Genomic DNA, 63215 nt, shown 5'->3' on the forward strand with positions numbered 1-63215 from the left:
AAAAAATGCAAGTAGAAATTAGTTTAAATATTTTTATTATAAAGAAATGATAAATATTTAAAGAGATAGATATATTTATTCTTATTTGCATATATAATATATACATGTATCAAAATATCACACAATGTCACATAAATATGTATAATTTTTATGTATTAATTTTAAAGTGATATGAAATATAAAATGCAAAGCCAATGGCAGCATTTCCCAGCATTTCTTACCTGACAAATTCTGGTCATACACATGAAACTTAAAAAATAACACATACTCTAAACCAGAATTGTAACCTTACTGTATTTTATTTTGTTCAGTCCAGTCTACATTTTCATTGATAAACCTTGTAATACATAAGGAATTAAATCTCATGTAGGGAATAGTAAATGTTGTTCATCAAAAACAGTAGAACCATCCTAAGATTCAGCAATCAAAACACTGAGTATATATATAAAAAATTAAATCAACAAAATGAACATATATTTAAATACCACATTAATTTCAGCATTATTCACCAAGTCAAAATATTAAATTAAGTTGTGTCCATCTATACATGAATGGAAATGGAATACTACTCAGCTATCAAAAAGAAAGAAATCCTCTCATTTATGACAACATGAATGGCATGAATGGAAGAGGATGTAATTATGTCAGTGCAACAGACTTGGCACAAAAGAGAGAAATACTATAGGATAACAGTCATATATGGAGCCAAATATTTTAGTTTTACAAAAGTAGAAAGTGACATGGTAGTTTCAAGGGCTGGGGTGTTGGGAAGCATGGGTTAGGAAAATGTTGGTGAAAGATTCAATATATTAAGTTATTGAAAGGTAAATCAAGATACATATATATATATATATATATATATATATATATATATATTACAACTTGGTGTATCTTTAAAAAAATACAGGAGCCCTGAAAAAAATGTTACAAAAGCATTTCTTCTTACCAACATAATTTTGTTGTGTAACCATACATTAATTTGTTATACTTAGTCATGGTGCACTGTAAATATATTTCAAACCATCATGTTGTATATCATAATTACACAAAGTTTACTGTGAGAATTGACAAAATCTAAAGAAAGTGTGAGATGAAACCCCCACACAAAAAATAAACAAAAGTTGTGAAAGAAAATTATCTTAGTCTCTTTGTAATGGAGAGTTAATGTCACTGGTGTTCCAAACATAACACCAGGTACACTTCAACTGCTACATCAAGGGTAGTTCCCAAGGGAAACACAAAGGGTGGGAAGGATTGTGAAACACCAACAAGGGTATTCTATATAAATTACCTTGCAGCTTGCAAGTGTGGGAAGCTTGGTTCCAACACAAAGCCTAAACTAGCAAAGGCAAGACATTGTATTGGAAATCAGAAAGACAGTATCTGAAGACACATGTCTACTTCCAAGGGCTGAGGCCTTTGATTGAACAACAAAGTCAATTTCATGTGTTCTAGCTGAGTTAGAAGTCGGGATGTATCTCAAAGTAGCTATTTGTTTTTTTTACACTTTAATCATCACATAAAGACTCCCATTAGCTAAATCCAACTAGAAGCTTTTATCTGGCCTCTAAGGGAACATCACAGTAAAAATATTAAACAAGAAGTATGAGATTCTATTGTTAGGGCTGAAGGCCTGCACTTGATCCCAAAAGAGCAGACCAAGTCAAAATAAATTCACTCATGTCAGTTGCTATGAAGTCCAATGGAAACTTAAAGGAAGCAGACAGATCACCAAAAAAAAAAAAAAAAAAACAGAAAAAAGAAAGAAAATTTCAAGTGAAAACTTAATCATATTTTCTAGTGTTATTTCATCTTCCCTGTTTTATGAAGATCTCTGTTTTGCCATTGTCTAGTGGGAGCTCTCTTCTATTTTGGAACAGAATCTACTAGAATCATGAATCATGAATAAACGTAAAATCGATATGATACTAACTTTGTTCTAATTTTGTGTCCTAAAAAGACATATATTGGGATAGAGAGTGGATTTGGGTAAGTGAAAAGGAGTAGAAATTGTCTATTACATTCAAAATACGTAAAAACACATAGTCATTTGATACTCTAATGGGACAAATGAAGACAGTAGAAACACAAAGTTAAGAGAATAATTTCTATAAAATGAGCACCATCCCAGACTGAATCCCCCATTGCTATCTTTGAAAAAAAAAACAGTCTATCTGCAGCCCTGTCTGGCCTGAGGGGACAAAAAATATCACCTTCCTCAACAAAAGAAGGCAAGGAGTAGAAGACGTGACAATGAGTATAGATAATGAATGACAGGGGTCAAGAGAGGATGATGGCTGGTTATCTCTGGATTACTATCAACTAATTTCTGAAATCACACTTTCTCGTCCATGAGTTGCTAACATTTCTGGGGATCTCACTTTCCAACCCAACCTATTATCACCTGTGTTGCTCCTTGTTGCCTTTAGGCATGTACATGGAGAAGGAACAGAATGTGGGGAAATTTGGGTGGTCTAGAAAAGAACAAGACACACCCACTCCCATGGGCACCTAGCTCTGGACCACTCTTCTCTCCAAAGAAGTCTGCACTTCTGTTCCCTCTTAAATAAAATTTGCTTTCTACACTAGCTTTGCTGTTTTCAGGTGTTAATATTCAACACCAGGTGAAGGAAGACCTGTTCCTGATCTCCAAACAGGCATCAAAACTAGTGGTGATATATAGGGAAATAACAGAGGGGTCAAAGGAAAACTCTCCATTTGTCCCTGTTATTCAACTTATTTGATGTTGTTTTTAGAACAAAGTAGTTTAGATTAAGGTTTGGAATTTGAAAAATCTTTTTTTATTGGTTGTTCAAAACATTACAAAGCTCTTGACATATCATATTTCATACATTTGATTCAAGTGGGTTATGAACTCCCATTTATATCCTGTATAAAGATTGCAGAAAAACATCGGTTACACATCTACACTTTGCATATTACCTTACTAGTGACTGTTGTATTCTGCTACCTTTTCTATCTTCTGCTATCCCCCTCCCCTCCCTTACCATCTTCTCTCTCTACCCCATCTACTGTAATTCATTTCTCTCCTTGTTTTTTTCTCCTTTCCCCTCACATCCTCTTATATGTCATTTTGTATAACAATGAGAGTCTCCTTCTATTTCCATGCAATTTCCCTTTTCTCTCCCTTTCCCTCCCACCTCTCATCCCTGTTTAATGTTAATCTTTTTCTCATGCTCTTCCTCCCTTCTCTGTTCTTAGTTGCTCTCCTTATAGCAAAGAAGACATTTGGCATTTGTTTTTTAGGGATTGGCTAGCTTCACTTAGCGTAATCTGCTCTAATACCATCCATTTCCCTGAAAGTACCATGATTTTGTCATTTTTTAGTGCTGAGTAATACTCTATTATGCATAAATGCCACATTTTTTTTTTATCCATTCATCTATTGAAGGGCATCTAGGTTGGTTCCACAGTCTAGCTATTGTGAATTCTGGTGCTGTGCACATCCATGTAGCAGTATCCTTACAGTATGCTCTTTCAAGGTCTTCAGGGAATAGTCTGAGAAGAGGAATAGCTGGGTCAAATGGTGGTTCCATTTCCAGATTTCCCAGGAATCTCCATACTGCTTTCCAAATTGGCCACACCAATGTGCAGTCCCACCAGCAATGTACAAGTGTACCCTTTTCCCCAGATCCTTGCCAGCACTTGTTGTTTGACTTCATAATGACTGCCAATCTTACTGGAGTGAGATGGTATCTTAGGGTGATTTTGATTTGCATTTCTCTGACTGCTAGAGATGGTGAGCATTTTTTCATGTACTTGTTGATTGACTGTATGTCCTCCTCTGAGAAGTGTCTGTTCAGGTTCTTGGCCCATTTGTTGATTGGGTTATTTGTTTTCTTATTGTTTAATATTTTGAGTTCTTTGTATACTCTGGATAGTAGGGCTCTATCTGAAGTGTGAGGAGTAAAAATTTATTCCCAGGATGTAGGCTTCCTATTTACCTCTCTTATTGTTTCTTTTGCTGAGAAAAAAAAAATTAGTTTGAGTAAGTCCCATTTGTTGATTCTTGTTTTTAACTCTTGTGCTATGGGTGTCCTATTAAGGAATTTGGAGCCCGACCCCACACTTTGTAGATCATAGCCAACATTTTCTTCTATCAGACACAGAGTCTCTGATTTTATATCAAGCTCCTTGATCCATTTTGAGTTAACTTTTGTGCATGGCGAGAGGAGGGGATTCAGTTTCATTTTGTTGCATATGGATTTCCAGTTTTCCCAGCACAATTTGTTGAAGATGCTATCCTTCCTCCATTGCATGCTTTTAGCCCCTTTATCAAATACAAGATAGTTGTAATTTTATGGATTGTTCTCTGTGTCCTCTATTCTGTACCATTGGTCCACCCACCTGTTTTGGTACCAGTACCATGCTCTTTTTGTTTCTATTGCTCTGTAGTACAGTTTGAAATCTGGTATTGTTATACCTCATGATTCACACTTCCTGCTTAGAATTGCTTTTGCTATTCTGGGTCTTTTATTTTTCCATATGAATTTCATGATTGCTTTATCTATTTCTACAAGAAATGCCATTGGGATTTTGATTGGCAATGCATTAAACCTTTACAGAACTTTTGGTAATATCGCCATTTTGATGATGTTAGCTCTGCCTATTCATGAACAGGGTATATTTTTCTTTCTTCTAAGATCTTCTTCTATTTCTCTCTTTAGGGTTCTGTAGTTTTCATTGTATAAATCTTTCACCTCTTTTGTAAGGTTGATTCCCAAGTATTTTATTTTATTTTATTTTTTGAGGATATTGTGAATGAGGAGGTTTTCCTCATTTCCATTTCAGAAGATTTGTCGCTCATATACAGAAATGCCTTTGATTTATGCATGTTGATTTTATATCCTGCCACTTTGCTGAATTCATTTATTAGCTCTAGTAGTTTCTTTGTAGACCCTTTTGAGTCTGCTAGGAATAAGATCATGTCATCTCTAAATAGTGATAATTTAAGTTCTTCTTTTCCTATCTTGATGCCTTTAATTTCTTTTGTTTGTCTAATTGCTCTGGCCAGTATTTCGAGAACTATATTGAATAGAAGTGGTGAGAGAGGTCATCCCTGTCTAGTTCCAGATTTTAGAGGGAATGCCTTCAGTTTTTCTCCATTTAGAATAATGCTAGCCTGAGGCTTAGCATAGATAGGTTTTACAATGTTGAGGTAAGATTCTGTTATCACTAGTTTTTCTAGTGTTTTGAACACAAAGGGATGCTTTACTTTGTCGAATGCTTTTTCTGCATCTCCTGAGATGATCATATGGTTCTTATGTTTAAGTCTATTGATGTGGTGAATAACGTTTATTGATTTCCGTATATTGAACCATCCTTGCATCCCAAGGATGAATCCTACTTGATCATGGTGTATAATTTTTTTGACATGCTTTTGTATCCGATTCGCCAGAATTTTATTGAGGATTTTTGCATCTAGGTTCATTAGAGATATTGGTCTGTAGTTTTCTTTCTTTGAAGTGTCTTTGTCTGGTTTGGGGAACAGTGTGATGTTGGCCTCAGAATGAATTTGGAAGAGCTCCTTCTTTTTTCTAATCCTGAAATAACTTGGAAAGTATTGGTGTTAACTCTTCTTTAAAGGTTTTGTAAAACTCTGCTGTATACCCATTCGGTCCTGGGCTTTTCTTGGTTGGAAGTCTTTTGGTGGCTTCTTCTATTTCCTCCTTTGTTATTGGTCTGTTTAAATAGTGTGTATCTTCCTGACTCAATCTGTGCCAATCATATGACTAAAGAAATTTATGGATATCTTCATTATCTTTTATTTTATTTTGGAATATAGAGTTTCAAAATAATTTCTAATTATCTTCTATATTTCTGTAGTGTCTGTTGTGATATTGCCTTTTCATTCTGTATGTTAATAATTTGAGTTTTCTCTCTTCTTGTCTTCGTTAGCATGGCTAAGGGTCTGTTGATCTTACTTATTTTTTTGAAGAACCAAGTTTAATTTTGTCAATTTTTTCCATGGTTTCTTTTGTTTCAATTTCTTTGATTTCCACTCTGATTTTAATTATTTCTTGCCTTCTGCTACCTTTGCTGTTGTTTTGCTCTTCTTTTTCTAGGGTTTTGAGATAAAGTGTGAGCTCATTTATTTGTTGTTTTTTTTTTCTTTTTTTGAGGGATGAACTCCAGGCAATTAATTTCCCTCTTAAGACTGCTTTCATTGTGTCCCATAGATTCTGATATGTTGTGTCTTTATTTTCATTTATCTCTAAGAATTTTTTGATTTCCTCATTTATGTCTTCTGTAACCCATTGATCATTCAGTAACATATTGTTCATTTTCCAGGTGGTGCAGTATTTTTCCTTCCTTCTTTAATCATTTATTTCCAGTTTCATTCCATTATGATCAGATAAGATGCATGGTGATATCTCCATATGTTTATGTATACTAAGAGTTGCCCTATGGCATAATATATGATCTATCTTTGAGAAGAATCCATGTGCTGCTGAGAAGAATGTATACCCACTTGATGATGGTTGATATATTCTATATATGTCAGTTAAGTCTAGGTCATTGATTGTGTTATTGAGTTCTATAGTTTCTTTGTTCAGCTCCAAACAAGGAGGATCTGTCCATTGGTGAGAGAATTGTGTTGAAGTCACCCATAATTATTGTGTTGTGGTCTATTTGATTCTTGAACTTGAGGAGAATTTGTTTTATGAACGAAGGTTGCAGCATCATTATGTGGTGCATACATATTGAGAATTGCTATGTCTTGTTGGTGAATGGTTCCTTTTAACAGTATATAGTGTCCTTCTTTATCCCTTTTGATTAACTTAGGTTTGAAGTTGCTTTTATTCCATGTGAGTATGGCCACTCCTGCTTGCTTCCGAAGATCATATGAGTGGTATGATTTTTCCCAACCTTTCACCTTCAGCCTGTGTATGTCTTTTCCTGTCAGATGAGTCTCCTGAAGGCAGCATATTGTTGGGTCTGTTTTTTTAATCCAAGTTACTAACCTATGTCACTTGATTGGAGAGTTTAAGCCATTAACATTTATGGTTACTATTTAGATTTGGTTTGCACTTTCAGTCATGTTTATTTATTTATTTATTTTAATTTGGCTTGTTTTTCCTCTCTGGTTTTTTTCCCTCCACCCCTTTACTGAGTTACCTCCCACTGTTAGTTTTGGGTGCTGCTTTTCATTTCCTCTTGTAGTGTTTTGCTCAAAATGCTTTGCAGTGCTGGTTTTCTGGCTGCAAATTCTTTTAACTTTTGTTTATCATGAAATATTTTAATTTCATTGTCAAACCTGAAGCTTAATTTATTTTTTATTTTTTTATTGGTTGTTCACAACATTACAAAGCTCTTGACATATCATACTTCGAACAATAGTTTCAAGTGAGTTATGAACTCCCATTTTTACCCCAAATACAGATTGCAGAATCACATAGGTTACACATTCACATTTTTACATAATGCCATACTAGTGACTGATGTATTCTGCTACCTTTCCTATCCTCTACTATCCCCCTCCCCCCATCTTCTCTTTCTATCCCATCTACTGTAATTCATTTCTCTCCTTATTTTTCTTCCAATTCCCCTCACAACCTCTTTTATGTAGTTTTTTATAACAATGAGGGTCTCTTTCCATTTCTATGCAATTCCACTTTTCTCTCTCTTTCCCTCCCATCTCGTGCCTCTGTTTAATGTCAATCTTTTCTTCCTGCTCTTCCTCCCTACTCTATTCTTAGTTGCTCTCATTATATCAAAGAAGACATTTGGTATTTGTTTTTTAGGGATTGGCTAGCTTCACTGAGCATAATCTGCTCTAATGCCATCCATTTCCCTGCAAATTCCACAATTTTGTCATTTTTTAGTGCTGCCTAATACTCCATAGTGTATAAATGCCACATTTTTTTAATCCATTCATCCATTGAAGGGCATCTGGGTTGGTTCCACAGTCTAGCTATTGTGAATTGTGCTGCTGTGAACATCGATGTGGCAGTATCCCTGTAGTACGCTTTTTTAAGGTCTTCAGGGAATAGACCAAGAAGTGCAATAACTGGGTCAAATGATGGTTCCATTCCTAGCTTTCCCAGGAATCTCCATACTGCTTTCCAAATTGGCCAAACCAATTTTCAGTCCCACCAGCAATGTATAAGAGTACCCTTTTCCCCACATCCTCTCCAGCACTTGTTATTATTTGACTTCATAATGGCTGCCAATCTTACTGGAGTGAGATGGTATCTTAGGGTAGTTTTGATTTGCATTTCTCTGACTGCTAGAGATGGTGAGCATTTTTTCATGTATTTGTTGATTGATTGTATGTCCTCCTCTGAGAAGTGTCTGTTCAGGTCCTTGGCCCATTTGTTGATTGGGTTATTTGTTGTCTTATTGTCTAATTTTTTGAGTTCTTTGTAAACTCTGGATATTAAGGCTCTATCTGAAGTGTGAGGGGTAAAAATTTGTTCCCATGATGTAGGCTCCCGATTTACTTCTCTTATTGTTTCTCTTGCTGTGAAAAAACTTTTTAGTTTAAGTAAGTCCCATTTGTTGATTCTTGCTATTAACTCTTGTGCTATGGGTGTCCTGTTAAGGAATTTGGAGCCTGATCCCACAATATGTAGATCGTAGCCAACTTTTTCTTCTATCATACGCAGAGTCTCTGATTTGATATCAAGGTCCTTGATCCATTTTGAGCTAATTTTTGTGCATGGTGAGAGGAGGGGATTCAGTTTCATTTTGTTGCATATGTATTTCCAGTTTTCCCAACACCATTTGTTGAAAATGCTATCCTTCCTCCGTTGCATGCTTTTAGCCCCTTTATCGAATATAAGATAGTTGTAACTTTGTGGATTAGTCTCTGTATCCTCTATTCTGTACCATTGGTCCACCCACCTGTTTTGGTACCAGTACCATGCTGTTTTTGTTACTATTGCTCTGTAGTATAGTTTGAAATCTGGTATTGCTATACCACCTGATTCACACTTCCTGCTTAGAATTGCTTTTGCTATTCTGGGTCTTTTATTTTTCCATATGAATTTCATGATTGCTTTATCTATTTCTACAAGCAATGCCATTGGAATTTTGATTGGCATTGCATTAAACCTATAGAGGACTTTTGGTAATATCGCCATTTTGATGATGTTAATTCTGCCTATCCATGAACAGGGAATATCTTTCCATCTTCTAAGATCTTCTTCTACTTCTCTTTTTAGGGATCTGTAGTTTTCATTGTATAAATCTTTCACCTCTTTTGTTAGGTTGATTCCCAAGTATTTTATTTTTTTTGAGGATATTGTGAATGGAGTGGTTTTCCTCATTTCCATTTCAGAGGTTTTGTTACTGATATACAGAAAGGCCTTTGATTTGTGCGTGTTGATTTTATATCCTGCCACTTTGCTGAATTCATTTATTAGTTCTAGTAGTTTTTTTGTAGACCCTTTTGGGTCTTCTAGGTATAGAATCATGTCATCTGCAAATAGTGATAATTTAAGTTCTTCCTTTCCAATTTTTATGCCTTTAATTTCTTTCGTTTGTCTAATTGCTCTGGCCAGTGTTTCGAGAACTATATTGAATAGAAGTGGTGATAGAGGGCATCCCTGTCTTGTTCCTGATTTTAAGGGGAATGCCTTCAATTTTTCTCCATTCAGAATGATGCTAGCCTGGGGCTTAGCGTAAATAGCTTTTACAATATCAAGGTAAGTTCCTGTTATCCCTAGTTTTTCTAATGTTTTGAACATAAAGGGATGCTGTACTTTGTCAAATGCTTTTTCTGCATCTATCAAGATGATCATATGGTTCTTATCTTTAAGTCTATTGATATGGTGAATAACATTTATTGATTTCCGTATATTGAACCATCCCTACATCCCAGGGATGAATCCTACTTGATCATGGTGCACAATTTTTTTGATGTGTCTTTGTATCCGATTCGCCAGAATTTTATTGAGGATTTTTGCATCTAGGTTCATCAGAGATATTGGTCTGTAGTTTTCTTTCTTTGATGTGTCTTTGTCTGGTTTCGGAATCAATTTGATGTTGGCCTCATAGAATGAATTTGGAAGGACTCCCTCTTTTTCTATTTCCTGGAATAACTTGAAAAGTATTGGTATTAATTCTTCTTTAAAGGTTTTGTAAAACTCTGCTGTATACCCATCCGGTCCTGGGCTTTTCTTGGTTGGTAGTCTTTTGATTACTTCTTCAATTTCATCCATTGATATTGGTCTGTTCAAATCGTGTGAGTCCTCCTAACTCAGTCTGGGCAAATCATATGTCTTAAAAAATTTATTGATGTCTTCACTATCTTCTATTTTATTGGAATATAGGTTTTCAAAATGGTTTCTAATTGTCTTCTGTATTTCTGCTGCGTCTGTTGTGATATTGCCTTTTTCATCCCTTATGTTAGTAATTTGAGTTCTCTCTCTTCTTCTCTTTGTTAGCATGGCTAAAGGTTTGTCAATCTTGTTTATTTTTTCAAAGAACCAACTTTTAGTTTTGTTAATTTTTTCGATAGTTTCTTTTGTTTCAATTTCATTGATTTCCGCTCTGATTTTAATTATTTCTTGCTTTCTGCTGCATTTGCTATTGTTTTGCTCTTCCTTTTCTAGGGCTTTGAGATGAAGTGTGAGCTCATTTATTTGTTGGTTTTTCCTTTTTTTGAGGAATGACCTCCAGGCGATGAATTTCCCTCTTAAAACTGCTTTCATTGTGTCCCATAGATTCCGATAGGTTGTGTCTGCATTTTCATTTATCTCTAAGAATTTTTTATTTCCTCCTTTATGTCTTCTGTAACCCTTTGATCATTCAGTAACATATTGTTCATTTTCCATGTGATATTGGATTTTCCCTTCCTTCTTTTATCATTAATTTCCAGTTTCAATCCTTTATATTTATTGAGGGTTGCCCTATGGCATAATATATGGTCTATTTATGAGAAGGATCCATGTGCTACTGAGAAAAAAGTATATCCATTCGATGATGGTTGGTATATTCTATATATGTCAGTTAAGTCTAGGTTATTGATTGTGGTATTGAGGTCTATAGTTTCTTTATTCAACTTTTGCTTGGAGGATCTGCCCAATGGTGAGAGAGGTGTGTTGAAGTCACCCATAATTATTGTGTTGTGGTCTATTTGATTCTTGAACTTGAGGAGAATTTGTTTTATAAACTTTGAAGCGCCATTATTTGGTGCATAAATATTGATAATTGTTATGTCTTGTTGTTTAATGGTTCCTTTTAACAGTATATAATGTCCTTCCTTATCCCTTTGGATTAACTTAGTCTTAAAGTCGATTTTATTCGATATGAGGATGGCCACCCCTGCTTGCCTGCGAGGAGTGTGTGCGTGGTATATTTTTTCCCAACCTTTCACCTTCAGCCTGTGTATGTCTTTTCCAGTCAGGTGAGTCTCCTGGAGACAGCATATTGTTGGATTTGTTTTTTTAATCCATGTTACCAGCCTATGTCGCTTTATTGGAGTGTTTAAACCATTAATGTTTAGAGTTACTATTGATATATGGTTTGTACTTCCAGCCATATTTGATTATTTATCTGTTTTTTTTTTTAATTGCGTTTGTTTCCCATGATTAGTTTTCCTCCCTCCGTCTGTCTTTACTGAGGTACTTCCCACTGTTGGCTTTGGTTATTGTTTTCCGTTTCTTCCTCATGAAGTGTTTTGCTCAAGATGCTTTGCAACGCTGGTTTTCTGGCTGCAAATTCTTTTAGTTTTTGTTTATCGTGAAAGATTTTTATTTCGTTGTCGTATCTGAAGCTTAATTTTTCTGGGTACAGAATTCTTGGGTGGCATCCATTGTCTTTCAGTGTTTGAAATACGTTATTCCAGGATCTTCTCGCTTTCAGCATCTGAGTTGAGAAGTCCGTTGTTAACCTTATTGGTTTACCCCTGAATGTAATCTTTCTCTTTTCTCTTGTAGCTTTTAATATTTTCTCTTTGTTCTGTATATTGGATATCTTCATAACAATGTGTCTTGGCGTTGGTCTACTGTGATTTTGTATGTTCGGTGTCCTGTATGCATCTACAATTTGTATATCTGTTTCCTTTTTTAATTCTGGAAAGTTTTCTGTGATTATTTCATCTAGTAGATTACTCATTCCCCTTGTTTGAATCTCTATCCCTTCCTCTATCCCAATGACTCTTAAATTTGGTTTTTTTATATTATCACATATCTCTTGTATGCTTCTCTCATGATTTTTAACCAGCCTATCTGAGATGGCTAGCCTCTTTTCCAGATGATATATTTTGTCTTCATTATCTGATGTTCTAGCTTCTACTTGCTCCACTCTATTAATGATACTCTCATTTGAGTTTTTAATTTGGTTTATAGTTTCCTTCACTTTAAGATTATGGTTTGATTCTTTTTTATAGTCTCTATCTCCTGATAAAGATGCTTAACTTCTTCCTTTATCTGTTTGTGTAATACATTCTCAATGTATTCTTTCGCTGCTTGAATTTGCTGTCTTGTATCCTCTTTAAGGTTCCATTCCATCTGTCTCAGGTGTTCCATGAGTTCTTTATATGACCATTTTTCTGGTGATTCTATATCCTCCTGAATATTTAGGCTGCCCTGCATTGTTTGCACTCCTTTTCTTCCTTGCTTTTTCATGCTGTTCATATTGTTTCTTGTTCTGTTTGACTGCTGAGTTACTGTTTACTCCTATAAATATATTTGAAGCTTGGGAGGAAAGGTATTAGAAGGGATGGGTAGAAGTCACTAAAGAGAATAAGAGTAAGCAGGTAGAATTCAAGGAAGGGGGAATAAGAAAATTAAAAAGAGATGCAAAGACAGGAGAAAAGAAGGATAGAAAAAAATAGAAGATTAAAAGGGATTTAAAGAAAAATAATAATAGTAGAAATGGAAAATGAGATTTAAAAAATAGAATAAAATGAAATAAGATGAATTAAAAAACATTTAAAAAGACAGCAAAAAAAAAAAATTTACAAATGCAGTCCTAGAATTCGATTAACTGCTCTTCCAGTGGGTGGAGCTATGCCCACCAGGCCAAGTTTCTCCTCTCAGTAGGCGGGAGTCAATCACTGTGCAGCTGTACTTCCTCCCGGATTGGGCGGGTCTCCATTCCTGCTGTTCGCTGTGTGGGCGGGGCCTTTTGCAGAGCTGGTCAGGGGTCGTTTGCAGCACTGGGTTGGCAGGTGGAGGGTGGTCGTCTGCAGCTCCAAACCACCAGAGGAGGTTCACAGAGTCGGGCCCTTGGGGCCGGGCAGGCAGCGCCTGCTCCCCCACTCACTGCAAGGGTGTAGGCAGCAGCCGCTTGGCGGTAGCCAGCGGTGGTTCACAGAGCTGGTCTGCGGGGGCCCAAGCAGCCAAGCAGGCAGTGCCGGCTCCCAAGTTTACTGCACCATGTGAGCAGCGGCCGGCTGAGGTTCACCAAGCCAGCCCGGGAGAGGGGGGGGACAGGCAGACAGCCAGCAACGGCTCCCAAGTTCGCTGCTACGTGTGGGCGGTTCACAAAGCCGGGCTGCGGGGGCCCAGGCAGGCAGCTCCTGCTCCTAAACTCACTACAGCGTGTGGCCTGCGGCCGGCTGCGATTCACAGAGCCAGCTCGCGTGGACCCAGGCAGGTCGCTCCTGCTCCTAAACTGGCTGCTGCGTGTGGGCAGCGGTCGGCTTGGGTTCACAGGGCCTGCCTGCAGGGGTCCAGGCAGGCAGCAATGGTTCCCAAGAACAATGCAGCTTGTGGCCTGCGCCGGCTGCAATTCACAGAGCCAGCTCACAGGGACCCGGGCAGGTCGCTCCTGCTCCTAAACTTGCTGCTGCGTGTGGGCGGCGGTCGGCTTGGGTTCACAGGGCTCGCCCGCGGGGGTCCAGGCAGGCAGCAATGGTTCCCAAGAAGAATGCAGCGTGTGGCCTGCGCCGGCTGCAATTCACAGAGCCAGCTCGCGGGGACCCAGGCAGGTAACGACCGTTCCCACGAATGCTACAGCGTGTGGGCAGCGGTCGGCTTGGGTTCACAGAGCCCGCCCGCGGGGATCCAGGCGGTTAGTGTCCGCTCCTATGCTCACTGCAATGTGTAGGCAGCGGCCATTCGGCGGCCCCGGCGGGACTGTGCCCCTGCTCTGGGTTGCTGAGATTCAGTATTTTGTGACAATCTGACACCTCCTATTAAACTTACTAGTTCCAGGAAGGTCTCCTTTCAGGAGACCTTCAGGAAATTTGCTTGAAGTTTCCCAGCAGGACGCATGTGGGTGTATTAATGAGTCTCTCTGATCCCCTTACCACGGAGGCATTGTATGTGCTGCCTCTTTGCTGGCAGCCATGTTCTTCTCTCTGAAGCTTAATTTTGATGGATACAATATTCTTGGTTGGAATCCATTATTTTTCAGCATTTGAAATACATTGTTCCAGGATCTTCTCGCCTTCAATGTCTGTGATAAAAAAATCAGCTGATAACCTAATTGGTTTACCCCTGAATGTAATCTGCCTCCTTTCTCTTGTACCTTTTAATATTCTCTCCTTGTTATGTATGTTGGATATCTTCATAATAATGTGTCTTGGAGTTGGTCTATTATGGTGTTGTATGTTTGGGGTCCTGTAGGCTTCCAGAATTTGGCAGTCCATTCCATCTTTCATTTCTGGAAAGTTTTCTAAGATTATTTCATTCAATAGGTTGCTCATTACTTTGGTTTGGTCCTCTATACCTTCTTCTATCCCAATGACTCTTAAGTTTTTTTTTTTTTTTTTTTTTTTTAATCACATCCCATATCTCTTGGATATTTTGCTCCTGGTTTCTTACCAGCCTTTCTGCATTGACTATAGTCTTTTTAAGTTGATAAACTTTGTTTTCATTATCTGATGTTCTGACTTCTATTTGATCTAGTCTACTTGTAATATTCTCATTTGAGTTTTTGATTTGGTTTATGGTTTCCTCCATTTCTAGGATTAATGTTTGTTTTTTTTTTAATCTCTATCTCCTGGTAAAGTTCATTTTTTGCTTCTTGAATCTGCTTATGTAATTAATTTTCAAAGTATTCTTTCATTGTTTGGACTTGTTGTCTAATGACTTCTTTAAGATATCATTCCATCTGAATCAGGTATGCCTTGAGTTCTTTCTCTGTCCATTTTTCTAATGCCTCTCTGTTCTTCTGTAAATTTAAGTTGTCCTGCATTGTTTGTAATCATTTTTTACCTTGTTTTTTCATGGTACTCAAGTTACTTTCCAACTCTGTTTGACTGCTGTGTTTCTGTTTTCTCCTATAAATTTGTTTTGGTTTTGTATAGCTCCAAGATCTCTCCTTTGTGTTGGGAGACAATGTTTGGAGATGTTGGATTTAATTGTGATTCAAGGTAAATTCATTAGTTTCATTAAAGACCTACAGATTTTGATGGCATATAGAGAATTGATGTTTGAACTTAGGATTTTATGTTAAGGTCGGGTGATTTGATGGTTATGGAGGTTAGTATATCTTAGCTTCTTTGGGGGGTTGCTCAAATGCAGGCAGATATTAACAAGAGAATAAACAGGAGTACTTGTGGGTAGTTAAGGACTGAGGGGGACTATAGACCATCTCATAATATTCATCTAATTGCATTTAGTAAATTACACGTAATCGGAGTGGTCATGCTTGGGAGGAAAGATAGGGAAAAGGTAAGGATGCAAACCAAAAAAGAGAGAGGGAGAGAAGAAAGGAAGAGAAAAAAATAGAAAAGAAAAAGAAGAAAGGTTAAAAAATAATAAAACAAAGTAAAATAAAAATTACAATTAAAAAAAAAAAAAGCACTGTTAGGCTTCTATTTTCTTCACTTCCAGTAGGTGGAGCTGTGCCTTCCGGACCAAGATTTTGCCCTTGGGCTGTAGGAAACAATCCTTATGAGGCTGCTCCCTCCTCCCCCAGCTGGTGTCTCCCCAATCCTATACACTTAGGTTTATTCCTGGCCTCTAGTCTCCTCGTTTCTCCTGCCAGACAGGCCTTCCCCAGTGTGATACCTCTCCGCAGTTCAAGCTACACTCTGGGCCTTCAGTTTCCTGGATGTGGAGCACAGCTGTTGGGAACCAGCCCCCTATTTTTTTGATTCCCCCCAATAGCCACTCCTCTGGGAGCTGGCGAGACAGGTTTTGTTTTCCCAGCTGGTGGGAGGGGGGAGTTGGGGGTCAGATGCCTTTACCTTTCCCCATGCCTCTATTCACACTCACTCTGATAATCACGCCCCCCAGAAAGCCGGGGAGAGATTTTATGCGATTTCCCCGCTGTATGGGAGAAGGGCTAATTGTCACACACCTGTTCTATTGCTGAACTTGCTGCAATGGGGTCAGATCTGTCAGAAACTGGAGATGGTGGGGTCAGCTCTCCAAGATGATGACTGTTGGCTTCCTCGGTGGGGTGTCGGGTGTGGTGGGCAGATCTGGACTTTTTCTCTCCCCCATCTCAAACCTAGAACTCAGCCTGGAGCAATGTGTGGGCACAGTTGGCAGGACCCCACAGAATCCATAGCACTATTTCTCTGCATTGCTGGTACAACGGCGTGCAGGCTCTGGCTGCGGGGCGGGCTGCTGATCAATCAGCCTGAGTCTCCAGGTGCATGGTTCACTCATGATTGAGCCACAGTAACTGATCCTTGGATGTTGAAATCCTTCCTCTAGGTTTCAGTGCACCCCAGTTTTGCTGGAAATTTTTAACAAGATAGCTTCTGGCCATTCTAAACTAGATAATCACCTGCGCAGTGACTCTGTACATGGGGGTGATGCACTCTATTCGCCGCCATCTTCAGAGGTCTCCCCTTGAAAAATCATGATGCTATTGTGTGTGACTAATATTAACTGGAGAGACAGAAAAAGATAGGAGAATCCAAAAATAGATCAATCATCATTTCACCTTTTCCTTGTATAAGCATTTAATATTTTGAAGGTTGTTTTAAAATATCACGTAAATTTTTCTCATTGGAAAGATTACTTTTATGCTTCTATTTCAAATTCACATTTTGTTCCATTATCATCATTATTATGGATAATTAAAATCTATTTGAGTTATTCTAAGAGATAATGAACTAAGATAATTCAAGATATTCACATATAAATTCCCCAGAATCATTTATTCAAACTAGCTATACTCTAATTTTAATCATTTACTCTTTACTATTTATTTATTTTAATTGTATACTTTTTAAAATTATTGTTCAGTTTGTTCAGAAATGGGGTGAGTTCATTTTAATGAAATCTTTCAACACAGACTGACTTCAAGCCTTAGCCAGGAGGTAACTAATTGTACACCAGAAACATTCTCATGGAGAGCTTTGCTCCAAGGAACTTGTTCACTAACTCACCTGAGAGAAAGGTAAATGAATGGCCTATGTGATAACAATGCCCAAGAGGTCTCAGGAAATACATACAAATAGCACTACCAAAAATGCATGCTTGATATTTTCTATTATTGCCTTCCTAACCTACCTTTTTTTCTCTTTGGTATCCCATATCATCTGAAAAACTAACTTCTGAACAAAATATTTAAATACTCATTAATATACTATGATTTCTCTATTCTTTCCTGAAAGCTTGAAAAATTCAAGTGTCTTCCTTCATAATTTCTTTTTATTGAAGGATTTTTAACAAAATAAGGTGAGTAAAAAATGCATGTATTTAGAGGCCACTCATTTTAGGGAAGATTGGAATGTGTAGCAGATAGGTGGTAGCACCTAATATACATACAAGAGTCAGAGACCACTTTATTTAAGGAGTGTTTTCTAAATTTCAGAAATGCCTAATTTGTTGGCTCTAGGAACAATTAGTCTTCTCTCTGCAATCTCTTTTTTAATTTCTCACTTGGATCATACTTAGAGACATTAAAATTACAATAAAAACACACTCCACAAATATTAAATACCTGGATGATAGTATTAAGTGACTTAGCAGTAATGTGAATTTTTTACATATATGGTCACAATTTTATGGATTGACTTGTCTGTTTATTTCATCCAGAGGCCATGTCTTATATAAAATTGTTTTTATTTCTTCTAGTGATCTTTTACTATCTACAAAGCTGTACCTGATCAAATTATAAATAAAATACCATATGGTGTGAAAAGAAAGTATGTATTCAATAGGCTAGAACGAACGTATGAGTGAAAATACAAAGACTTCAACAGGAATACAGCCTGGCAACTTTTAACATGACTATAAACATTCATGGCTATCGATTACTATGTAGTAAAATAAGGATGGAAAAAATCACTGAAAATAGGGGAATCCAAATATCATGGAATCTAAGAGTTTAAAGTAATAAAATGTAATGAGAATAATATGGTGAGCATGATAAATATAAGAATAGTGCCAAAGTCTGGCTGGGCACAAAATCATGAGCCACTCACAGCCTTGTAGATTCAAACAGCAATTCTTCATTCCCGAACTCACACCGGCACTCTACAAGCACATTCTGGGTAAAAATCCACTGGCACTCTACATGCATGTTCTGGGGAATTCCACCTCTCCACTGGGCTCTGCATCCCAAAATACTCTCTGAATCCCGGGAGAACTCAATGGGAACTCAAGGAGTGAGTGCGCCTGAGGCAGCAGGATATGCCCTATTCCCAGCAGGGTACACCTTAAATCTGGAACCGCCCTAAACCCAAGGATTGGGACACTCCCTATTCCCAGCAGGATACACCCTAACCCTGGACCCACCCTAATCCAGCAGGATCCTCCCTAAACCTGGATTCACCCTGGTCCTTGAGCAGGGTCACCTTTCTCATGCAATGTCACTGCAAATGACCTGGGTCCAAGACAAGCCCATTTCCACAATGGAGAGTCCTTCCTCTAAGCAACATGGGGTAGGCTGACAAGGAAATTGCAGTGTGTCATTCTTACTTAGCTATGGCTCTCAGCAGAATAGGATTATAAAGTTTATATATATAATGCAAGGTTAAGTCATAGAGATCTCCAGGGAAATGCAAAAATCAGAGCTTTGGGGTCATCAGAAAAAATACACTTAATATGAAAAAAGTCCCCAATCACACAAATCTAGTGAAGTTGCTGACATCTGAATGTTCCTCAAGTTACATGAGATGTGGTTTCTATGAAACATACTTCACAAAGAACAAATATATAAAAAAATAATTTTTATATCTCAAAATAATGTTTTCCTTAGGGCATTAATTTTGTTTCTATGATCCTTTTAGCTGGAAACCAAAGAAATATGTCCTAAAAGTGAAAAAAAAATGATTTCAGGATTTGAATGTCTCTGGGTCTGAGTTGGCATGTCTCCTACAGAAGTTACCTGGTCTTAAAAAATGTACCTATATTTATATATAGTAAAAGGGTCACTGATAACTATCAAAATTCTTTTTCCTAAAAGAGGATAATAATTTCAATTCATAAAGAAACCCCACTAAAATGGATAGATTAACTAAAATTTAACATGATATATGAAATGCCCAGAACTTGGATGAGTTTTGCAAAGAAACATGTAAGTGCAAAAACAAATCCAAAAGTATGAAGAAACCTGACTTTTTAGCTTAACTTGTTGGATTTATAAAAGCAGTCATTGATAGCTTTTCAATATGAGAAAATTGATGTTGAATGTTTTTAAATTTCCTGCTCAATTTCAACTACCTAAGAATTTTGTGTTTAAATCTAATCTTTTCTCAATCCCCATAGAGAATACATAATTATTAAACTAATTAGAAAAACTTTCTTTCCCTTTTCTTCCTCCTTCCTTCTATCTTTTCTCCTTCTCTTTCTTTTTTCTTCCTTTCTTCTTTTTTTTCATTCTTTTCTCCCTCCCTCCCTTTGTCTCTCTCTCTCTCTCTCTCTCTCTCTCTCTCTCCCTTTCCCTCCCTCCCTCCCTCCCTCCCTCCCTATTGATTTATTTAGGGGAGACAGGGGTTTATTCCAAGGTCTAGCATGAGGTAGCTAATTCCTAAATATAGACCTATGTTCCTAACCCTGGACTAATCTATCTTGATGATACACATATCTCCAGGTTTCCTCTTCCTTAGTCTTCTACTCAGGCTACCTGAATATTTTTGTGATTCTTATCATTTTTCTAATGCTCTGCAACAATGATCCTTAACATGAAATCATAGAATTACTTGAACTTATCTACTTTTGTCAGACACCTGAAGATAGGAAACAACAAATTTTATATTAAACTACTCAATTGACTTTTATTCTGTAAAATTTGAAATCATTATTATGAAGTTTCTAAAATACAGTCACTTGTATTTATCATTCAGGCCTCACCAGAGAAAAAAAAGATAGCTATTATCAAACTTGTAACACAGGAGAATAAATTCAGTTTCAGAATGCTTGGGTTACTTGTTGACAAATACTTTTAATTTTTTTGTATTAATGAAGGAAAATTAGATGACCTGGTCTGAATTCTTTGTGTTATTTCAAAACGAAATTACTGTGTACTATAATCTATGAGTACAAACATATGAATTGTTGTGGTTTTTCTCTTCCCATAAATCTAAATTTTTTGGTACATCTCTACCATAGGTGAAATAAGTTGAAGAGTATGGGGCGAATTAATGAAAGCCACCCTGACAAGTTCATTCTACTAGGCTTAGCTGACCGTCCTTGGACAGAGCTTCCTCTATTTGCTATCCTTCTGAAAACATATCCCATGGCCCTGATGGGAAACATGTCCATCATTCTGGTGTCCAAGTTAGATTCCAGTCTAGACAGTCCCATGTATTTCTTCCTCACCAATCTCTCCTTTTTGGACATGTTTAACCACAAACATTGTGCCTCAGATGCTGTTAAACCTGAGAAGCTCTGAGACCATTAGCTATATGGGATGTGTAGTTCAGCTCTATTTCTTCAGTATAATGTGGAGTACAGAATGTCTTCTCTTGGCTCTCATGTCTTTTGATCGCTATGTGGCCATCTGCAGACCTCTGCACTACACTCTCATCATGAACCAGCGTATTTGCCTTCTATTAGCATCAATTGTGTGGTTGGGTGGTATCACCTATGCTATCTCAGAGGTCACAACTACACTGCAGTTGCCACTGTGTGGCATGAATAAACTGGATCACTTGGTGTGTGAGATTCCAGTTCTGTTAAAGACTGCCTGTGGTGAAAAAGAAGTTAATGAATTCATGGTGTGTATTTTTATGTTAGCTGTTCCTCCTTAATTCTTGCCTCCTATGCTAGTATTGCACATGCTGTACTTAACATTAAATCTTCTGAAGGAAAGAAAAAGGCCATCAGGACATGTTCCTCTCATCTTGTTGTGGTTCTCTTATTTTATTGTCCATCCATCAGCATGTACCTTCAGCGCCCTTCATCCATTACAAAGGACCAGCCCAAGTTCATGGCCCTCTTCTATGGAGTGATGACTCCTACAGCCAACCCGTTCATCTACACCCTGAGGAATAAGGAAGTAAAGCGGATATTAAACAACCTGGTGAAGAGCATTTTCAACTCAAAATAAACAAATTTAGATATAAAATGAAGTTATAATAATGGGAGGATTATAAAAGTTTCTCTTATATCTCATTCATATCCTAAATTTCAGGTTACAAGTTCCTTTTGCAAAATCTATCATATTTATTATGTTATTTATTATCACATTAGGCAAGAATAATACTTGGCTAATATGCACCACTATGGTCACACTGTTCTTGAAAATACATTAAAATAATTCCATTTGGCTGGTTCATACTGAAATAGTAACTTTGTAAAGTTGCAAAAAAAAAGGCTAAACTATAAATTTCAATATAATTGTATTATCTCTATTTAGACCTCATAAAAATGGAATGATGATAATTTATTGAGAGACTTTCCAGAAATGTCACTAGATAAACATTTCATCACTCTGTGAGTTGTCCCAATCCAGAAATGTCACTTGATAAACATTTCATCACTCTGTGAGTTGTCCCAACCCTATGTGGACAACCCAGCTAAACTATGTATTTTACATAATCTACTCTATGCTGTCAGAGATGGTTGAATCTTAAAATTTCATCAACTTAAATTATGTGAATTATTTTGCTTCTTGAAAAAAGCTTTGCTATATTTGTTTAGCAAATATGTACTCAGTGATTTTGTATTATTAATTAAATAATTTATAACTGCTAGAAGGGATAAGATGGTGAAACACAGAAGAGAGTACTTTCCAGATGCTCCATGTATCTGAATTGAATGGGAGGAAATTCTCCTTCTCAAAAAATTGGATGAGTGAGGAAATTCATTGTAATTTAATACTGGACAGTCAGTGACACTGAAAGACTCAGAGATTTTGATGTTTCAAATAAAAGATAAGAAAAGGTTGATCAGCCACATTGCAGAAATCAGGGTAACACAACACAATGGACAAGTTTGTCACAAAAATACCTTTAGAGTAAAAATATGGTCTAGCCAGGCTGGCAACCTGAGCTGGGTTCACAAGAGCTGGCTGCACCAATAACTTAAGAAAACAGCGAAAGAAGCATATAACACACAGAAATACCCTTTGCTTATAGAAATCAGGGAAGGCTCTTGACCTTAAGGGTCCATTGGAGAAAGAGTGAGACAGTTGAAAATTTCTTATTTATTGGGGAGAAAGACATTCAAGAAAGTTCAACCCCAAAGAGCCAAGGGATTGGGTTTTATGGGGGTGTAGCCCAGTCTCATTGGGTGACACCCACTTCCAAAACTTCCTTCCTATGCTCAGCAGAGATGGGATCCACCTGCTTACAGGTGCAGTAGAAGCCAGTATCCACAATTCCATTGCTCAAGGCTAAGGGTACTCAGCTTCTAAGCAGCATCTCCCAACAATGACATATGGTTTGGTGGTTTCCACCCTGATCTCTCATCTTTGACTCCTATCAGAGTGAAGGCAAATGACAGTGACTTCACTCTGAGTTTTATAAGGGTTGTGGAAGGTGACTTAATTTATCAGGCTATGCCTGATAACAATATTGAAGGGCTCTGTAGGCTTGCCTGGTGGGGACCACAGTTTTATTTTAAAATGGACTTGCTTAGGCTAAGGCCATCCTTACACCTGGGCACAATCCTCTGCACCTGTTTTAGTTGTACTAGTCCAAGCATACACTGGGCCCCAAATAAGACAAGTGCTGGGTCAGGCTGGCAATGCCCTTTATGATCTTTCAAACTCTTGCCTCTGCAAACTGCTATGGGGCCACTTGCAGATGATAGCCACAGCAACTCTCCACTCATCAGCCAGAGATTCTGATCAATTATTTGTGAGATCAGGCAGTGGGCGGCGACTAAAGGCAGATTTAAAAAGGACCTTGGAACAAGAGACTTACTCATGGGTGGAACTCTATCAGACTACAGAGTGGACAGGAAGAGGGTCTGAGGAGAAAAGGGGGAAGGGGATGGGGGGAAGGGCTTGACCTTACTGGAATTTTATGGGGCTCACAGCAGGAAAGGAAAGGCTTGGGACAGGAAAAGGTGTTTTTAGAGTCTCTTGTCCTGCTGGAGTTGGTCAGGGGAGCTGGCTGAACTCCAGAATTGGCCAGGAGACCCTGTTGATTGACAGGCGGTAGCAAGGAGATCCCGCTGATTTACAGACATTTCCATGGGTGCCTGATTGATGTTTCTTTCCTGTATTCAGGCTGCTTGGTGCTTTGTTCCTAAGTCACTGCCACCAACCTGACCACATTATTTTTGTTGTTGTTATTATTATTATTGGTTCTGGGGATTGATCTGAGGGACATTCAACTTATGAGGCACATTCACAGCCCTATTTCGTATTTTATTTAGAGACAGGATCTCACTGAGTTGCTTAGTGCCTCACCATTGCTGAGGCTGGCTTTGAACTCATGATCCTCCTGCCTCAGCCCCTCACACCACTGGGATTACAGGCGTGCCCCTCACCCCCCCCCCCGTGCCAGGCCTAATGAATTTTTAATGATCAACTTGTCCCACCTTCTTTGTGTCAGTTATGATCAACCTCCCACTCTATTCCTCATCTTATTCCAAGCCATTTTATTCACTCATCTCTTTCTATCTACCCCTAACCTCTGTTGTGGGCTGATGATTCTGAGGATGATAACACCAATCAAGCTGATGTGTCTCTAATGTATTATTTCTTATGATTAAAGTTTTGAAGTTCTGTATCTCTGTGATTATTTTACTAATATTGCATTTTAGTGAAATCCCTAGAGAAGAAATACTCCTGCTGAATCTTGAGCTGAGCAGCAATTAGAGAGTGCACCCTGTAAAGCAGAAAGGGTCATGTGAGATCAGGAGCCATGGAACTAGAATGAGGCATCAAAAGGTTTATTGGGGGGGGTGCTCTCAGTTGAGGTTCACCAGTCCTCTGTGAAAGGGTGAGGGAGGCAAGAATAATGCTAATAAGGGAAACTGTAGGTAGGAGGGCCAAGGCCATTTAAGTTGCAGCTACTGATAGTAAATTGGCCCAGCTGAGTTTAGGCAGATCATGTCTACCATGGGTTGGTCAAGGCTGATTGAATTGACAGGGCAATTGCTTCCCCCAGCAGGAACCATGGCAGTCATGGTGGTTGGGGTCCAGTTGCCATATCAGCTTCTGATTGGCCATTTCGGGTATTCTCAGCCACTTAGAAAGTCCTTGCCCACAGCCAGACCCCATGAGAGAAGAGGGGGAAGGGAAGCCTGCTGACCTAATATCCCCTTCCTCTAATTTTCCATTTTTCATCAGTTTCACCTTGAGTATTTGAGAATATTGGCCAGGTATTTTGTAGAATGGTTCTTAGTTGTTATTTGAGTGTCCTTCCTAATGATGAGAGTAGGGAATAAGGATGTGGGGGAGAAGAAAGCAGAGGGTAAGTGCCCTTCTCATCCCTTCACTGTAGTGGGTGCACAGTACCTATATGGCTTCATTGATAGTTGTGCAAAAATTAATTACTTGATGAAGGTACTGTTCTCAGTATATATACTTACATTTAAAATTTTTATGTCTCAGTACTGTATTCCTTCAAAGACACTGTAGAAGAAGAGAGATTAAGTTTTGCCTCTCAGAAGGGGAGTATTTATTTATCTACAAGGAAAATTTCTCTTTCCCTTAATTTGCTTATTGATTTGATTATTTATTCATATGAATATAGATTCAGGAATATTTATTTTATAATTCAGGTTATAATTCAATACATGCCATTTATTTTGATGCCCAAATGCTCCAGCTGCTTTGTCCCTTGGACATGCTCTCATCCATTTGTTTTTCTGGCATATCTGGTACAACTACTGAAGGATATGGAAATTAAGTTCAAGGACATTTCCCCTAAGCTTTTGACATTTAAAATCCCAGGCCTCAGCCAGACCTAAGGAACACAAAAGGAACTCCACCTAATTGGCCCCTGACCACCTGCCCTAATGGATCACCTGACCCCAATAAAATAAGCCCCAGTGAATTCCCTATTCACATCTTGCTCCACCATAAAGGAAGCCTATGTAACCCAGACACTGGCTTCAGCCTGCCACCATTTCTGCCTGTAAAATGAGCCCCACCAGGTTCCATCATTTGACTTCACCACTAAATACTGAAAAAAGAAAAGCTTGCTGATCAGAGCTTTGCTTCCCCATCTCCTGTCTTCATCATGTGATCGTCCTTTGTCCTAACAACTAAAATAGTCTTCTTTTGTATATTGTTTACCCCAGACATAGTATGAGGATGGCCTTAGGCCTGAACTTAAGCAATTCTATTTTAAAAACTCCAGTTTGAAACCTGCAGTCTCAGTAGGCACACCAGTATGGCCTCAGACAAGTCACTTCCCCCTCACCCTCATAAACAGAGTGAAGCCTCTGGCAAGCTGTCCTGGCCTAATAAGAGGGAAGCCCAGAAGATCAGGGTAGAGACCACCAGACCAGATGTTTCTGACCCCACAGTAAATGATGTCATGGAGAAGTCCTGGTAGTTGATAAGGATTGAAAGGGGGGTCAAAAGGCCTCAAATTTAGTATAAATAATAGAGCTAATGAACAGGGATTTAGCCAGCCAAAACAAGGATGGACTTAAGTTGGAGGGCCTGGTGAGGACCTGGGCTGACATCCCATCAATCATCATCATTTTCCTGATCCTTTGCATGATCCTCACTGCTCTCAAACTCTACTGCTTCATCTGGACCTTGGCGAGAGTTGCAACTTCTCCCTATGACCCACTCCTCAACTGATCATCCACTCCACACCAGGAGAAGCCTGTCTTGGTTCCAGAACTGATGACCATGGTGTGAGTGAGTGTGTGTCTTCTGGACCTAAAGTCTAAGGCTTAAGACTTTTGAATTCGGCCTGCAGAGGGAATGTCTGTCATTATCCTGTCATGATTAAGTGTGTTCTTAGTGCTTAGAATTAATCTAGAATTGTTTGCTGTGAATTAATTAATCTAGAATTATTTGTTGTGAATTGATTATGTCTATTGCAGTGCCTAGCATTAAGGATGTTTGTTTTCTTGATTAAAAACCTATAGAGTAAAATTGTATTGAGTATTTTAAGTGAATAAAGCATTGAAAAGAGCAGAAGTGCATGACATTCCTTATTTCTCCCCAACTGCATACATCGAAATTTGTCTCCTAAGGACACATAGCATGTATTTTGTCAGGGGGAGCCGCCTTAGAAAACACTGACTTCAAACAAAAGAGAGCTTTATTTACCTGGCCAGGCACTATTACCTATCCATAGAGACTGATGCTCTGAGGGAGAACAGCAGCTTCTTGGCCTGTGTCTTGGGAATACAAGGTCAAAAACCAAAACTCAGTGGATTGTTTAGTGTCATGTAAACAAGCCAATCACAGAAGTTAAAACAGTAACTAGTGGGACCTAAGCAAGACTGGAATTTTCCAGTTAGCAAGCAAGCAAGTTAAGTAAGCTAACAAAAGCAGTTAGCTTAACCACATCTCTGTCAGAACAAGTGTCATAATTCTGAGTTTCAGCTGAGCTGGGGTGATAATCTATTTGAAAGTCATGTAGACCCATAAATGTACTCAAACCCAGGATGTAGCTCACCATGACCACGACCATATCCTGAGTTGGGTATATTCTGTGGGGTACAAAGTACAGAAAAACATTAAAAAACAAAAGAAAGCTTTCATTTCTGTTTCTCAGAAATAAATCATGCAGTTCCTTCTTCACAGGAGTAGTAACAGAAAAACTAAGATGGAGTCTAGAACAGCTAAGATGGTGTCCTATGGCCACACTTTCTGTTTTTATAGCCACAGTGACTCTGTTCCTGCTATCCCAGGACTAGTAACTCATTTGATGCTTGCAGTTATCTCATTTACTCATCATTTTACTACTGATATCTATAAGCCTTATACCTACATGATCAAGCTAATACAATTGTTCACAACTATATTGATTTAACCTTGTCTATATCTTTATTAACCTATCAGCCTATATTTATCTATAACTATTCTGGCATATTGACTTATCAACTTTTACTGTTCCATGTCTTTTTCCCATGACTTAAATCCTATCTCTTACAGTTATATTATTTTATTACTATTACTTAGGCTTACTCCTGATGAACTTATCTATGAACTTATATCTTACTGTTGCTTATATATGTTATCTTACATTATGTCTATGACTTATCGATTATATTGATCAGTTTACACAACAGCAATTTCTCCAATGATCCTTTGTTGATTTAATTGGACAATACTGTGCTTTCAAAGTTTTAATATTTACTAAGGGAATAAAGTTTAATATTTTGTATTATTTTTTGTAACTGGAAATAATTCAAACTTTTCTAATTTTTCTTCACCTATAACCTCAATGATGTCTCTCCATGGGCAAGTGTCATTCTTCATTTTATATCTAGAAAACAGAACCAAGATCACTTTGATGATCAGTGTAAATAATAAATAAATATTTCTTAAAATCGACCTACTTAAACTAGTTCATATGTTTAATCAATAAGTTTACAAATGACCATGTAATACTGAAGTAAAAAAATGTGATTATTTTATATTTGTCCATCTAATTTCCTTAATTCTTTTTAGCATTATGTCTACCACTAATCTTCATAAGATAAGAATGAACAAGTTATTCTAGCATCTTAGTAATTACACCCTGTTACATATATCACAACCTCTCTGTGATTATTGTATTTCACACCATTGATGTGTGTTTTTACCATTGGAATGAGTAATTTTCATGACAACTCATGAAAATGAAAGGAATGGGAAAAAAGAGTCACAGGAAGCAACAAAATAATACCAATTTCTGGAACTCAACTCTAACTAAGCCTTCATTATACTCTACCAACTGAGCTTTTATTAAATATTTATAATTATTATCTAAACTGGAGAATTAAAATAAAAACATTTAGAGATTACAACTTATGCTTAGAATTTAATATTGTATCAGTTATTTTCCTAGAGAAAAATCAGTGTTGTAGTGATCTTCCTTATTGGTTCAGATTTCTCAGCCCTGTGATACCCACACTTTCCCTTCTAAGTGTTACTACCAAATTTATCTCTATTACCTGCCCCTCACACCTTTTCTTCCATGTTCTCTCTCTCTGAATATTTTTTCTTCCTTTCCCTAAAATTTTCTTTTTAGAGTTTAATAACACTCACACATTCTTTAGGAATCACTCTAACTCTTCTCTTGAAATTTCCAGGATTTTCATATCATAATACTCTGATATAAAAAATATCTGTATGTCTTTCTGGTATTTATATTTTGTTTTGCAGTCAGAAAGAAGCTTTGAGTCCCAAATAATAAATCATATCAAAAAGTCCTTTCTATAAGCACAACTAATTGAGTCTGAATATCTTTCACCCACATAAACAATTTGAAATTCTCACTAAATTAGATATTCTTCCATCGATATTTTCATCCAAATGAGTGATTATTCAGATTGTAGTTATTATGATTTCTATCAACACATAAATGAAAATAAAAATTCTTAAGATCCCTAATTTGAAAACAATGATTATTTGTCTCACAGAAATTTTCTTCTTTAGCTAGGTTAGACATTTACTCAATTACGATTTTTCTTACCAATTACCATTGGTAGGAAGGGAAAATCTTCATACTTATAACGTTACTTGTTTTTCCTACAAAAGGCAAATATCTGGATAAAACATAAAATAATTTTGTGCTTTCTATTATTAACATTTTATTATGATAAAACTTGATTGAACAATTACAAAGCATAGTATAAAGAAATATCATGAGCATTTTATCCATATTGAGCATTACTGGATATTTTTCCCTAATAAGCTTTGTTCTGTCATCTAACTTTATCTATTTATCATCTGTCTTCCTATCATCCATTATGTTTTTGGACCATTTGAGAATAAGTTAGTGCAGTTGTATTTCTTTAACTGTGATTATATTTCTGTTTATTTCTTTAAAGGACAGTATTTTAAATAAACTCTGTACAGTTACCAAACTCTGCAAACTCAATATAGAATATTATTTAATATTATTTACTGTGAAATACTATTATCCAATTAATAATTTGGAATTATCCTTGCTTCAATAATTTTAATTTCTATATTTTTTAAGTGGAGGATTATACATTTAAATATTGTATGTGAATCATCTCCTTTAACCTGGACCAGTTTCTCAAATTTACTTGCTTTTGACCTTGAGAATTGAAGAGTACAATCTGCTACTTAGTCTCAATTGGAGATCGTGTTGTATTTGTTCATTATTAGAAGTGGGCTGCATATTTTTAAATATTTATTTATTTTTAATTTTTTTTGAATTGTAGTTGGACACAATCTCTTTGTTTTATTTATTTATTTTTATGTGGTGGTGAGGATTGAACCCAGGGCCTCACACTTGGTAGGCGAGTGCTCTACTTCTGATCCACAACCCCAGCCCTGGGCTGCATATTTTTTTTTTTTGGCAGAAACATCACTGATTGATATTGTGTCATGTTGAGAGCATCACATCAGCAACTATATAAAGTTGGTCTACAGCAAACTGATGCTGTTATTCATAATGTAGTTATGATGGTGTCTACCAGGTTATTCAACTGTAAAATTTACTGTTTTCCCTTTGTAATTAATACCTAATTGCTGGAGAACTAGGTATGTAGTTTAGTAGTAGAACTATAACCTAGCATGTGTGAGGCCCAGGAATTGATCCCCAATACCAAAATAAATAAATGAATAAATAAATAAATATAAAATATAAGACAAGTAACAGGCAAGAGGTATTTTAGACTATGTGATAACTGTTAATCATCGCATATTTTCCCATTGATTTTAATTCAATTGATCTCTAGTAGATAGAATAGCATTGTTTTCACTACCAGCTTATTTTTTCTTGCAGTTTTAATATTAGTTAGTTAGTTCAAGAAATTTTGTGCTGTTTATTTTCTGTAATAGCTTTTCTAAATTGCCTATTAGAATTATAATAGAAACTCTAAATTGTCCTAGAATTTAACAGTGTCAGAGCCTTATAATTGGATTTTGGTAATTTTTCAAACCTCTATAAGGTTTTTGGAGTATTTCTGTAATTTTTTAAATTATGTGTTGTTTTTCTCTCTTCAGGTAACAGAAACCAATGATGATGGAAAAAAATCGATGCTACTTCTGAAGGATACTTCATTCTACTGGGTTTTTCTAAGTGGCCCCATCTGGAAGTAGTTCTCTTTGTGGATATCATGATATTCTACTTAATGACACTGCTAGGCAACCTGTTCATCATCATCTTTTCATACCTGTACTCCCTCCCATCTTCACACTCCCATGTACTTCTTCCCCTCAAAACTCTCTCTTCTGGATCTCTATTATACCACCTGTTATGGGCCAGGCTATATGAACAATGACCATACAGACTTCATTTTACCCTGAGACTCCATATCCTTTAAGAAGTGCTTCTCTCCTGGGAAAGCCCCATCTCTGACCCCTTAATAGTCATGTCACATAACATACTTGGCAACACAAGATAGCAATTCTTATACAATATAAAATTGTTCTCTTTGTTTTCCATTTTTCTTGAGCAATATACCTTTTCAAAGATTGATTGTCTAGATGTTAGTAACCATTCTCTAACTTGTACTGAAGTAGGGTCATTTGGGCCCACTTTCTTTCTGCTTGCTTGCTGCTATGTAAGTCCTGTGGAAAATACCAATGTACCCATTGCATTGTCTCACTAACTGCCCAGTTCAGCTTCTATACCTGCTTGCTTGCAGCTATGTCAATCCTGATGTGGTTTTTGTGGGTTTTGCGGTTAAATTTTCTGAAATACTCAGGCCGAGAGCTGTTCCTTGAAGCGACAGTTATGGGTCCTGTGGGGAGCAGTCACCAGCCTGCTGGCTAAATAAAGACTCTTCAATTTGAACAAAAGTGGGACTTGATGTGTTTTCTGAGTGACCTGCCCCACAATAGTAAACATGTCAATTAATCAGAAAGGTGGGATTCATTGTGACATATTTATACATGCATATTACATATTTTGATTATTTATAATTCCTTTGTCCCATCTTACCCAAATTTTATCATTTTTTTCTGCATTCATCATACAAGAGCAAACATGCAAATACATGACTTTCTGAATTAAACATTTTTGCTTAACAGATGATCTTCAGGTTTATTCATTTTTTTTCTTAATGATATAAATATGTTCTTTTTTATAACTGAACAATACTCTATTTCCCTTTTTACATTCATCTGTTGGCAGACACATAAAATTATCCCAAAACTTGGCTATTATGCATTGTGCTGTGAAAAAGTGAATATACATGTATCTCTGTAGTGTACTGACTTTAATAGCTGTGTTGTATGGAAATTATGTTTTTAGTTTGGGGAAGAACTTTCAAACTGACTTTTATAGTTACTGAACTAACTCACATTCCAGTGAATAGTGCACAAATGTTTCTTTTCCCCAGAATTCTTGACAGCACTTATTGTTATTTGTATTATTAATGAGTGCCATTCTGACTGAGGTGGGAAGAAATCACAATGTATTTTTAAATTGTATTTCCCTGATAGCTAAAGATGTTGAGAATTATTTATTTATTTATTGTCAATTTTTTCTTCTTCTTTTAAAAAGTTCATTTACCAATTTACTGATTTGGTCATTTGTTTTATGGTGTGAAGGGGTGTTTTTTTAAATTGCTGTTTGTTTGTTTGTTTGTTTGTTTCCCAGAGTATGGGGATATGGGGATTGAACTCAGGGTCACTCAAACAGTGAGCCATGTCCCTAACCCTATTTTGTATTTTATTTAGAGACAGGGTTTCACTTAATTACTTAGCACCTTACCATTGCTGAGGCTAATTTTGAACTCGTGATCCTCCTGCCTCAGTCTCCTGAGCTATTGGGTTACAGGCATGTGCCACCATGCCTGCTTGGTCTAAGATTTTTTGAGTTCTTAATAATTCTGGATATTAATCCTCTGCTGGAAAATTAACTGGTAAAGATTTTCTCCAACTACATAGGCTTGCTTCTCATGCTATTTTTTCCTTTGCTGTGCAGAAACTTTTGGATTTGGTGTTATTTTTACTTATTAATTCTTGGTATTACACACTGAGTTTTAGAAGTCCTATTCAGGAAGGTATTGCCTGAACTTATATAAAAGACAAAATTGTGTGTTCTCAAAACACTTTCAAAAAATGATAAGATGATGAGTAAATTAATTCATTTGACATAGGCATTCCATAAGTAGCATAACCTATACTATATATGTATATTTTATGTTTCAATGAAATAAAACTAAACCTTTAAATATTTCAAATTTTAACACTTTCCTTTCCTCTTGTACTCCCTAAAATTGTTTAAAATTGTTTATTAAAGCATTATTTTATTGGTGCATTATAAGTATACATAACAGTGGGATTCACTGAAGTAAATATAACATAATTTGCTTCATTTTATTCTCCAGTATTTTCCTTTTCTCTCTCTTTCTCTTCCTCCTTGATCCTCTTCCTCTATTTTCCTGGTCTTTTATTTATTTTTTTATGCATTATAATTGTACACAAATGTGGGATTATTAATTTTGATGGATTATACACATAACTAGGCTGGGGTTGTGGCTTAGAGATAGACCACTTGCCTAGCATGTGTGAGGCACTGAGTTCTATTCTCAGCACCACATATAAATAAATAAAATAAAGGTTCATCCACAACTAATAAAAATATATTTAAAAATGCATATAACTTGGTCAGTTTCACTTCATTGTTCCTCCCCTTACCCACCCTACATTTTGTCCCCTCAATCCTTTTTCTGTAATGATGAAGAAAATCAAGTGTCAAATATTTTCGCACATATGTAGAAGTTAGAAATAAGAAATAAAAAGTGGATCTAATGATAATAGAAGGAGGAATACTGTATCATTAAGAAGTAATTATTGAATCTAGCTTTTATGGTTTAGATATGAGGTATCCTCTCAAAGCTCATATATGAAACAATTTAAGAATTTCTAGAAGTGAAATTGATTAAAGAGATTGATTCACCTAATCAGTGAATCAATCTACTGATGGATTAACTGGGTTTTAACTATAGGCAGGTAGGGTGTGGTTGGAGGATGCAGGTCAAGGAGAGTGAGACTTTGAGGGTTATATTTTGCCCCTGGTAAACAGAGCTCTCTCTGCTTCCTGGTGGCCATGCTCTGAGCTGTCTTCCTCTCCATACCCTTCAACTGGAGTTGGCCTACCAGAGACCGAACCGCTGAAAACATGAGCCAGACTAAACTATTCCTTCTTTACTTTTATTCTTGTCAAGCATTTGGGGCATAGCAATGAAAAAGCTAACTAAAACATTAGCGAAATACACAAAATGATAATACATTATGACAATTTTGAGTTTATTCCAATAATTCATTATTAGTTAAACAAAATGATATTCACCACATTCGTATATGTAGAACAAACATACAAAAAAACCCTTCTCTTTATTTGATATAAAAATTGTTGAATACACTTTACATGCATTTATGGCAAAATAAATGAAAGGAGTAAGTAAGAATTTAACAAAATGTATACATAAGGATAGATTACAGGGTAAAGCATAGTTCCAAAACTCATTTTAGCATTCCTTCTCAAACTCTAATGTTCATGATAGTCAAAAATCTTGTTACAATGCACACTCTAATATTATTAATATTATATCTGGATAGTGACATGGCTGTGCAGTGAGCCCACTGGTCCTTGATGAGAAGCAGCAGTGGAGCCATGGAGTAGGAGTAGCAGCTGGCTGGGTTGGAGTGTGGGTCGCAAGCATGAGCCTGGTCATGTGGAGTCCACCATACAAGCAGATAGGCCCCAGATTCTTAAAGCCAGCACACAGGCAAGCCAAGGGCCACTGACTTGTCATCCTTCCATCACCATACGTGGGCATGATATGGAAGCCTGATTCTGAAGCCTCCTGCTTTTTAACAGTACTGTGCTCTACACACTACTGTTGCCCCATCAGTGAAGCTCAATTTTCTTCTTCCTGATCTAAAATGATAAAAAGGAAATGGAGCAGACCTGAATGGAAGTGTGCATGGACTCTATCTCATTCATCAAGAAGGCCTGCAGAAGAGAGTAGAGGAGAGTGTGGCTGTGGAGTTGCTAATCAAGAACTCCTGAGAACAAGCAGGAAGCTTGTCTTATTTTATTGCTCAGTTGCCATATATACATGCTCAGGCAGTAGCTAAGCAGATTAAAGACAGCCACCAATACAGTTTCTTGCTAACTCTCCTTGCAGCAACCAATCAAGGAGCAGGCTGTGGAACAAGCACAGGGACTGCAACATATGGCCTCATGCCCAGGGCTGTGCCTATGGGGTAAGTGGTTTGCCACTCATGCACCCAGCATGAGGGGAGTGATTTGCCACTCAGACACCCTTAATGTATGCCATGTATGAAGTACCTCATGCTCTTGTCCCCAAAGAAGTTGGGACTCAAGATTGACCAATAGCATTAGTACTTTTCAAAACACTATTTATCATATGTTTGAACCAATAACATGGGTACTTTTTCAATCCCTAATTAATATAAGTTTGGTCCAACAGCAGTGACTCAAGTGCTAAATAAACCGCTGGACTAGCACACTTGGAGAGTGAAAACCTGCTATCAGATCCTTTCTTGCACTCTAAATGTTTTGATCCTGTTCTTGGAAAAATCCTACTGTTATAGTTACATATCTTGGTCTGTGGATTTCATTACTTGAGTCCACAAGACCATAACCTGAAAAGAAGAAATGGATAGTGAGTTGCTGGGGTTTGTTGCAACCCTGGAAAGCATAGCTTGACATTAAGAGCTACAACACTTTTTGGCTGCAGAAGCCTACCACCTTATGCAGACTACACCATTCAGCAGAATTGGACAAACTTCTGTCTTGCCTGCCCTGACAACAGCTGCCTGCTAGTAGCTGTGGGAATTTAGTTTCATCTTAAAAGTGCAGTTTCAATATCACTTGGCCTCACCACTACATACACACACACACACACACAAAAAAAAAAAAACTACCAATATCTATAATCCTACTTCTTACATTTTGGACCTTATGCTGAGTAGAAGGAATGAAGATGAATATTATATTTAATGGTGAAATCTTTTTTAAAAAATATTTTTTAGGTGTAGATGGACACAACATAATGCCTTTATTTTTATGTGGTGATGAGGATCAAACCCGGGTCCCGCCATGCTAGGCAAGCACTCTACCACTGAGCCACAATCCCAGCCCCATAGTGAAATCTTTAAAACAATGATTTAAAAGATCAGAAAATGGTCAAATATCCCTGCCTTTAATACTTCTATTCAATAATAACTTAAAAGTCTTCACTATTTAAATAGTACATTAAGGAATAACAATCTATAAAGATTGAAAACACGCAACACACTTTATTCATATACAATGATTTTCTATGTTTAAAAATCTCCAAATGATTTTTATATACATTCTATGTAGAATTGAGATTTTTGGAGATGTTTACTAGATGTCAAAACAATAACATGAAAACCAAGTTTATTTCTTTACACTATAAGCAAACACCTATAAAATATTTTTAAAATATCATTTACAAATTCTATAAAAAACAGTTAGCACTAACACTACCAGAACTTTTTTGAAAACATTATGGAGAAATCCACAAAACTTTCTAACAAGTTGGAGATTGGACACACTTAAATATAATCCCTCTCTTATTTTTGTATCATGGAAATGTCAGGGGAAGACAATTCCAGGTGAAAAAAACAACATCCAGTTACAAAATATCTGACATTTCTGAACTATTCAGTTAGAAGGGAAAGGAGCAATTCAAAGGATTGCAAATTGCCCACTGCATTTACAAACATGGACATTAATAATGAACTTGATAAGAGTTGTTTAAATGGATGATGGAGATAAATTATTAATGGTATTAGTTTACCAGTTATAGAGAACACTTTCATAAAGAGAATTATTACTGTAAAAATAGAGATAACTAATATATTAATCATAGAGAATAATAATTTTGCTATAAAATGGAACAAAAATAAAATAATAGGAGAAAAATGAGGTTCATGAGAGTTTTTATTTTGTTTTCTATATTTATACAATAATGTAATTCTCAAGTATCAGTTGGTGCAGATAACTCATCTTGGATTTCTATTCTTGGGAATATATTCCTTTTAATCTTTTCCAATAAAAATATAAGTTTTAGTCAGGGTTTAGTGCATAAATTAAAAGACCTTTTAAACAAAATTGCATGTAATATAGAAAATTAACTACAAAAGTGGAAGATAAGGAGAAAAAAACTCTTAGTTTTTTTCTGAAGAGTTGACATATCAAAGACCTACTCCAGTCAGGAATGCTAGGGCTTCTATCAGGACTACTGAATTCAAGAGATTCAATGGGACAAAAGATACAACAGAATGAAGAGACTACCCGTGAATTAGCAGAAAACATTTGAAAATATCTGATACTGTTAATTAAAACATATGAGGAATACCAATTATTCAATTAGCAAGAAAATAATCTGATTAAAATCAGGCAAAGTATTTAAATAAACATTTAATATTGAATATTAAATAAACATAAATTCCTTAAATAAACATTTCTCAAAAGAGGACATCATAAAATATTCAACATCATTGATATTTCAGGAATTATAAATTAAAAACACAAGGAGATATCACCTCACATCTCAGAATGCCTATTATCACACACACAAAAAAAAACAATAGACAAAAAGTGTTGTTAAGAATGTGAAGGAAGCCTGGTCATGGGGACACTTGCCTGTAATCCTAACAGTTTCTGAAGGCTGAGGCAGGAGGATCACAAGTACAAAGCCAGCCTCTGCTACTTAGAGAAGCCCTCAGCACTTAGTGAGACCCTGTCTCTAGATTTTATATATATAAAATCTAGACTCTCTCTCTCTCTCTCTCTCTCTCTCTCTCTCTCTCTCTCTCTCTCTCTCTCTCTCCTGGATTCAATCCCTGGTACCAAAACAAACAAACAAAAGAATGTGGAGAAAGGAATCCTATATACATTTGCTCTGAGTGTAATACATATAAGTATTATTGAAAATATGATGACATTTCCTCACAAGATAAAAATAGAATTGCTATATGTTATGGTTTGGATGTAAGATGTCCCCCAAAACTCATGTGTGAGATAATACAAGGTACAGAGCAGAAATGACTGGGTTCTGAGAGTCTTAACTCAATCAGTGAAATAATCCCTTGATAGGGATTAACTGAGTTGTATCTGAAGTGGTAGGGTGTGGCTGGAGGAGGGAATTGGGTCATGGCTTTAGGGTATATATTTGTATCTGGCAAGTGGAGATCTCTATCTGTGTGTCCTAATCACCACATAAGCCACTTCCCTTTACCACATTCTTCTGCCATGTTGTTCCTGTCTCACCTGGAGTCCTGAGGAATAGAGCCATTTGTCTATGGATTGAGACATCTGAAAGAGTGAACCCTCAAATGAGCTCTCCCTCCTCTAAGTTGTGATCCAGAAATTTCTCTTCTCTATCTAAAGAAATGAAAATGAGTATGTCAAAAGATACTGTCAGGTTTTCTTCCAGTCTTCATGAATCTCTAGACAGTGGTTATAAACACTAGCCCTCCCTTAATGGGCTCCAATTGATGTGGTTGTGAATGTTGATAATGTGGCTTCCATAAGATATTTCTTTATCCTTGAATCAGTCTGATGTCTAATTATCTTATGGTTGGTCAAGTGTTCTTGCTCACTAGAAGCCTTTTTATGCTTACAAACATCTTGTAGTTCTTCTCAGATCTGTTTCCAGTTTGTCTCTGTCAACATGGCCACTTAAGTGGAATGTTGACCAAAAAAGAGGTTAGGTTTCAGTGTGCTAGTCAAGTTAGACAGACACCAAGGATAGCAAAACAAAATTCATGATTAACAAATGTTTTAAAGATCCAACAGAAAGAAGGCTGACATACCTCCCAGTCAGATCTAATATAAAGTGAAAGAGCCCTCATATACATGAATGTTCAACCAGTGGTTGGGGGTGGGTGACAAGAAGGAGGAAGGTTGAGAGAAAGAGAGAGAGAGAATGTAGAGAATGCAACATAACTGAGGATTAAAGTCTTAGAGTATTGGAGTTCAGGACATTACCCAAGCAGGGAATTTTACTTGGTGGGTTTAGGGCAAGCTGGCATGAGTCTAGGAGGTCCATTCTGTGGATTTGAGGTGCTCTCTGCAACATATCTATACTGTCCATGCCAAGCAGTAGGGTAAGTCAAATAGATTGTATCTAGTTCTCCCATAAAAAAAGTTGTTCTCAGGAGGCAGCTGTATAGGCAGGTATCTCCATCAACTACTTTAGGGAACATGGAGAAGGCAGAAACTAAAAACTGTTAAAGGTGACTCAATCCTACTTCTAATATGAGAAAGTCCAATTTATATTGAAAATGAGTATCTAGGTAACACCAAAATATAAGAATTCACTGCAGATATATGTACTCTCATGTTCATTACATTATTTCAGAATAATGGAGATATGGAAGGAACACAAATATCTGTTAACATATGAATGAATAAAAGATAAGGTGTATTTATACAATGGAGCACTATTAAGGTTGAAGGAAAGAAGAAAATTCTTATATTTTTGATGACATTAATGGACCTGGAGGACATTATGCTCAAGGAAATTAGCCAGAAACAGAAAGACAAATGCTGTATGATATCTCTGTATGATATATAAAATCTAAAAGAATCAGATTCATAGCAGTTGAAAGTGAAATGATTATTAACACAATCTGGGGTTGGAGGAAGCGTAATCAAAAAGAAATATGTTTTCCAAAAGAAGCAAAGTTAAGTTATGGAGAATAAATTCAAGAGATCTAATGCATTGCATGGTGACTACATTTAAGAATATTTACATTTCAAAATTGCTTATGAGATGATTTTTTTAAAAATTTTTTGTAGTTGTAGATGGACAGAATGCCTTTATTTTATTTGTATATAGTGTTACAGATCCAACCCAGTGCCTCACATTTGCTAAGCAAGCTCTATGCCACTTAGCTACAGCCCCAGCCTGCTAATGATATTTTTTTAAAAAAATTCACCACAAGAAATATTATGTGAGGAAATGAATATGTTAATTAATTTGGTTTAATCATTCCACATCATGTGTATGTGCTTTAGTCAGCATTTTGCTGCTGTGACTAAATGACCTGACTAGCATAACTGTAGAGGAGGAAGAATTTATTTGAGGGCTCAGTCTTTCAGAGGTCTTCGTCCATAGAAGGTTGGCTCCATTCCTTGGGGCTTGAGGTGGGGCAGAACATCAGGGCAGAAGAGTATGGCAGAGGGAAGTAGCTCACATCATCAGGAAGCAGAGACAGAGTCACCACTTTCCACATACAAAATATATACCCCAAATTCATGCCCCAATTCCCAATTCCTCTAGCCACACTCTACCACTTCAATTACCACTCAGTTAATTCCTATCAGGGTATCAATTCACTGATTGGGTTAAGACTTTCATAGCCCAATCATTTCTGCCCTGTACCTGCATAATTGTCTCACACATGAGCCTTTGGGGGACACCACATCTAAACCATAATAACATACATCACAGCATCACATTTGACCCTATAAATATATCAGCAATTTTTATCAATTGAAACAGAATACAATATATAAAAAATTTAAATTATATTTGGATTTCTTACTAAACATCTGAAAAGATAAAAATGGAATTGATTTTTTTCTCCTTGCAGTTCTGGGAATGGAATGCATGAACCTGCATATGCTAGGCAAGCACTCTATTACTGAACTGTATTTGAAGCCAGTTTGGAAGTCAATGTAAAAGAAAATCAGGAAAGTACACGTATTGTAGGAGAGCTCTACATGCTTCTACTTCTATATGAAGTTTAATCTTTGCATTTTCCAGTTTTTCAGTTTCATTGCACCTAATCCTTCACTACTTCTAACAGATTGTCTTATCAACTTGAGTATTTGCCTCATGGACAACTGAGGGAATAAGTCAGATGATTCAGGACAACATGTTTCCTTTATTGTTGATATAACTCACAGCATCTTTTTCCATGCTGCTCAGTGATAAATTTACTGTCCTCTCAGGAAGACCACAACAATATAATGAAGGTATTTCTGTGAAGAGTTTTATTCTGCAAACATTACACCATTCTAACCAGGACAGCTGTTTGAAGGGCATTAATTATAACTTTGGGATTTATCCTCCCAAAGGCCCCAGTCAAAGAAAGAAAATCCCATTATTCATCTTATTTTCACAAAGGTCCCATTTGGTCTGGGATAAGGAGTATATCCCCTGATACCTTCAATACCCTAATGTGTTTCCAAATTCTTCTAAAGCAAATCTTTTGGACAAACTGAAGCTCTATCTTCTGTGGCAATGATGATCACAATCATTTTCACACTCTGCTATAGAATAGAATGAAGCACTTTAGCAAAAATGGCATAAGAAAACAATTAGGTTCATGTTGTCAATTGCATGACAAGCAGAGAACCCCTCCATCAGTTTATACATGGTGAGGTTATAGACCAAGAGGAGAATGACAGGAAAGGTGGACAAACACGGTAAGGTCAGTATTGACAGAAGTTGATGTAACTGTTACATTTTCACATTGCCAAAATAGTAGATTTAGAATGCTCTCACTACAAAAAGTGATAAATATGTGAGGTGATATATATGTTAACCAGTTTGATATAATCATTTCACAATGTCTACATATTTCAAGATACTACATTGTGTCCTATAAATGCATAGAAGTGCTATGGTTCGAAACTACAATGTCCCCAAAAGTTATGTCCTAGAAGCATGGTCCTGCATAAGAAAAATTTCAGAAATGGAGTTTTTAGGCAATGACTAGTGCTTTGAATTCATCAAATAATTAATCCATTAGTAGTTGAATGGACTACAGGAAGATGGCCATAGTTGGAAAAAGGAGGTCACTAGGGACATGCCCTGGAAGGGTTTATCTACCCCTGGCCCCTTTCTTTCTCTTTGCTTCCCAGCTGCCATGAGCTGACAGCTTTCCTCACCATCCTTCTGCCATGATGTTCTGCATCAGTTCAAGCCCAGAGCAATTGAGTCAGCAAACCTTGGACTGAAACTCTGAAACTGTGAGCCCCAAATAAACATTTTCTACTTTAAGTTGTTTTGGTCACAGCTACAAATAGCTGCCTAATAAAAAAGGATTTTAAATAAATTAAAATTAAAAGAATAAACCATGTAGGAATGAATATGACAGAATTAGAAAAATGTCTGTTTATAATAATGAGTTCTAAGCCATGTTTTTGCCTGATAGTATTTGCTTTAAAAGAAAAGAGGATAACTTAATTCATAGATCATTAAAATTATGTTTGATAGGATCTTCGTTTTCCTCTTTCTTCCAGCAAGAAGAAAATTAAAGCTCTGACATTTTCTCTACATGAATCATCTATTTTCTATTTAGTCTTTCATATTGTATGCCTTTTTTAATTTCTGGAAGAATGCTGGAATATATGTTATGCAACAGATGAAGTGATATCACAGGTGATACTTTAAAATTAATCCAAGCAGCTGCATAAGGGAAGAAAATGATGCTGCATCACAAAAAGTTTTCATGGTTTTTGAGTTCAATGACCTTGCAGCCTTAGAGAACCATTACATCATTTTTAAGACATCTTGTACCTTAGAGAACCATTACATCATTTTTAAGACACAAAATTGCACAATATGAAGCATGAAGAATTTCCCAAAGACTGAAGCTGAGTCCATTTAGCTGAATTTGTCTTTGTAATATTTTCTAAGATTATGAAAAGGAGAACTGGTTGAGAAATGGGAAGAAACTGAAGAAGTGGCATGACAAAACTATTCAGGAATATTTAAGTGGTGGGTTAGTGTATTGTGTAGAAAATACTATATAATAAAATAGTGTTTATCTTTTCTATGAGTGATTGATAGTGCACAGAGAAAATAAGCAAATAAGAATTGAAGTATCAGTGCATCATTTTTTTTATAAAGGAAAAACTGCAATAAATATTAATAAATTTGTTACTGTATTTTTATACAGTGTTCACATATCTTCAATTATATTTTACTATTAGTTAATGTCTATTCAGAAACCTGTTACAAATAAGGGAAAACCTAAATTTTGACTCAGGCTTACATAACACCTCATTATTGTTTTGAAGTATATGAAACTTCTTAGGAACTCTCTTTAAATCCTGTTGTAGTGGCCTCACAGCCATGTGGTATACACACTTTAAAGTCCAAGTACTACAATTAGAGCTCCTCTCCTCTTTCCTGCATCCCCAAACCCTCCATTTCTCTTGCTCCCACATTTTTAATATATTTATCTTTTGTGTTCAAAAGATATTTATTAATTTTATTTGCATTGCAAATTGAAAGCATACCATCACTGATTTCTCCACTCAGTTTTATTCAGACTGTGAATTCTTGTGAATTGGTGTATATGCATGTGTGTGTGTTTGTGTTATTTTTAGTCTAGAAATAAACTGCTAGCATAAATAATTTATTAATAATATTTTATTATCTCTATAATCATATTCAGTTAATTATAAGCTAATATTATTTATATTCTAATGTCATTCCCAAATTGTATTTCTTCACCTGATAAACATTTATTTATATAGAAAACCATTAAGACTAAAGTTATTCCTTTTTCTATAACAAATATTAATTTAGGAATTGTATGAAGTCACTCACTTGAGAAGTTACTTATCATTTCTGCAACAGCACAAATGTCTGAATGAAACATACAATGAAAATGAGAAAAAAATTACTGCCATTAATGAACATAGTGTTACAATTGGAATTGACACATTTTTCTTTAATCTCTTTGCAAGTATTTGACAATGTATATATAGCTTTTGAAGTTTAAGTGATTCTTTCCTAAAAATAGGAAAAAAAATTGAATGATGATGGCAAATAATGCAAGTTCTGAAGGCTATTTTATTTTACTGGGGTTTTCTAAGTGGCCTCACCTGGAAGCAACACTTTTTGTGCTTATCTTGATATTCTACTTGATAACATTGATAGGCAACTTGTTCATCATCATCCTGTCACACATAGACTCCCATCTCCACACTCCCATGTACTACTTCTTATCAAACCTCTCCTTTCTGGATCTCTGCTATACCACAAGCTCCATCCCCCAGCTGTTGGTGAATCTCTGGGGCCCAGAGAAGACCATTTCTTATGCTGGTTGCTTGGTTCAACTCTACTTTGTCCTCGCTCTGGGAACCACAGAGTGTGTGCTTTTGGTGGTGATGTCCTATGATCGTTATGTAGCTGTATGCAGACCATTGCATTACACTGTCATCATGCACCCTCGATTCTGTCACATGTTGGCTTTGGCTTGTTGGGTAAGTGGCTTTACTACCTCAGCACTTCATTCCTCCTTTACATTCTGGGTACCCCTGTGTGGACATCACCAGGTGGATCACTTCTTCTGTGAAGTTCCAGCATTGCTCCAATTATCCTGCGTTGATATCCATGCTAATGAGCTGACTCTCATGGTGATGAGCTCCATTTTTGTTGTCATACCACTTATTCTCATTCTCAGCTCCTATGGTGCCATTGCCAAGGCTGTACTGAGGATGCAGACAACTACTGGACTTCAGAAAGTCTTTGGGACCTGTGGAGCCCATCTTATGGTTGTTTTCCTTTTTTTCATTCCAGTCATGTGCATATATCTCCAGCCACCAACAGAAACTTCTCAAGACCAAGGAAAATTCATTGCTTTGTTTTATACTGTTGTCACCCCTAGCCTCAACCCTCTTATCTACACCCTCAGAAACAAAGATGTAAGAGGGGCACTTAGAAGACAGATGGGGTGATAGTGAGAGATGTGACAAGGTAGCCATATGTCCCCCAATTTTTCTTCATTGTGTCTAGCCAAACTTGAAGTATGATTTCTTTGCTTCTTTGAGATTTATTTTAAGTTGTCAACAATTCACTATACATTGGACTGTTCAGTTCTAAATTTATTGTAATTTTTAGTGGTTAATTTTGAAATATTATTAAGAAATAAATGTTTTTGATTTGTACCAAATTAGGCTTTAAAAATTCTGTATTTCATTTCACTTGCTGGAGTATCAACATATAGAAATGTCTATGTCTATGTATATGTGTATGCACACACATTTGTACCATTATGAAGAGATTATTGCAAACATATTTGACATATTTCTAACAGACATTAGTATGCTAATTTATAAATTTGCCATTTATGTATATAATTTGTTTACATGTAATTATGTATCTCTATCTACATATTATATATATAATATATAATATGTATAATATATATATATAATATATAATATATAATATATAATATATAATATATTATATATTATATATATATATCAAGATAGGAGAGGCAGACAGAGACTGAGAGAGAGAGAAGAATAACAGAGTTAATGGTGTTTTTGGTCATGGAACAGACTTCAAAATTAGCTAAAATATGTCACAGTAAAGGTTAATGGTAAATACGGCAAATAACATGGTTTATTATATGGTGAACTCTGGCTGAAGTATACTTTTTTAAAGACACTAAATTGCATGAATAATTTATTTAGTGGGTCTCTATAACTTGTCACATGAGACAGTATAGGAAAACATCTATTCAAAATAATTCATTTGTTCTTCCACCCACACCTAGCCTTCATTTATTCTTCATTCACTTCATTAACATTTTCTCTTAGAGCATTTTCTCTCTCCTGATTGTGGGATTCATGGTAACACAATATATCACACCTTACATCTAAACAGAACTTTTTTTATGGAGAAAATGGAAATATAAGATAAAAGTTGATCTATCTATATATGACTTAATTTGTTATTTTCTTTTCAGATTTAAAACAACAAGTAATGGGGCAATAAATTTTGATTCTAAGTACCAGTTAGTAATTCTGGTAAGAAGTTGATGCTGTTAAATGAAAGAAGAGGAAAAAATATTATACATTTAGTTTGCTTTAGTTGGTTTAGTTATTGACATATTGAAACTACCTTAAAACTTTTCTTTTTAAAGATTTTACATTAAAACAGAGAATCTCCACATAGTTATATAGAACAGTGTAATTGTTCAATGCATGTGCACAGTGTGAACTGATCAAATCCAGGAAATTAATGTTTCCATCTCCTTATTTTTACTGTGTACTTAAAAGATCTCTTAACATCAGTATTCTTTGTTAAATTGTATTACTCTAAATAAGCCTTTACTTTTTTATTTTTCCAGATTAATGGAGATATGATTCACAAATAAAATTGTATATTTTCAAAGTGTACAAAGCAAAATTATGAGCCTATTATTCATGCAGGTTGAAATGAGTACCCCAGTCATAGTATCACTTCCATCATTTCATATGGTTACCATGTCATGTGTATGAATTTATGTGCAGTTGTGAACATGTAAAATCGTTTTTTAAGAAAGCTTCAAGTATGTAGTATGATATTACTAAATATATTCCCATGATCTAGATTACATTATCAGAACTTATTCATTTAATAACACAGTTTTTGTACCATTTGACCAATTTCTTTTTTCACTCCCCAATCCCTAGAAACCACCATGCTTGTATGAGTTCAAGCTCCCTACATTATACATTTATGTGAATCGTATTTATTTGTGTATATTTACTTCATTTATCACAATGTCCTTTAGTTTCTTCCATGTTGTCATAAAGAGCAGGATTTTCTTTTTATGGCTGAATAACATTTCATTATTTAATATGTTATATATTCCTCTGTGTGTGTGTGTGTGTGTGTGATGTTTTCTTTATCTATTTATCCATCTATGAACACTTAGGTTGTTTTCTAACCTTGGCTCTTGTGCTGCAATGACAATGGGAGTGCAGATATCTCTTTGAGGTACTGATTTCATTTCTTTAGAATTTCTGCCCAAATATTTTTAGTTTTTGAGAAACTTACAAACTATTTTGAAATCTTATTCATTTTTAATGTTAGAAGTAATATCACCCATAAGCTTTAATTTTTTACTCTTAGTGATATTTAATTATATTGATGATCATAACTGAGAGATACTCTCAAGCCAGAGATAGATTTCTCACTGCCCTCTAGTTTTTCAGGGGATTTAGAAGTACATAGATGGTGTGAATAAGTCTCCAAATTGTGATTTATACTCTAAATAATGTGTCTTCATAAACTGGGAACCAGAAAATATGTATGTATTGTCCACTTACCGAATTGCATTTTTGTAATTCTTGAATATGTTGTACATATCACTCCTGGCATCAGAAACTAGAATAGTGCTACTTTACCATCTTGCTTTAAACACATAGATTCAGTTGAAGTTGGTCAATTTACAGAAATAGTGGTCTAAAGAATGAGTATTTGAATGCTCTATTTTTATTTTGCTTTTGTAGCTGCATCTAGATATTAATTGTAGTTTTGTAGGTATTAGACAGACATTCGTTGTAATTTTACATTCCTTTTATGATCTAGATGTGATTAAAATCCTGTGTGAATTATTTTAAAACTAAGATTAAAAAATATTATACAAATTCTCTCAGTTGCTGAATATGTCCTCATTACATTATTAACTCTGCCTGGATTCTCTGCCTGCAAAATTTGTTTTCATTGCTCTTTATACATATAATTTTTAAAATTTTCACCCAACATGAATGGTAATATAGGGTAGAGTTCCATGTGCTTGGACCTATTCCCCAACCCAGGCTTATATATGTAACATAATTCCTATAAATATCTGAGGTCATGTAATGAGATCATTTCACATATCACACAAGCTTAACAAATGAAGAGAGATTCCTTTGCCTCCACTTTAATCTTACATTTAGAATACCTCATGTGGCACTTCAGCTTCTGTATAAATGGATCTATTTTTTTAGGTTTATTGAAGTAAAATTTAAACATAATAAAATCTACACATTTTGAGGTATACAATGCAGTGCATTTTACTGAGTGCAAAACTGTAAACACCACCACAGTCAAGACATTGAACATGTCCATTAATCTCAAACTTGGTTTCCTTTTGTAGTTGATTTATTCCTTCCACCCATAACTTCACCCATAATTAGTTGACCTCTGATTTGCTTTCATTCCAGTTTTTCCATTGGTATAATAAATAAATGCAATTATATAGAACATAATGTGGCTTCTTTTATTCAGCTAGATGTTTTTTGAAATTTATTATGTCATTGAATTATCAGTTCTTTGTATTGCTGGTTATAATTCCAAATTATGAATAGGTAAAAATGTATTCACTTATCTGTGATGGACTTTGAGGTATCTTATAATTTCTATCTTCCATGAATCAGGTGGCCATGATAATTTATATAGAAGTATTTTTGTTGTCATTTTAAAGAAACTTAGTTAATACATAAGAATGGGGCTGATGGATGCTTAGTGTATATACACCTTTATAAGTGACTGTCAGAAAGTTATACAAAGCTGGTCTTCCTTTTTAACTTTAAACAGCAGAATATGAGAGTTCAAGCTGCCAAAACATGATGTTTTTCATGTTGTACTTTTAGCCTCTCAATCATGTTTATACTTATTTTTTATTGGGATTATAATTTTTTACTGTGGTTATAATTGAGGCTGGTGTTACCTTCTTTTTGTGTGCTTCATATATTTTATTTTGTGTAACTTACATTTAAATATTTTGCTTACTGTTTATTGGGTCATTTTTTGCTTATATTTATTTTTCAGGGTAATTTGTTCTAGACATAAACCCTTTGTGTACCTAATGTTTTGCTCATGTTTTCCTCTAGGTTGTAGATTACCTTTCATTTCTAAAATAATAATTTTGAAAGATTTTTATTATTTTATATTTTTAATTTTTTTAAAATATTTTTAAACATTTTTATATTTTTACATTTTAAAAAATACTATATGTTATTTCCATGCACACACACAAAAATGTCTACTAGAATTTCTATTATATTTGCATTGAATTATATCACTCTATTAGGAACTAACAACTTGACTTTGGCTTTTCTGATTTATCAATATAGCTTTTATGTGCATTTATTTATCTTATTTTCTCTTGGAGCAATTTCAAGTTTTTGCTGTATAGATATTAACGTTTAGTCAAATCCATCCCTAAGTATTTAATTTTTGTAATATCACTATAGGAATACAGTGTGATTTTTAAATATTGACCCTATATGCTGTGAATGCACCTATTGGTAGTGTCTTTATAAATTCTTTTGGTTTTCTAAGTACATGATTGTGTCATCCAGAAATATAGACTTTTATTTATAAACCTGTAGCTTTTATGACTTCAATTTCTTTTTATGTGTTATTGTACGGGCTAGAATAGCTAGGATAATTTTGAATGGAAGAACTAGAAGCAACAATCTTTTCCTTAGCCTCAATCTTAAGGGGAAAGTATTCAGTCTTTTACCAGTACGTATGATATTGGCTTCTTTTTTTGTAGGTTTTCTTTTCAAGTTTGCGATTTTTTAAAAAATTATTCTTGGCTCACTGAGAGTGTTTATCATGAAAGGTTATATTTTGTTCAAAGCTTTTTATTTTCATTTTTTAAATTAATTTGTGTTTGTTTTAATTAGTCATATATGACAGTAGAATGCACTTATATACTTTGATCTATCATATATAGATGGGATAAAATTTCTTATTTTTCTGAGTATACATCGTGGAGAATCATATTGGTCATACAGTCACATGTATACATAAAGTAATAATGTCTGTTTCATTCTACTATCTTCTTATCCCCACATCCCCTGCCTTCCCCTCCTTTCACTTCCCTCTACCTAATCTAAGGGAATGATATTCTTTTGTTGTTGTTGTTATTATTGTTTTTTTCTGCATTACAAATCTTTGTTGTTGTTGTTATCATTTTTTTCTGCATTACAAATCTTATTATATATATATATATATATATATATATATCTCACAATTTTTTTGCATTGTTTTAGTATTAGTTGTTCAAAACATTACATAGCTCTCGACATATCATATTTCATACATTTGATTCAAGTGGGTTATGAACCCCCATTTTTTCCCCATATACAGATATGTAAAAACGTGGATGTGTAACAGATGTAATTATACCACAATTTTTGTATCTCTGTTTGTATATAAAGTATGTAGACACCCAATTCAAGTCTTCATACATCTAATTTGTATAATGACGTCCATCACATTCCACCATCCTTGCTAATCCCCTAGAGGGGTGGGAGGGAAAGAGACGGGACAGGGGATTAGCAAGGATGGTGGAATGTGATGGACATCAAAGCTTTTTATGCATAGACTATTTTTTTAAAATTTCTTCCTAACTCTATTAATACTATGAATTTCAATTATTGATTTTCATATGTTAAAATACCATTCCCTCATGAGAACGATACTGAATGTGATCAACAGTTCCAGAACCTAGCTATATAACACTAAGCCTGATAAACATATATAGTGCACAGGTTAAAGGATAGTTCTCAGAATAGACACATAGCATGGAAGTATGCCCTCAATTTTTCTCATATTTTATTGAGAATATTTACACTGAGGGCGAAAATTATATTGAAAAGATTAAGGAACTTACCCTGGGATTAGCAAGTATTTTGGAGACAGATATTTGTATTTATAATTTATAGCTATATCTATTCTTATATCTATTGATCTATATCATCTAGCTCTCAACTCTCATTGCATAGGGGAGACACATGATAGGAGAATATAAATGATGATGGTTTTCTTTGCACCTGTATGTGATATCATGAAATATCAAATCACTATATGCAATCCACCTGTAAGAGCATGAGAAGGTGTGGTATGAGGATAATTATGGCTGTGAAGATAAAAGCCTCAGTGTCCTGGTATCCACATAGTAGGGGGCAACATCTGTATCTATAATGCCAATGTGAAAACATTGCAATTATGTAATTATAGGATGCCAGCTAGGTCATGGCTTTGCAGACTGCAGGACATTTGCCAAGTATCTTGACAGAGGAATACAAATGAATGAATGATGAAAGAAAATGAAATAATGAAATTATATATATATATATCACATATAAATTATACACATATAATATATTGATATAGATATATAATACATGGTACAAGCATGGTAATTTATGAAGCAGGAATTTGAAGCTTCCAAAAGACAATGGTTCCTCCACACAAAGGCACAAAGGGGATCTCATCCTAGTTTCTGGTGGCCAAATTTGTGGGTACAGGACTCACAATTTGTCCTTTTGATGTTCTCTAGGGGTGACCAGACCCTGGAGTAAAGTTTTCAATGAACTATATTGGATTTCTCAAGGTCTCAGGCAGATGCTGAGAACCTTGGTGATCCCTGCCATCCAGGCATGCCCCCTGTCAATGGCCCACAGTTTGTTGTTGGAAGTCTGGACACCCATGCCCTGTGGTAACACTGTCTCCAACTTACTCCTTGTTTCTCCTATCAACTTCCCAGTGATGTTTTCTCCTCTATTCCCCTTGCCATTTCAGTAGTTTACTAGACAGAATTGGGCCATGTGATCAGACTAAACAGACTGATAAATGAAACAGTCTGAGCTAACCATAAAATTCTAAGCCAGAAAAAGCTCTTAATAACAGTTGCCTATAACTGGGTACAAGAAATCCAAGACATGGCCAAAAAGTGACCTGTGGTCTTTAAGTAACCAATGAAACCCTGTTATAATTTTTATTTATTTATTCATTTATTTTTAACTTTAGATGGGCACAATACCTTTATTTTATTTTTTTTTTATTTTAATATGGTGCTGAGGATCTAACCCAGTGCCTCACACATGCTAGGCAAGTGCTCTACCACAGAGCCACAACCCCAGCCCCTGTTATCATTTTTATTATAGAGAAATTTCATAGATTATGACAATCACCATTACCAACATTGCCTCAGAGTATATACTATTTACTACATCCCAAAAAATATCCAGAACACTTTACCTAATTCACTCATCCTCAAAATGACCCTCTGAGGCAAGCTGTATTACTATACTCTTTTTAATAAGAAGAAACAGAAATTCAGAGAGATTAAGGCCTAAAGCAATGTAGCTGAGATGTCCTTACACTTGCAATAACGTGGCAAAACTCGAAGACATTATACTGATTGAAATAAGCCATGTAGAAAATGACAAATATTGCATGTTCACTTTTATATGTGAATCTAAAAATTTGAACTCATAAAGGCACAGACAACTAGACTGCTGGATCTGGAAATTCAGAGGGAAATGAAAACTAGGTAGAGGTTGGATAAAGATACAAATTTTCAGAAAGGAAGACAATTGAGCTGTATTATAAAACATGGTGACTTTAAGTATTGCTACTGTATTGTTTACCAGATAATACTTAAAAGTGTAGATTTCACCTCACAACAATATTATAATTGTGTGGGATGATAGACATGTTATTTTTTCTCAATTATACTTATAAAAATCTGAAAGAAAAAAAAAAGTGTGGTAAAGATGGAAATTGTGTAGGATGATAGACATGTTAATTGAATCAAAAAAATAATTTCTTAATATGCATATATAAAACTTCACATTTTAGCCATAAATATGTACATTTTTTTTTCAATTATACTTATAAAAATCTGAAAGAAAATAAAGTATGGTAAAGATGGAAATGTAGCACAAGTTGTGCAAAATCATAAGCTTTTCACAGTGAAATATGGTCCAAAATACTAACGTACATTTTTATGCTTTAAAAAATTTGTATTCGTGTGCTATTTCACAGTATACAGACTAAAAGTTCTGTTATATACATGATTCTTACTTAGTTTTAAAGACACATAAAGAGTTCAAAGTGAGCACAATTAGTATAATTGCAAACCATACAGGAAATTCAGTGGAAGTCTAATGTGTAGTTTTATTTTATAATGAAGCAAATTGTTTAAATTAGCATTTACAAAGCCCTCAAAGACTATAGGTGACAATTGACTCATAGATAAAATTCTTATATTGCCAAATGTTACTTTATTTTATTTCCTTATAGTTTCTTGTACTACAATTGATATGACTGACAATTAATAGGGTGAATATATAGTTCTCATATTTCATATAGAAAATTTTAATAATTATGTAAACAATAAACCATTCTTTTCATAAAAATAGATTCTTTAATTTGTAAAATATAATTAATGTTCAGTATATATTAATAAAAATATATTAGATCAAGCTTAAAACTGAAGATAACAACCTCCACACAACAGTATTTATCACAATTTTCTCCAATACATTTTCAAGTTATTATTTTTAAAATCCCATTTACTTCCAAGTAATTTTTGAACTCTATGTCTTGAACTACCACAAATATTCTTTATGGATTTCTAGGTAGCCCAGGTGCTTCAAACATATACTTCACCAAATTATATGCAAATTATGATGACTAATATTCAGCAAACTACTTATCAGAACTTTCAATTTATACTATAAATATACTATACCATTTTCTATACTTATATTGTAGAAACTATACTATATAGTATATAGTATAGAAAATATATGTAATTATATATATACATATATATATGTATGTATGTATGTGTGTGTGTGTGTGCATATATATATATATATATATATATATATATATATATATATATATATATATATATTTCTTACTGCCATGCCAGGAAAAGAAAAGAAATATAAGACAATTACTTATGGTACATAACTCATTGTTGTGCTACAATTAGTGAACTTGTAACACATAAATGGTATGAAAGAACATGTTCCAAATTCCCCTCAATACTTATTGTTCATCAAAGAACAACAGTGTTGGAGAAAAGTATTGAAGGTTTACTATTAGTCTCTAAATAAACCAAGATAGGAGACAAAATTATCCTGCCTAGAAAGACAGATTCTGCAGAATTAAGAATTGATAGTACCATCTTCAGATGGGAGTTATAAACTGAGTTTGATGTATTATTACACTGTTAATGTCACAAGTACATAGGTCATTCTCTTCCCATTAGTCTTCTAACTGCCTCTCTAATGTCTTTGTTTCTGAGGGTATAGATGAGTGGGTTGAGGCTAGGTGTGACAACAGTATAAAACAGGGAAATAAACTTCCCTTGATCTTGAGAATTTTCTGTTGGTGGTTGAAGATAAATGCAGAGAACTGGAATGAAAAAGAGGGAAACAACCATAAGATGGGCTCCACACGTCCCAAAGACTTTCTGACGTCCAGTAGTTGACTGCATCCTCAGTACAACCTGAGCAATGGCACCATAGGATGTTAGAATGAGGACAAGAGGCGTGAGAACAAAAATAGAGCTTGTGACCATGAGAGTCAGCTCATTAGCATGAGTATCAACACATGACAATTTCAGGAGTGCTGGAACTTCACAGAAGAAGTGATCCACTTGGTGATGTCCACACAGGGGTACCCAGAAGGTAATGAGGGAATGGAGTGCTGAGTTAATAAAGCCACTTACCCAGGAAGCCACAGCTAAGGATTGGCAGAGTCGAGGGTGCATGAGGACAGCATAATGCAGGGGTTTACACACAGCTGCATAACGATCATAGGACATCACCACCAGCAGGACACACTCTGTGGTTCCCAGAGCAAGAGCAAAGTAGAGTTGAATCATACAAGCAGCATAAGAAATGGTTTTCTCTGGGTCCCAGAGGTTAACCAGCAATTGGGGGATGGAGCTGGTGGTGTAGCAGAGATCCAGAAAAGAGAGGTTTGAGAGGAAGAAGTACATGGGAGTGTGGAGACGGGAATCCAGGTATGAGAGGATGATGATCAACAAATTACCTATCAGTGTCATCAAGTAGAATATAGAGATTACAACAAAAAGAGCTGTTTCCAGGTTAGGCCAATGAGAAAATCCCAGTAGAATGAAGTATCCTTCAGAAGTTCCATTGATATTTTCCATTGTTGTTTTCTATTACCTGAGGAAATAAAATCAAATTATCTCAAAGAATATAAGAAAATGATCCAAAAATCATAGGGATATGGAAAAAATAAAGGAAAAAAAAACAGTTTTTAAAAGCCTGCCACTGTTGAATGCTATGATAAGTAGGGCATTAAGTGAAATTATCTCAGTAATTGAACAATAATAGAATCTTCAAGTTCATATTTGATATCAATGTAATAGTAAAATATATTTGTGAAAACTAAAGTACTGCCTATAGCAGTATATTACTTAATAAATATAAAAAGGAATGATGCCTTTAGGAAGACAAAAAAGGATACAAAATTGGTAGATGATAATTTGACAAGGAACAGGTTATTTACATAGTCTAAAATATCTGTTCAACATTTACTTGGTAATACAAAGTGAAAGATTGTAATTTTATATTTTTTTAGTTGCAGAATCTGATGGACATCCCCATAACCAGGTGATGAGTGTCAGCATCAACAATGTTGAGAAAAACCAACATTATCGGGATACTGATGTGATGCTCTCAACAGGACACAATACTGCTTCAGTCATATTACTGCCAAGAATGCAAAGACTAATTCTAATAATGAACAAACTTGACCCAACTCAAAAGAATGCAAAGTCTAATTCTAATAATGAGCAAACTTGACCCATCTTAAAAGAAACTAAACACTTTACCTGTACTCCTCAAAAAATGTCAAAGTCAATAAAATCAGTGACAATTGAGAAACTGATTTATGATAAAGGAGACCAAAGGGGCACAAAAGCCTAATTTGTGATTCTACAAAAAAGATCTACAAAAATTATTGAGACCATTGGAAAAATGTAAATATAGACTATTGATTAGATAAAATTATCTCTCCATTAAATTAGCTGATTTTTAAGTGTACATATTTTACAGAAAATGCTATTCTTTTCTTTAAAAATTAACACAACAAGACACTATGTTGGTGGAACATAGCTTCTCCAATTCATTCTCAAGTGCTCAAAAAAATAAAAATGATGGATAGATTGATTGACAGATAGCTGGAGACACAGACCAATAGATACATAGGTAGATGATAGAAAACTAGATGAAAAAACAAAGATTTTCAGGGAAACAGTTTACTAAGGCACAATCTAGGTAAATGGTACAAGGTGGTATATTGTACCACTTTTACTAATTGCTCTTTAAGTTTGAAATTTTACTACAAGAACATACAACATAATTTCATTTACCACATCCAGATATTTGTCTTTTTGTAGAAAAAAAGTAACACCAACAATTTAAGTTAAAATTCATTCTCAGGTGAATTTTAATTGGTATGCAAATAGTAATTGAAGAAATACCTAATTTAGCTAAGAAAGATAACTTCCATGAAGCAATATTTGTTACCAAACAGAACTGTTGTTACTAAATGAGTGACTTCAGTTTTCTTTTCGGCATTTTTAGGTTAATATCATTTATGTGACAATAAAAACCATAATAATTACAATCATACATATGGCTGAAAATACAGGAGGAAAAATTCTTAATTTTGTAATGATATCAAATTATTTATATAGGATACAAGATATTTAGATTCAATTAGATGTGCTTATAGAAAGAATTTTATCATCTTATTTGTGCATTTGGACTCAAAGCTACTTTCTAACTGTAAAATAAAACACAAATAGAGATAACAAAAAGAGACACATCTTACAATAAGAGTATTAATATATGAACAAGGTAGAAATATTAATAAATGAATATTCAAATGATCTGTAAAGATTGTATGAGTCTAAATTTGGAAAGAAAATTTCACTGACAGTACAGACAAAGAAAAGGTATGGAGAGCAACCTGGTTATAATACTTAGAGTTGGAAGAGGGCATCATGGGGATGAGAAACTGAAACCCCTGGTCCTGAGATCATTACTTGATATCTTTTTCTCTAGGATAATAAATGTTATTGTATTTAAATTCTAAGCACAAGTTCTAATTACTACATATTTAGAAATTTTCAGTTTAGAGCAGAACTGTGAATATCTAATGAAAACATTAAACAGATTAGGTCATTTAATATATCGTAGGTAATGAAACTTACTTTTGTTTTAAAAAATAACACATATATTTGTGAGTCCTAAGTAATATCTTTTCTCCTGAGGATTTTCAATATGCATCCTAAATATTAATATTCCCTTTTGTTATATAGTTATTTCAGCAATGCATACCCCACCATTTAAGTTTCCTATTTTCCTCTGAATACATGGTCTCCTCACACTTTATCATATCCTTTCCTTCTTTCCTTTCTTGGCCAATGCATTCTTTCATGATTCCTCATAAGCCATGACAGAAAAAGAAAAAGGTTACCTCAGAGCCACCTGTGGTTTTCTCTTTTTGTTGTTTCTTAGTTGTTTATGTTCTATAAATGTACCTCTAATAATAAAAAGAAAATGTTAGGAGTAGCTAAATAAATGGGTTTCAGCAGGAAATTTGAAGCATTCAATTTGGCTCCAGTCCTTAAGACTGCTCAGATTTTAGTAATTCCTAATGATATTGGTCATGAACAGAATAATTCACTGGTTGAAGAATAATAGCTAGAATAATAGTTTCAACTCAGAAACTCTCCAGTTTAATCAGTGACTACACTTTAAAAAAACTTTCTTAAAAGTTACAACTGAATTAAAAAATAGCAATAATCAAAGAGTAAATCACAAGTATTTCTTCACCATAGACTACTGCCATTAGAGGGATAATAGTAATTTTCTAAAAGAGTGTTAAATTTTTTTTTAGAATGGGAAATAATACATATAAAAAGTTTGGGCCTAAATGTTGTAGTTATTTTCTCATAGAGAGGTAATTTTCTTTGTCTTTTACAGAGCTTCCATGACTTAGTTCATTAACTAAAACAAAGTGGCAGTTGTGAAATAACTTTATACAGTGCATGAACTTTCTTGACAATTTGTACACAAGAACATAAAGATGGGGAACTTGAGATGGGGAAAATTTCATTTTTTCAGATGCAAAATCTTGAAAGTAGAAATCTTATGTTTTAACTTTCTTATTAGTAGAAGGGAGAGAAATAAAGATCTGCTCCAATGTTGTTCTTATTGACTGTGGATGACTTCTCCACTATAGGTTTAAAAGTTAGCAATGTGAAAGGAAAAGGGTTGCTTTTCCTATCTCTTTTTTTCCAGACAAAACCTTTTGATCTTGATTATATTACTTCTTTCATATTCTTACCTAGTACTCAAATGGTAATGAAACAACTTCTTTCAATTCTATCATCCCATTTCTCTCCATGTTACCTGTATGTCATCTTCCTTATGTATACTTCATTTGTAGAATACTTGATTTTGTTGATTTTCTTGAAATCCCCAACATAAATTCCTGCCTACACCATAGATTATAATCTACAAAATCAAGTCAGTAAAGTAAAGTCTTAAAGTTACTCTGCTTTACTAACTGTGATTATCATTGCTACAGAAGAGAAAATCCTATGTTTACTCAAAGTATTTGAAGCCAGAAGGAAAAACTCAGAGCCATCAGTGTATAGGGGATTTATTCTTAGAACCTTTGGGCCTTTGTGGTAACAGAAGAAGAATGTGACTTAATTTCCTTGACTGGGCCATAGGGATGGTAAATCCCAAGTGTCAATTAATGCTTTTTGAGACTTGTCTTGGTTCATCCTTTCACAAGAATTTGACTACCATGACACCACATCATTGTAGGAAAATTACAATGAATTTGTAGTCTGACCTTCACTGAGAAAAATGCTGAGCAGTGTCTTCTAAGAAGAAAAGGGGATTTCTAGAATTACCTTAAATTTCTTCTGCAAATTCTCATCCTGTCAATGGCTAAAATTGGAGGGATACATTGTCAACTATCACATTTGAAGATGGAAGAAGGCATGAAATAGTAAAAAAAATAAAGAATGAGAGAGAGAGATTCAAGATAGCAGAATAGAGGTCATGTTCCTGGCTCCTCTGTGGCATGAAAACAAGAAATCAGATAGGCAGCTCCTCTGCAATGTGGGTGAACAAATAAAAGCAGGGAGGGACACATTCCTGGAACATTCATTACTGGATGTAATGGATCCAGGAACTCATTACTGGACATCCAAAGCAGATCGGGGACACAGGACATTGGATATAATAAAATGAGAAAAAAATCCCCAGAGGAACAGCTGTCACAGCCAGTCCAGAAGCTCCAGCCAGAGTTGTCCCTCCATAAGCATAGTAGAGGGATAAGGGAATTAAAAGAACCTGCATTTTGAGGAGGCCCAGGGTATGTCTGGTATGGAGCATTTAGAGACCAAGGACATTGTCAAGCAAACTCAAAAGATGCACTGTGCAAAATCCACACCTGGAGAAAGAAGCCACCATCTCTCTAGGAGTAGAGGACAAAGGAAGGAACCATTTTGCAGCTGCAGTGCAGGGGTTGGTGACTAAGGAAGCTTATTCTTGGCAAACCCAAGTTTGACCAGAAATGCAGGCCCAGTAAATATATACTTCACAGTATAGGGTGTGCTTAAGAGACCAGAAGAAATCAAACATGGAGAGAGTTTTACATATGAGACAACATGACCTCTATTCTGCTATCTTGGATATCTCTTTCTCATTCTTTATTTTTTTACTATTTCATGCCTTCTTCCATCTTCAAATATGTTGCAGAAACTCACCTAGCTCTATTACTCCCTCTCAAATCTGATTATTTGCAGGAACAGCTGGGAGAGATGCATCTGACTGGGAACTCAGAAGGGCAGGGGCTGAAGAAATTGTTTGGAGACTAAATCTGGGACCAGGAAACATGGAGTCTGCAGGTGATGTAAGCAACTAAGAATTGGTTCCTCCAATACATGAATGGAACCCAGGGGAGATCCCTGGGGTAAAGACTTCCAGCATGGACCAGCAACTACTGGACATTGGAGGTGAACTGATTTAAAATCTCCAGACCAATTAGCATTCCACAAAGAGTCCAGAACCTTCCTAAGCCTAAATCCTGCCTCCAGGAACTCCATTGACAGGATTACATCTCTCACTTCAGCAATGCTAAGAGTGGAGAATCACTCCAGAAGACTCCACATAAAACTGCTGAGTAGAGAAGCTGAGAATATTTTGAACTCCAATGGAAAGAATTTTTAAAACTTTTTGTGAAGATTTTTCTTCTTTTTCTGTTTATTTCGTTTTCATTATTTAATTGGGACCTTAATTGTACATGACCATTTATGCAGTTTCCTATTTTTTCTTCTCACCTCTAGCATTATTGAAGCCAGTTATTTTACATAAATTAGATTTTTATGAACTAGGATATTTTATTAGTATATTTTAGTTCCATTTTGTATTCTTTTGTTTTTTATTTTTTTAAATTTTGCTTTATATGTATAGTTTTCTCCAACTTGTTTCCCTTAATTTCCTTTTCTTCTGCTAACAGCCAATGTCTATTTTTCTCTCTTTTACTGTTCCATTAATCTTCTGTCTTCTCTCCTCCTACTTTATAATCATCACATCTTATATCATTTCTGTTCTCTCTGTCCATCATCTGAAAATGCAAACCCTTTTGCAAATCTGCTGTTCTCATTATAGGCAGTAACTTATCGTAGCATTTCTGTTTATTGTGATAATTAACATTGTAGACATTGTGGTAGAAACTATCTGATTTAATGCTATAAATTGTGTGCATTTATTGTTGATGTTATTATTTGTCTCTCCCTAAACAGTGAGATACTAGAAACCTTCAAGGAAACTTCAAGTTCGCAGTGTAGAAACTCTACTGACTCAGGTCCATACTTTTAGATGAGTAGACATAAAAAAACAACATAAAAAGAAAAGGAACAAATCACACCAAGCAAACCAAGATACTCCAATAACAGGGTCCATTAACACCACAATGGAAGAAATGTCATAGAAGGGGTTTAGAATGTACATGGTTAAACTGACCTATGAAATAAAGGATAATGTAAGAGAGCGAATATAGGTAGCAAATCTCCATCACTTCAATAAAAAGAGATTCTGAAACAAACAAACAAATAGAAATCCTTGAAATTAAGGAAATGACAAACCAAATAAAAAATTGAATAGAAAGCATCACCAATATGCTATACCACTTTGAAGACAGAACCTCAGGCAATGAAGACAAAATATATAGTCTTGAAAATAGAGTGGACCATGAGGAAAAGCTGTTAAGAAACCATGAACAGAACTTCCAAGAAGTATGGGATAACATGAAAAGACCAAATTTAAGATTTATAGGGATAGATGAAGGTGTGGAGATACAAACTAAAGGAATGCACAATGTTTTCAATAAAATAATATCAGAAAATTTTGCAAATCTAAAGAATGTAATGGAAACTCAAATAAAAGAGAATTATAGGACACAAATGTGCAAAATAACAACAGATACACATCAAGACACATTATAATGAAAATATCTAACATAAAGAATAAGAATGGAATTTAAGAGCTATGAGAGAAAATATCAGATTACCTATAGGGGGAAAACAATTTGGATCTCAGGTGGTTTCTCAACCCAGATCCAGCTTTGAAGCTGGGTGGTCCTGGAAAACATACCAAGCTCTAAAAGAAAATGGATGGCAACCAATAATCCTATATCCAGTAAAATTAAGCTTCAGCTTTGAAGATGAAATAAAAATGTTTCATGATAAACAAAACTCAAAAGAATTTCCAACTAGAAAGCGTGCACTTCAGAATATTCTCAACAAACTATTCCATGAAGATTAAATAAAAAAAGTGAAAATCAACAAAGGGAGGAATTACACTAAAGGAACTGTTAATCAAAGAAGAAACTAATTCCAATTTATAATCTAGAAATAAACTCAAATGACTGGGAACACAAATCATATCTCAATAATAACCTTAAACATTAATGACCTAAACTCATCAATCAAAAGACATAGACAAGCAGAATGGATTAAAAAATAAGACTCAACAATATGCTGTTTCCAAAAGACTCATCTTTTAGGCAAAGATGTCCAGAGACTAAAGGTGAAAGAATGGGAAAAAATATATCACTCACATGAATTTTTCTATCTTCATATCACATAAAATGATATTCAAGCCAAAGTTAATCAGAAGGGACAAATAAGTAACCTTTCATATTGCTTAAAGAAATTATACATCAGCAAGATATGACAATCATAAATATTTATGCCCCAAACAATGAAGCATCTGCCTACATAAAACAAACCCTCCTCAATTTCAAGAATCAAATAGACCGCAACATAATAATACTGGGTGGCTTTAATACACGTCTCTCACTACTGGATAGATCTTCTGAACAAAAACTAAACATAGAAGCTATAGAACTAAATACTACAATCAATAATTTAGACTTAACAGATTTATATAGAATATTTTATCCATCAATGACATAATACACTCAATAGCATATGGATCCTTCTCTAATATGTACCATGCTATGTCAGCTATCACATATGTTGGCATACAATTGTAATATTGCCTTAATTTATTTTAACATCTGTAGGGTTATTTTGATAGCTCCTTTTCCATTGATATTAATTTATGTGTTTTTTTTCTTCCTACTACTTAATTTGAAAATAAATTGATTATTATTCTAGCTTTTTCTGATACAAGTACTTTATAAATATTAATCTGAGTACTGTTTCATCTCAGAAATCCTGATATTTTAAGCTTTTATTATCATTTAGATAAAAGCACTTTTTATTTATTCTTTTTGTGTTTTCTTCCTTGACTTCAGAGACATTTATAAGTGTGCCATTTAATTTTGAAATAGTTGATGTGGGGGTTGCATTTTATATATCTTAAGGTGATTGATTTCTAGTGCAAGACATCATGAAGGAACCACAGTCTGCATGATTTTTAATTTTTAAAAAAAATTAAAGAAAAAAATAAATGACTGAAATAACTGTCTCCCAAATTGTCAAGTGAATTATAACTTCAACAGAGAACACATGGAATGTGGCTTTTGAATTGCCTATATAAGTGCCCCTTGTTCCTTCTGATGGCCAGAATCACAGCATTTGGGAGAGGAGGCCCCTGTGTTTCTCCTTTGCTAGAAAAGCAATAAACTTTCTTTTTCCTTTTTCCTCAAAACTGTGTCCTTGTTATTGGATTGGCATCAGAAACAAGTATTGAGCTTTCGGCAACATATCTTCATATATTTGATATTATGCCATATGCCTCTGTGCCTCTGTTCATGTTTCTCCAGTCTTTTTTCCCCTCTTCATACTGTATAATTTGTATTTATCAATCTTCAAGTTCATGAATTCTTTCTTGTCACCTCAGCTCTGTTTTTGAGATACTTAATTTTCTTTTGACTCAGTTTTAATATTTTCAGCTCATGCATTTCTACTTGGTTCTTTTTACAGATTATATCTCTTTGCTGATATTTTCTATTTAGACTTTTTATTTAATGTAAGAGTTTTTCTTTGTTTCCCAGGCTGTGCTCAAACTCATAATCCTCCAGTCTCAGCCTCCTGAGTACCTGGGATTGCAGGCACTCATTACTGCATTATTTAATATAATTCTGTCCATCTATGCCCTAGTCACTCAAAGATTTTATTTATATTATTTTAAGTGGTTTCTCTCACTCTAGAACTTTATAGAAAGATCCACTAAATACATACATGCTTCTGTGTTTGGTTTCTTGCTCTCTGTATTACATTGTCTGCATTCATCCATGTTGCTTTGTGAATCAATCGTTCAGTCATTTCTCTTACTCCTGAGAACTGTTATGCTGGTTAAGTATGCACAAGTTGTTTATTTGTATTCTGTTGATGAATAATTGATTCTGTGATCTTAAAGTATGCCTCTCTCAATTTTCTGGCATTACTCCAAGGACAAGATAGAGCCTGCTTCTCTTCCTTTCAAGTGTGCATTGCACCTAATGACTCACTTTTAACAAACAGAATGTGGCAGAAATGATGGTGTGTGACATCTAAGCCTAGGTCATAAGTACCATTGTGACTTGTACCTGTCCTCTCTCTTGGATCTTCAGTCAGGGGAATCTATGCAAGCAGTGGCTACAGAGGTGCATTGTTGGGGTGGGGTGTGTGGAAACTAAGGTTCTCCAAAGGAAATAAGCAACAAGTGAGTGGGACATATGTAAGATGAACATTTAGTCTCATCCAAATCATGTGTG

General features: G+C 35.2%; 2 protein-coding genes and 1 pseudogene across 2 annotated transcripts; 2 read left to right on the plus strand and 1 right to left on the minus strand.

Moving 5' to 3' along the window:
• Nucleotides 1–20454: 20454 nt before the first annotated feature.
• On the plus strand, nucleotides 20455–21375 carry LOC101967339 (olfactory receptor 2B6-like; annotated as a pseudogene).
• A 21790-nt stretch (nucleotides 21376–43165) lies between these two features.
• LOC101967620 (olfactory receptor 2J3) lies at nucleotides 43166–44089 on the plus strand. The gene has a single exon (XM_005338855.1). The coding sequence runs from the start codon at nucleotides 43166–43168 to the stop codon at nucleotides 44087–44089; it is 924 nt and encodes a 307-aa protein (XP_005338912.1).
• Nucleotides 44090–53178: 9089 nt separating this feature from the next.
• Nucleotides 53179–54105, minus strand: LOC101978655 (olfactory receptor 2J3-like). The gene has a single exon (XM_078018607.1). The coding sequence runs from the start codon at nucleotides 54103–54105 to the stop codon at nucleotides 53179–53181; it is 927 nt and encodes a 308-aa protein (XP_077874733.1).
• Nucleotides 54106–63215: the final 9110 nt, after the last annotated feature.

This window comes from Ictidomys tridecemlineatus, chromosome 8, assembly GCF_052094955.1.
Source record: "Ictidomys tridecemlineatus isolate mIctTri1 chromosome 8, mIctTri1.hap1, whole genome shotgun sequence".
NCBI classification, from domain to species: Eukaryota; Metazoa; Chordata; class Mammalia; order Rodentia; family Sciuridae; genus Ictidomys; species Ictidomys tridecemlineatus.

Coding starts and splice junctions, on each gene's coding strand:
- LOC101978655 (XM_078018607.1), bottom strand. CDS start 54,105: ATGGAAAATATCAATGGAACTTCTGAAGGATACTTCATTCTACTGGGA.
- LOC101967620 (XM_005338855.1), top strand. CDS start 43,166: ATGATGATGGCAAATAATGCAAGTTCTGAAGGCTATTTTATTTTACTG.